This window comes from Setaria italica, chromosome II, assembly GCF_000263155.2.
Source record: "Setaria italica strain Yugu1 chromosome II, Setaria_italica_v2.0, whole genome shotgun sequence".
Taxonomy (NCBI): Eukaryota; Viridiplantae; Streptophyta; class Magnoliopsida; order Poales; family Poaceae; genus Setaria; species Setaria italica.
This window is the reverse complement of record NC_028451.1, coordinates 47,525,059-47,588,711: the sequence shown is the minus strand read 5'-3', so window position 1 is coordinate 47,588,711 and position 63,653 is coordinate 47,525,059. Positions and strand designations below refer to the sequence as shown.

Genomic DNA, 63,653 nt, shown 5'->3' with positions numbered 1-63,653 from the left:
CGGAGGCGGCGACGTCGACGTCCCCAGGCCGCGGGCACAAGAATCAACGGGGCAGCGGCGGAGGCACCGGCAGGCGGCGTCGCTCCCGCTCGACGTCATAGCGGACATCGCGGCGCGCTCCGACCCGGCCACGCTCGTGCGCTGCGCCGCGACGTGCAGCGACCTGCGCGGCCGCGTCGACGACCCGGGCTTCCGCCTCCGCCTCCGGCACGCCGACCGCTTCGTCCCCTCCCTCACATATGCATAAATGTTTTAATTTTGGCATAATCTGTGGTAGTAACTAAACCCACTTAATTTTTCTTTTATCCATAATTCTTGACTTACGTAAAAGGCATTACGTAAAAGAAAATGCATATAGACATACCTGATGAAGTATTTCATTCTTTCATTCTTTAATGGGAAGTTCAACTCTCCCCTCGAAATGTGGACTAAGCGATAGTGTCGTGTTTCGATGAAACTTCATAACTAATATTTCATTATTGGAATGGAGAATGAAACCTTAGAATTTGTACTAATAGGAAAGATTCCAATAGCCTTTAGCATTAACCTCCGATCCACGTTTAACTCTTAGACTTCATCTCAAAACTTTCATATATATCATCATGCTCATAATGCCATATCTTAATTTGCTAATATTTCTTTGTAAACATAAATTTCTTTTACTTAATCATAATTCACATCTCTTTCTTAGACATATATTCTCATGATCTTATGACTTGATAATTTATTCTCCATTATTGCCAGATGAATCTTAACATTATTAAACCAGGGAACTTGCTCCCCCAGAGCCTTAACTGGCACGAACAAAAGAGATATTTCTTTAGGTTGCTCCCATTAGATATTAATAAACAATAAAACCATTAGATTTCTCATCAATTTCATAATTATCAAGACTTCTCTAATAGGAGCTTATTGCGTTTATCCATGCAACAAGTATTTATGACCTCACAAAAGATAATAATATGTTAATAAACTTAGCTAATTTCTTATTGAGGGTACTTAAAAACAACCAAGAAAATTATGGCTAAATTCAAAACATCATCAATAGGGGTGCCCTAATTGATAATATTGACAAGACTTAATTGTTCTACTTTGCATCACCTTTGGGCAGAAACAAAGTAGAACTTAACATGAGAAGATGATCAATAGTACTTCATCTTATTGCCATAGGTATGAATTTCTCATGTAAACATAAGTACTCAACATTTCATACGAATATAAACAACTTTGGTCAGAATATATATGTGTGCCACATCTTATCCCAAAATAACATTAGATTTCACAATAATGATCAAAAAAAAACTTAATGATGACTTTATCTGTCTGGGAATGAATTAGATGACGTACAGCTAAAAACAACTTTTGATTAGTATATAAATCATAAAACTTTATCAAGTCTCTAAATAAATAATATATATAATCAGAGGCACTTGATTGCGGAAGCGTAAATATTATTTGCCAATCTTATGATAACTTAATACTTTAACCTTCATCTTAGGTTATTTCCCTAAAATACACTTAAGTAGTAATTGTGGCCTAAATCAAAATGTGTTCATTCATTTGATGTATCCATCACTGAACCTTGTACGGTTCCATGCAGCTATCTTAGTCATCATGGCTATAAACGAATTCAAGAACAAGCTTTGCCCGCTTGATGCTATCAGGTGACCACATTCTGTAAAAATTTATGATACATGTATAGCCCGTGCATCCTTTTGAAAATTTATAATATGGTGAACCAATGTGGACACTACTGGCATGCATTGATTGGCATGCATTGATTAGCTAACATCATCATTTTGATTTTGTGTGGCAGGGCACCGGTTTATTTCCTTTACCTGTTAACATTCCTTTATGAAGTGAGTGGTCTCAAGAAGTATATCAAGTATGCTATCGGTGGAGTTTACTGCCTGCTACAATGCCATGAAGGACGACAAATGTTAGGAGACGCACTGTCTAAACTTGTTTCCCAGTCTGTTACAAGTCGTGAATGAATTGTGTAAACTTCTCGATCTTGTGACCGTAGCATCGGCATAATATCACTTTCTTTTTCTCTTTTCCTTGTATCTTTACTCTACCTATTATATTGTTATTATCTTATCTATATCTTACCTATATATTATTTTTATTAAAGTAAGCAACGCTGCTTCTGCTTTAAACTTTTGGTTTGGTCCAACTTAACATCATTGCAATTGCAGCTAAACGATTATGTCCACTTCATATCGCACAAGGGAAACTAGAATGATGTTGTTTTGCTGATTCTTATCTCTAAGTTGCAATCAAAGGACAACACACTACTGAAGCGATGGTTTTCAGTCTGCAACAAACTGGAATATCTCATAACAGTACTGTTAACCTGCTATGTAACATGGCAGCATAAATTGTGCAATCTGATTCAAAATTACGCACGTTATAAAAATTCATTCCAAGAGTCAAACCAGAAATGCACGGAACCAATAAAGCAAAGTGTGGTCGCGAAATTAAATGTAGACTTTTTGTAAGACAAAAAAATTCCTTTCAACGATCCCACAATTCAGGATCACTCCAACGATCACACAATTCAGACATCAAGTAATGCAGCAATTTCTTGTAGATAATGCATTCTATGATCTTAAAACTAGAGAACAATATTGTGATGAAAAGTAAAGTTACTTCAGCGACTAAAAGAAAAATTCCAGGCAATTAGCTCATATATACAAGTTCAATATTTCATAAACACGTTTCCACCGTGCGCCTCCAGTAACTATGACTGTTCTCGGTGTTTGCTCCATGGCCAAAGTAGAACCAGTTTCACTTGCATCTAAACCAAAACTTGTACTCTCTGATAGTATGACTTCCATTGGCCTTTTGTGTACTAACACCAATACACCATCAGTTCGAGTTGCAATATTCAAAGCAGAGTTAGAGGAAACTTATAGGGTACAGTTGTGGTGTTAAGCAAACTTAGAGAAAATTTAGAACACTAGGTTTAGCATCACCTTTTCACAAAGGAAGTAAAAAACTTTGCAGCAAGAATAGCAAACTCCAAGGTAGGTTTGTAGGTCTTGTTGCCTTTGTCAAGAACAACAGTAACAAATTTTGCTATTTCATTACCCTTTGCTCCATGGTATCCAAGAACTGTACAGGCCAACAAAAGTAGCAGACCTAAAACAGCTCTCCAAGTCATTGATCATGCTAAGTACTAGACAGCTACATCCTCTCATCACTAACCACAACTGCTTGGAATATTGAAACCTCTAAATATCCTAATATGAGATAATATCAACAACAGCATCAAAATATCCTAAATTGATTGCTAGTATTAAATCCAAGTACTGTCCAGATCACTCTAGATCACTCTTTCTAGAATGCTCCCCTCTGCACTCCAAAATTAATTTTCTGGGCTTCAATTCTCAAGATTCAAACTCATCTCACAAACAATTCAACCTACCAGATCTCCAAAAATAACACTAACACTTTTTTTTAAAAAAAAAAAGGGGGCAAACATCCCCAGCCTTCGTATAGGGTACATAAATTGTGCAATCTAGTTCAAAATTACGCACGCTATAAGAATTCATTCCAAGAGTCAAACCAGAAATGCACGAAACCAATAAAGCAAAGTGTGGTCACGAAATTGATCGTGCTAAGTACTAGACAGCTACATCCTCTCATCACTAACCACAACTGCTTGTTGAAACCTCTAAATATCCTAATATGAGATAATATCAACAACAGCATCGAAATATCCTAAATTGACTGCTAGTATTAAATCCAAGTACTGTCCAGATCACTCTAGATCACTCTTTCTAGAATGCTCCCCTCCACACAATCCAAAATTAATTTTCTGGGCTTCAATTCTCAAGATTAGAACTCATCTCACAAATAATTCAACCTACCAGATCTCCAAAGATAACACTAACACTTTTTTTTTAAAAAAAAGGGGGCAAACATCCCCAGCCTTCTTATAGGGTACATAAATTGTGCCATCTGGTTCAAAATTACGCACGCTATAAGAATTCATTCCAAGAGTCAAACCAGAAATGCACGGAACCAATAAAGCAAAGTGTGGTCATGAAATTAAACGTAGACTTTTTGTAAGACAAAAAAAATTCCTTTCAACGATCCCACAATTCAGGATCACTCCAACGATCACACAATTCAGACATCAAGTACTGCAGCAATTTCTTGTAGATACTGCATTCTATGATCTTGAAACTAGAGAACAATATTGTGATGAAAAGTAAAGTTACTTCAGCGACTAAAAGCAAAATTCCAGGCAATTAGCTCATATATACAAGTTCAATATTTCATAAACACGTTTCCACCGTGCGCCTCCAGTAACTATGACTGTTCTCGGTGTTTGCTCCATGGCCAAAGTAGAACCAGTTTCACTTGCATCTAAACCAAAACTTGTAGTCCATGATAGTATGACTTCCATTGGCCTTTTGTGTACTAACACCAATACACCATCAGTTCGAGTTGCAATATTCAAAGCAGAGTTAGAGGAAACTTATAGGGTACAGCTGTGGTGTTAAGCAAACTTAGAGAAAATTTAGAACACTAGGTTTAGCATCACCTTTTCACAAAGAAAGTAAAAAACTTTGCAGCAAGAATAGCAAACTCCAAAGTAGGTTTGTAGGTCTTGTTGGCTTTGTCAAGAACATCAGTAACAAATTTTGCTCTTCCATTACCCTTTGCTCCATGGTATCCAAGAACTGTACAGGCCGACAAAAGTAGCAGACCTAAAACAGCTCTCCAAATCATTGATCGTGCTAAGTACTAGACAGCTACATCCTCTCGTCACTAACCACAACTGCTTGGAATATTGAAACCTCTAAATATCCTAATATGAGATAATATCAACGACAGCATCAAAATATCCTAAATTGACTGCTAGTATTAAATCCAAGTACTGTCCAGATCACTCTAGATCACTCTTTCTAGAATGCTCCCCTCTACACTCCAAAATTAATTTTCTAGGCTTCAATTCTCAAGATTCGAACTCATCTCACAAACAATTCAAACTACAAGATCTCCAAAGATAACACTAACACTTTTTTTTAAAAAAAAAGGGGGGGCAAACATCCCCAGCCTTCTTATAGGGTACATAAATTGTGCCATCTGGTTCAAAATTACGCACGCTATAAGAATTCATTCCAAGAGTCAAACCAGAAATGCACGGAACCAATAAAGCAAAGTGTGGTCGCGAAATTAAACGTAGACTTTTTGCTAGACAAAAAAAATTCCTTTCAACGATCCCACAATTCAGGATCACTATAACGATCACACAATTCAGGCATTAAGTACTGCAACAATTTCTTGTAGATACTGCATTCTATGATCTTGAAACTAGAGAACAATATTGTGATGAAAAATAAAGTTACTTCAGCGACTAAAAGTAAAATTTCAGTCAATTAGCTCGTATATACAAGTTCAATATAAACACCTTTCCACCGGCAGACCCAACCTTCCGCCTCCGCCTCCGGCACGCCGAGCGCTTCGTCCCCTCTCTCCTTCTCGGCCACCTGATCGGGGACTCGAGCTACGCGGTCAAGAGCGAGGTGGACTGGGACGAGCGCATATACCTGGTGGGCGCCACCGCCGGATTGCTTCCCACCGACGAGAGCTTCCCTCCTAGCCCGGACGGCGAGCCCCTGACGCTGCAGAGATCCGTGTCGGCGCGCGATGGCCTCGTCCTCGTCCACAAGCCTCATGATGAACTACGCGTGTGCAACCTGGCCACCAGCCGCAGCCAGACCGTCCCTCGCGGCCCGAGTTCAGTGGCTACCACGTTCTGCTTGTCGGCGACGGCGAGGGTGGCGGCGCCGTTGACCGGCCTTTCCAAGTGGTCAAGGCGAGCCTGGTGTTCGAACGAAACCGCCGCTGCTACCTGCAGGTCCAAACCTTCTCGTCGGAGCTGGGCACGTGGGGCCCTTGCTTCCAGATCCAGACCCCTCAAATAGATGGGCATGCCTCTCAGGCACTAAAAGGCAGCAGGAATTATGTCGTCGGCAGCGCCGTGCACTGGCTGTGCCTGACGGACACCGCGGGCTACGTCCTCAAGCTCCGCGTCAGGGCGGCGGTGGCGCCACGGCTGACCGTGACGGAGCTCCCAGAGAGCTACCCGTACAACGGCGGGTGGCGGGTGAAGCATCTCTTGGCGACGATGGCCACCGGCGGGAGGCCGGCCGTGCTGGCGGGGGACATGGAGAAGATATCAGCTTGGGCGCAGTCGAAGCACGCGACGAGGTGGGCGTGGGATCAGCAGCCACAGCTGGTGATCGAGTACGAGGCTATCTCGCGGTTCCTGAGCAGTGTGGGCGGGGGGACTCGGCTGCAGGCGGCGTGGCCGACGGAGCAAGTTGAACTTGACTGGTTCGCCGAGAGGAGCGGCATCGTGCTCGTCAGGATGCATGACTGTTACTTCTTGTGGCTGGATCTGCAGTCCAAGGACATCGTGAGGTGCACCTCAGATCCTCGGATCAGGTACAGAACCATGTACTACCCCTGTGAGATGGATTTGTCGACGTGGGTGCCAACATTTAGCAGTAGCATTTAGCGAGCGCGTCCATTGTTTGTGTCCAAGAGACCAAGCTGCATGTAATTTCGCCGTTCCTTGTCACTGAAATGCTCGGGAACATGTTCTCGAGCTTCGCCTACTTGCCATCCACAGGTGCTAGCGGAGGGATCCTCATAGCTTGCAGAAGCCCTGACGTAGTTTGCTCGCCACGGCACGTTGGACAGTACTCTGTCACGGTCACCGTTGCAATGGGCATCGCCGTTGAGCCTTGGTGTCTAACGGTCGTTTACGGTCCGCAGCCTGACGCCGACAAGATCGACTTCCTCGATGAGCTTTGCTCGGTACAGGCATGCGTCATGCCCTCTTGGATGATCGCCGGGGACTTCAACCTCATCCTCGACGCCGTAGACAAGAACAACACTAACATCAATCGCTGGAACATGGGGAGATTCAGAAGATTCGTCGACGAGCTGCACCTGAAAGACGTGTATCTCCATGGGCGACGCTACACATGGAGCAATGAAAGAGCGACGCCAACAATGGAAAAACTAGACAGCATTCTAGTTACCGTCGACTGGGAGGCGAGGTTCCCATACTGCTTCTTACAGGCACTCTCGTCAGGCATCTCCGATCACTGCCCTTTGCACTTAGCTACTAACGCAGCGCTACATGTCAAGCGCCGTTTCCATTTTGAGGCATGGTGGCTGAAACTCCCCGGTTACATCTACGCGGTCACCAAGGGATGGACGTGCCCGCCAACGGTTACTGATCCATCCACCCGACTCCATGTAAAACTAAAGAACACAGCTAAAGAGCTCCAGAGCTGGAGTCAGCGCAACGTCAGGCAGATCAAGACACGACTACTTGTCGCCAAGACCATAATTTTGTGGCTTGACAGAGCTCAAGAGCAACGACAGCTCCTGCAAGACGAAATCCTTGTAAGACGAGACTTAAAGTGCAAAGTTATGGGCGTCCTCCTGGAGCGTACGATGGCACGGCTGCGTTCGCGAATGATCTACTTGAGAGACGGCGACGCCAACACTAGGTTGTTTCACATTCAATCTAGCCACCGTACGAAGAAGAAGTTCATAACAAAGTTGGAACATGAGGGCGGCGTGGCATTTACACAAGAGGATAAGGAAGATGTGCTCTACAACCACTTCAAAGGCATTATGGGCACGGCCGTACATCGGACGGATGCAATTGATCTCACAGCATTGGGCATCCAGCAGACAAACCTTGAGCAGTTGGAGGCGCCTTTCTCGGAAGATGAAATTTGGAACACAATCAAGACACTACCGGGTGAGAAATCACCGGGGCCAGACGGTTTCATCGCCGAGTTCTACAAGTCAGCATGGCCGGTGATCAAAACAGACATCCTGGCAGCTTTCAATGCCTTGTACAGAGGTAGTTGTGGACAGCTGCACCGCCTCAATGGAGCTCTCATCACGCTTCTGCCCAAAGGACCGGAAGCTACGAAGCCAAGCGACTACAGGCCGATCAGTCTTATTCGCAGCTTCGCAAAGCTAGTTGCAAAGCTCCTTGCCAATCGTCTGGCACCTCAGCTCGACCTTCTGATCGATGTCAATCAAAGCGCCTTCATCAAGAAACGCTCTATCCACGACAACTTCAAGTTTGTGGAGCAAGCTGCAAAAACTCTGCACCGCAAGAAGAAAGCTTCACTCCTGCTCAAGCTTGATATATCAAAGGCCTTCGATACTGTGTGCTGGCCTTTCTTGCTTCACGTGCTTCAAGCAATGGGATTTGGAAGCAAATGGCGTGACTGGATTGCAGCCTTGGTCTCCACGGATTCCACAAGAGTGTTGCTGAATGGAACCCCTGGACGACTGATTCACAACGCGAGGGGTTTAAGGCAAGGCGATCCTCTGTCCTCGATGCTTTTCATACTGCTCATGGAAGTCTTGCATCGCTTACTCAGGAAAGCAGTTCAGGAGGGAGTGCTAACTGCGCCTGCTGACCCAATCATCCATCACCAGTGCTCAATTTACGCAGATGATGTCATGCTGTTTGCAGCTCCACAAGTGCAGGACATGATAACAGTCAGAGAGATCTTGCAGTTCTTTGGGAATGCCTCTGGGCTGCACACAAACCTGCAGAAAAGCTTGGTTGCTCCAATAGCATGTTCTGAAGAGCAGATCCACCGAGTCAGGCACATTCTGCCAGCTCGAGTAGCTGAATTTCCAATCCACTATTTGGGCCTGCCTTTAACAGTTGGCCGTCTGAACAAATCTCATCTCCAACTCCTGATGGACAAAGTATCTGCTAGCATCCCAACGTGGAAAGCACCCTTGATGAATAAAGCTGGTAGACTAACCACAGTCAAAGTGGTCATGAGCTCTATCTGCACCCACACTCTGATTTCATTGAAGATTCCTGATTGGGTGTTCAAGGAAATAGATAAACGACGAAGGGGCTTCCTTTGGGCAGGAAAGGAGCAGGCTCAGGGTGGACAGTGCCTAGTAGCTTTTGGACCACAGCATGTAGACCAACTGAATTTGGGGGCCTTGGAATTCCTTACCTTCGTATTGCTTCCTTTGCACTAAGACTGAGATTGTTGTGGCTGCAAAGGACTGACTCCAACAGACCTTGGAAGCATATGCAACTGGACTTTGGACAGGATACAGTCCTTCAACAGATGTTTCACGCATCCATCGATGTTCAGTTGGGGGATGGGAATTTGGCACTATTTTGGACAGACAGATGGTTTGGGGAATCCTCTCCTTGCATTATTGCGCCAGAACTCTGTAAGCTGATCGGGCCAAAGATCAGGAAGGAAAGAACAGTGGCTGAGGCTCTTCGCCATAAACAATGGATTAGAGATATTGTCGGACGGGCTACAGTATCCGCAATATCACAGTACGTTGAGCTGTGGCATGCGGTGGACGGAATCCAGTTAACGACAGGGGTTGAGGACATTGTATCGTGGAGATGGAACCTCTCTGGAATCTACTCCGCGAGATCAGCCTATAGGGCATTTTTCCAAGGAGCAACGAAATTTGCTACAGCCAAGACCATTTGGAGAGCATGGGCACCTCTGAAAATAAAGTTCTTCATGTGGCCCGCGGTAAAGGATCGGTTGTGGACAGCTGACAGGAGGCATCGTCGGGGCCTACAAGATCAACATCTTGCGCATTGTGTGAGCAAGAACGGGAAACAGCTGCTCACATCTTCGCCAGATGTTCCTGTACTCTGCAGGTCTGGGAGGAGATCAGCTCATTTCTAAACATTCAGAATCATGCCCCAACGCAGGAAGTCTGTCTCATCGACTGGTGGCTGCACAAACGGAGCGGTCTGAATACCCTGAACAAGAGAGGATTGGACTCTGCGTTTATGCTAATCTCCTGGAAAATTTGGAAGGAACGTAACGATAGGGTCTTCAACAGATCGCCGGCAAAACAGCATGGACGGTTGGTTCGCGAAATCTCTGAACAAGCTCACCTATGGTGCAGCGCGGGTGCTAAGCACCTGTCCCTAGGTTGGCCGCCGTTAGTAGGAGTGCCGGGACAATAGCATCCCTTCTCTGAATTCGCTATTTGTCGTTTGGTTGTTCATCCCTTTGTATAATTGTTAAATAAGATAACCCGTGTGCGTGCATCCGGTTGGCCCATGTTGTAACTTAACTTTCTACCTCTTCTTAATACAAAGATACGTAGTTCTCCTACGTATTCTTAAAAAAAATTCAGTAGTTTGCTTCAATTCTGAGCCTCGCCTCGCAAGCATATCTTAATTCTTAATGTGTGCATCTTAATATGTTTGAAAACTATCGATCATGTACGACTTTGTTTTGAAAAAAAAAGCACAAATTATCGTTGAGAAAAACAAGATCATGAACGACTTTGTGGAGAGAGAGAATTTATAGCCATGGACCATGGTGGTGTTTACCTGATCTGTAGTATGATCGTAGCAAATTATAGCTGTCAAAAACAAGATAAACATCTTCACGCAAACTCCTTTTCCAACACAGAACTCGAACTCGGCTAGAATCCCTGATGGTCAACCAATGATCCATCACCTCTCTGTTTTCCATTCCACCCAGCCAGCTCACAACTAACATAGCTCATAGCTGAAGCACAGGGCCAGATACAGAGAAAATACCAATGGCGACAATCATGATATATGCTGTTCCAACTAAAGAGGGCACGAGTTTCGGTTTGACAACTGAGATTTCCGGCCAAACAGCGCTGGCAATCAGCAATCCTTCTCATTCATTGCTAGGTCCCAGAAAACCTTCCAGGGCATATTAGCATTACAAGAGGTTCCAGGAAGTTCCTCTACTTACAAAAAATAACACGACTTGCTACAAAAATTGGAAGTAGATTATGATGAAACTCTATGATGCACTTGCGCTGCTCCATTCAGTTCGGCATGCACCAACCCACGCCGAGAGATAGAAAGCAGTCATGAACTCATGATGAGCCACCAAATACCTGCAATAATACCATGAGGTGTGTCAGAACACTGGTGAAGACAAGAAATTTTGAGGTGAATTTCCATGAGGGCTGCAACTTACTCCAGCTAAAATGTCTTTTGAAAGCTTCGATTTAGTTTTGGCGTCCGTCTCCCCAACTGGTTTCTTCTGAGGAATTGGACGAGCGGTTCTTGTTTCAAGGACATTACTGGGTTCTGCTCCTTCTGTCTTCTGCTTCTGTTGAGGATATCAAGTTTATAAGACATGAGGGCGAGTCACAGGAGTTTGTCATTGGCAATTACATTCTCTAGCTTGGGGAAGGCGATTTGATCACAGGTTTTTAAGACTTCATTAAGTAAACTCAGCCATAAAGAGCATAAAACAGGAAAAGAATCCCCATCAATTCGACCACAATCCATACAACAATGAGATCAGATCTTTTAGGTACCATTGGCGATTGTTCCTTTGTTGATTAAATAATACAGAATCAATGAGAAAAATCCTCCAATGGGAGTATGGAGCAAGGACCACCATGAATAATTAGTGCCAACAGATAAACAGCAACACAAGAAATTTTTAATATACTATAAGCATGCCGAGTGACGAACCTTTTTCCTGCGCTCTTGAATATGTTTCAATGCATGAGACTTTTGAACGTTGGACAGGTAGTGATCACGTTGTTTCTTTGCTGCTGCTATCTCCAAGGTTAATTTCTGCTCTCTGATGTGAGTTTTCTCAGCTGCATTATATTCAAAGGATTAGACAACCTAGACTAGATTTTTTTTTGAAATTATTAAGCACTTCAGCATAAGTTTATATAAGTTTTGTAGTTTGCACTTTTCACATACCCGTTTCACCAACCAGATCATCCCATTTGAACTTCCTGAGATACTTAATGTTCCAAATGTCATAATAAAATGAAGACCTCTTCTTCCCACCTAATAAAGTACAACATTAGAAAAGATTATTGTCCAGAATGGTGAACAAAAATAAAATGAGGGGCCACGAAGCTAAGGGATTAAGAGGATAAATAATTTCCCATGGTTCTGCATGGACATCTAACATCTGATAATAGCACAGAAGAATAAAATGGAAATGAGAACACACCTATTTGTTCACCGTTAAGCAGATTAGCCACTCTCTTGGCAACACTTTTCTTTGCAAATTCAATCCACCTAAAAGATTTTGGTAGCAGAATGAGTACATACAAATAATGAACAGAGCAATAGAAAATGCTTGCAGGCTTCAGTAAAACTGTCCACAAATGTAATAAAGCTGGTGCTGATATGAATATGCATATGTTTTGACTTCTAGAGTGACATTTCAGATGAGAACCGCAAAGCTCTCCAAAGCAGTGCAGCTCTCCTTTATTTATCCCCCAAACATACCCTTCGGTGTAAGCCTTTGCTTTAACAATAGCATGCTTGCGATGACCTTGACCTGAGGGATGAACATGACATTATTAGTATATAAGAGAATGTGTTAATCAACAAAAATTGTAAAACTAACATGGTGGTTTTTCAGTTCATAACTCTCCAATATTGAAATACTAATATAATATGTTACATAAATAGCAAAAGAGCAGTAGTGTTTTTTCTTTCTTCAATAGCAACACTCAGATTCTAACACATGACAGAAAGAAAAAATAAATCAGGGTCACCAAGTAATAGCAGAGTATTGTTGTGGCAGCATGCACCTCACTTATGACTGACTAACATCACACAAGGAGATACTGCAATTGACCTTCTCGCTCTCGAGAACTATATTTTCACAAATGCAAGCAGCAGAAGCAAAGCTTAGCACAATGAGCATCCTTCAGTCAAGCAGACACGACTTGCCACAGTGAACTCAAAAAAAAAAGACATGCATAGTGTGAGTATATCTACTAACTGGATCAGTCAATGGAAGCATACTGACTATGAACAGCATTTTTTATCTACTGGGCACATTAAGCTCCTGAAATTGGCACTGCGCTCTGCAGCTATCCCACCAAAATTAGCAGCAATCCCACACGCGAGCGTCGATTCCGCGGATTGATTACCTTCGGGCACGAGGTAAATCCTGAGCACCTCGCCGTACTTGGAGAGCATCTGGCGGATGTGCGACGGGTTCATGTGCGGCGGGACGCGGCTGAGGTAGCACACCCCGCGCTTGCCGAACCCGCCCAGGCTCTTCCCCAGCAGCTTCCTCTTACCCCCTACTCCCACTACTCCTTCCTCGTCTTCGCTTCCAAGGCCTTGCTCGTCCAGCTCCTCATCCAGGAAGTCATCTTCCTCCTCATCCGTGAACTGGTCCCTCTCCGTGGGACCCGCCATGGTAACTGGCTCAGGCGGCAACCGACAGGGTAGAGAAGGCCTGTGGGTGCGCCTGTGGCGGCGGCCGCCCTAAGTGCGGGGGCGATGCGACCTGGACGGCGGGTGGCAGAGGTGCGCGGTGGGAACGGCGGCGTGGGCGTGGGTGTGGAATGGCGGCGATGGGTGGGTTTCGGCTTTCGGGAGGGTTCGGTAGCCAGAGGAGAACGACGGAAACAACTTGTTGGGCCGTGTGGGCTGCAGCATAGGAGGCGTCGGATGATGGATGGAGATAGGCCTGCCACTGCGGAAATCCTATCCATCTTCGTAGGTATTTAAGATTCGAGCAAGGGAATGAGGTCCGTTAGATGTATTAAACCTCCTGCCTGTGCCGCCGCCCCCGCGCGGGGCCCGTGCTGCCACCGCGGTCAGCACCGCAGCCACCCACCGCCGACGTGGCCGCCGCAGCCGCCTCTGTTGGCGTCGTCGCGGCCCGCCGCCCGCGCCGCCTCGACCCACGCACAGGCTCGCCCGGTCGTCGGAGCCGGGGAAGGAGGCGCGACCGACGGCGAAAAAATCAGGAATTTTTTAAAAAAATGTTGAAACAATTAAAAATATTGGATCAACTTTTCTTGAAAAAATGTTGATGCAATTTTTTTCAAAAAATGTTGGATTTAACTTTTTCTAAAGAAATGTTGGCTCAGCTTTTCCGAATAAACTTTGGTTCAACTTTTTTTCAAAGAAATGTTCAAATTTTTGAAAAAATTATTGGTCCAACTTTTTTGAAAAATATTGGATAACATTTTTTATCCAATATTTTTTCAGTGGACCATTATAAAATGGGAGGGTTGGGGAAGAAAGTGAGGAAGAAGAAGATAAGGTTAAGATGGACTTTGGTGGGCTGGAAGTTTCAACTCCTATCTATCTTCAAAATGTTGAGCTAGGTTCTAGGAGATGTTGAAATAATTCTCTCAAAATGTTGAGATAGCTCGTACCAAATGTTGAAGTTAGTATTTTTCAAAATGTTGATGCGAGTTTCTAAAAAATGTTGAATCCACCCCTGTAAATGTTGATCCTGTAGTTTTTAGGAAATGTTGGATCTATATTCTGAAAATGTTGAATTTAAACAACAAATTTTAGGCCTAATGCGCTATATGCATGTATGTTTTGGGCTTCCGCACAACGTTATTAGGCTTCAAAGGCAGATTATATTGCTTATCTGGCTTCCGTTTGCTATACAGGAGCCCCCGCTGTAAGGTGTGTCTTGGCTGGCTGAGCCTACAGGGACAAATAGTCAATAGGAAATCAAATGCTCGGTGATTTGCCTTTTTTTAAAAGAAAAAAGGCATCCAGGACGATTACAATAGGGGACTGCAAACGTTTCCTTAGGATGCAAGTACGAAACTGGATAGTTGGTGATGATCAGGACAGAGCATACTTTAGTCTAGTACGTAATATGCATCAGTGCATGATGCATTTCTAGCAACACTCACCCACCGCATTGCTATCGTCATTTGCAGCAGTGTCCTCACCCTACATTGCAACTCTAAGTTCCTTTCGGCCGTTGCACGTCCATTTCATGTAACCTGTTTGGGTCAGTGAGTTACCCCTAACGTTCCCACATTGTTTGGGGAGGGTATGGATTACCAACCAACCTCCGCTCGCCGTCGTCCACCTTCTCACGTCCTCCCGCGTCTCGCCCTCGATGACCAGCATGCCGTCCTTCCCCAGCCCGGTGCTCGCCTGCTCGGCACCTCGAACAGTCGAACGTCATCCTTGACCGCTCCTCATGCTCGTCCTCGCGCACCTTCCCCTACAGCAGCCGCAACAGCGACGGCGGACGGCGCCAGGCGCTCCAGCGGGCGGTTCAGGGTCTTCGCAACCTGCGACCGCGCGCTCCTGAGGCCTGCATGCTCGTTGGCATCACTCGCCGTCGCCGGCGTCCATGACGGCAAGGAACACGCAGCAATGTTAATGGCAGCTTGGGCTTAAGCAAGTGCGGTTCGTTGCGTCCTCGTCGAAGCTTTGGCAGAGCATGACGGCTGCTTCTTCGCGCGCAGTGATGAGCCGCTGCCGCTCTCGAAGCCTAGCAACAGCAACCTCCCCGGCCGCTGCAACGATGTCGTTGCATCGTTGGCGAGGTTCCCCGTTGGGTTATCCACACCCGTTGGACATTACCCTTTTGATTTGGGGATGGTTGATTAGCGGGCATAGGTATGGGTAACCCATGGGAACTGTTCCCCAACGGCATCGCTAGTTACCCCCGGCAAGCAAGAGCTTTTGATGCCCACCACGGCCGGACTGATCAGTTGAGAACGATGTGGCGCGCCTGCTAGATTCCTGCTGTTTCGTCGATACAGCACCCTGACGTGTGAGCGATCAGATTAGATGCATACTCCATGCATGTTAGGTTCAGTTCGATTATTACTCTCGGACGGGCACTAGGTTCGATCCGGGTGCAAGCAAGAACTGATCATCGAAAACACGTCGACATGCCTGTCAACTGTTGCTCAGGCTGGACGCCCAGCTTAATCCCAACAATAATCAACAATGCATTCTTCTGATTTACTACTCGATAAAAGCACTGATGTAACAGCAGGTGAATCATTACCAGTACACGATCAGCTGCAGATGCATAACAGCACAACGCTCGCACCACTGCGACATCGTACTCATCATCAGCATGCTGCTAGTTCATCGATTACTGAAGTGCATGCCGGCACGCGCTAATTTCAGAAAGACTGAGCTCCCAGATCGAGCAACTGATGATATCGACCACCACAGACTCATATAGCTCACGCACGTTGAGCAACAACCGATCAGATTACCAGAGCAAGGCGAGAGCGATCAGCTGCAGGACGAGGCCAGCGAGCTGCCAGGCCACGGAGCTAGCTCTCCTGATCATGTCGTAGCAGCTCCAGGTGTCCAGCACGTAGTTGATGTGGATGAGGAGGAGGGCGAAGATCACCAGGTGCGAGGCGAAGCCCGCCAGGACCGCGAGGACGGAGACCGCCCGCCGCGCTTCCCCCCAGCTCCCGAGCGGCGGCGCCAGCGCCAGCGCCAGCGCCGCCGCGGCCACCTGCACCGCGCTGCTCCACAGCAACCAGAGCGGGAGCGCGGCGGCCAGCGCCGGCGCGGTCGGCACCTGGAAGTGCACGTGCATCCAGGATCGTGTGCGTTAAATTGCTCAGTTTATCGTCCAACAAAACATGATGCACGGATTTGTTCTCGCAAAAGTAAGAGAGACGATTCGTGGAATTGACGACGAACGAACCTGGATGTAGCTGGGGGTGCTGCTGATGGCGCGGCGGGCGTACGCGGCGAAGACGCAGCCGCTGATGAGCGTCGTCCAGAGCACCGTCCGGCGAGACAAGGTCGCGAAAGGGCGCATGGCCGCTGCCAACCCGATCGCTCCAAAAGAGCTGTGCGCGGCTTCCTCTGAGGGAGTGGCGAGTGTCAACAGCTGAAGCAGAGGCAGGTTCAGTTCAGGAAGAGCCACCTGTGCGGAACTATGGATCCCAAGTGAAATGAGATGACTCGACCACTGATGTGCTTGCTGCTGCTATATATAGAGAGAGAGAAAGAGGGAGCTGGTAAACTGAAGATCATTTTGATGGTGCTCTAAGCTCTTTTTCTGAATATTGAGGATACTCGTCGCGTCCACTGGCTGGGGAAAATCACGGATTTACCTCAAACAGATTCAGTAACTTGCGTCGGTAATTCGTTTTCTTTTTCAGGGTCAGTAATTAAGTTCTTATTTCTACGTACATGTGTACTTGGTAGTTATTAGATCCCAGAGAACACATGAGGTTACTGTGACTCTGAGAATGGATGGGAACATGTACTGTTTGGTGATCACACAGTACAAGGTGAAGCACGCTGTTCGAATGCTGCGTACATTCAGATCTTGGCACCTTCGAAAAGTACATATCGTTTGTTGATCATCATGGTCGCCATCATCTACTTTGATCTTGCACCTTTGGCCTTTGGGTCAGCGAACACTATTTGGAGCGATTTGTCTGTCGACACGGCGCTTCAGGTTGAGGACGATCAATAATACAGCATCAGGTCCAGCCATAGCCCAGCTATGTATCTGTTATTAGGTCCAAGAAATGCAAAACGTCATTAAGGCATGCATGCATTTCTAGCAACACTCACCTACTGCATTCCTATTAACAGTTACTGTCCCTGTCTACACATTTCAAACCATTTGCAGTAGGTGATTTCTATATCAGTTCCACCACGCAATTTCAGTTTCTTCAGCCGTTGCATGTCCATTTCATGCGGTGACTTCAGGTCCCTGACGGCCTGCAGCAGGGGTTTGGTTCAGTGATCAAGTTGGGAAATGGGATCAATCATCGATGGCGCACAAGGCCACAACCGCTACTTGAGGCAATAGGTCGATGGAGCAGTTGGAAATCGAGAAGCATCGCAGTTCAGTGGTAGATGTATGCACCGCAACATGGTAGATCTATCTATCAGCATTGTGTGCTTGTTTGACAGATCGGTGAGCTGCAGTTTTTTCAGAGTGGCAGTATTGTGTGCCTGTTTGACCGATTGGTTAGCTCCAGTTTTTTTTTCAAGGTGTATTCTGCTGGTACAGCGTGACCACAATAAGCAGATCCTCGTCCACATGATCACATACAGTCATAGAATAAACATATGTTGCCTGTAAATGTATAACTCAAATCCCAACTTGGTGGGCATCAGAGAGTTGGAATAAATGAACACAATCACACGGGCATATTGAGGAAAATATCAGCCTGATCAGCATCAGTTGGCACCGAATACCACATCATCATTCCCACAACTATGATATTGTAGACAGAAAGCAGTAACCGTAAGCACGTTTCTCATCCTCATTCAAAACTAGCATTGCAAAGAAAACTGTTGTACTTTAGACACAGCAGATGTTTCACCGCCCAGCAGTTCGACTATTCTTAAGACAAACGGATATTCAAAAACCTGGCAGCACTCAACAATAGACTCAAGACTGACATTTCTATAGCAGAGTAACTAAAAGGGATAAGAGCTCGCATCCCACGAGAAACTTGAGCGCTTGTCGTCGCAACCAATCCCAGGTCCAAGACCCCAGCAGCAAATTTGGTGCACAGTAACTGGGATTCTAGATCTTGTTGAAGGCAACAATGTCGCAACTCTGGACATACTCGTTGATGGGCTCCACCGTAAGATGGTCCTCAATAAGACTGTCAACAGACACGAGATCGTCCACGATGGTCAACATGACGGTCATCTTCTTGATGCCATAACCAACGGGCACAAGCTTGGCTGCAATATACAAGTGTGTTAATCTTATGTCACAGACAAATCAATTAGCTAAGATATGGTGGCAGAAAGATAGGAGACACAAGTTCCTTACATGCTCCCCAGGTGAGACCCTCCATCTGGACACTGCGAACAGCCTCCTCAAGCTTCTTCATGTCAGTTTCATCATCCCACGGCTTCACGTCCATAAGGACAGAGGACTTGCCACCTGCATAGATATGTATAAGCACATGTGCAAGCAATGCATAGCAGAACTGAAAAGACCTGAATGCAAAACTAAACTAAGCAGTGGCAGGATTGCCCAGTAATTTTAGTAAACAATGTAGGCTAACACTCCAGACGAAAATTATGCATACTTTCTTTCTTCTTGGTGGAGGCCTTGGCAGCCGCACGCTCATCTGCAGCCTTCTTGTCCTCCTCGGTTTCATCACCGAAAAGATCCAAGTCATCATCATCCTCCTCCTGCAGAGAATAAAAAGAATATAATTTAACACAAATCAACTCAGCAGCATCATATAAGGTAACATGAGGAGATTCGTTCCTATGATAGATTCTACTACAGTACTACTGTTTTCAGTTAGTTAGCAGGTTTGCAGACGGATATAGTGACATGACAAATGAACATGGACATGGCGTGTACACAACTATGTAACTGATGAAGAGATATAACCAATACAATTTACAGAAACCATGTTGGTATAGCACCAGATATAAAAGCACAATGAATTATAAAGCGTACAGTTCTAAATCAAATAGAGCAGAGATGTTCAATTGCTCAACCAGCATAAGTAAAAGATGACAGAAACAAAAGAAGGGGCCGTATGGAGGAGGATGGGAAGAACAAACCTTGGCAGCCTCAGCCGCAGGAGCAGCTGCTGCAGAAGCCAATCCCGCTCCAGGCAGATTCACACCAACAGCCTTGCCAGGGAATCTACAACCAGTGAAACACATCAACAACTATCCAAGCAAATCCAGGGCCACTTACAGCATCTACCCAGCTACAGCAGACAGCACAAACATAGAGGACAAGTAGCAACATCACTAAAAATCGCACCTTGAGGCGAGTGCCGTGGAAACGGTCTCGTACCAGCGCGCAGCATTGGGGAACTCAGCACCAGGCTTCGACGGCACCGCCGCGAACACCTTAACGTCGTCCTTGCTGATCGCATCTCTGCGGAAGTAGCACAAACAACATAAGCAACACACAGCGCGGTCGAAATCACCTGAGATTTGCTAAATATGAAGCGAAAACAACAAGAACTCTTATCACAGACATCATCCGTGCATCGCAACCCAGCTAGAATCCAGGCAATTAAGCGCAAATCACTACCAATCGACAGATCTAATCAGCTAGAACAAGTGTAACAGCGCGGAATCGGGCTCACCCGGAGACGTATGCCTTGCCGGCGAGGTGCGCCTCGAGGGCCTTGAGGCCGTCGGCGGTGTGAAGGTCGGAGAAAGTCGCGGCCATCGGATCCGGCGAGGACTACGTCGGCTGCGACTTCTCGAGGGGGGGTGAGGACCGGCGGCGGCGGCTAAAATCCCAAACCCTAGAGATGGAGGAGAGGAGGCCGAGTTGCGAGCCCCGCTTATTTATATCTGGCGGCGCGGGTGCGGGTGGGGCCCGCGTGACAGTCTCCCCAACGAGCCGGACACCCGTGTGATCAGGCATCTATGGCGAGGATATTCCGGGGCGGAATGGAGACCGTACGGGCCGTCGGATCGGATCTTCGATCTACGGACGGCTCAGATCCTCCCCTCCCTTTGGATAGCGCCTTCGTCTTCTCCAGCTGCAACAACAGCAAGGCCCATCTCATCTTCTCCGGCGCCGTCCCGTCTTGCTTCACAGTCCACACCCATGACGTCGCTCGCCATCCCGGCCTTGCACTCGGTAGGCACCAAGATCACCAGCACCACGATCACGAAGCCCTGGCAGCGCGCTTGCCAATGCGCTTGCGTGTCCGGTAGCCATGGAGCGGAGCTGCAGGTTCTGGCCGCGGAGGCTGAGCAGGCGGCGGTCAGCGAGGCGCCAAGGTTCAGGTGGGACGCGTTTGGGTCCGAGCTGTCGGAGTCACAGGAGCGGGCGGTTCGAGGTCTGTCTCCGAAGCTGTCCAACCGCTGCAAGGCCCTGATGACGCGGGTGGTGTGCCTGTCCCCCGGGGATCAGAACCTTGGTCCGTTGCTCGCGTACTGGGTGAAGGCCATGAAGCCCAAGAGGGCGGATTGGTTGCTGGTTCTCAAGGAGCTGAAGGAAACGGAGAGCCCCTTGCTTACTGAGGTCAGTAACAATGAGCATATCTCATTCTGACTGTTAAATGTCTGAACTTCTGAAACTCGTCTGCTGTTCTATGCTTCATGTTGTTAGGGGGTGCTTGTTGAAGTTCTGATACAACTATGAAATAATCATTTTCCATGTTTTCAAATAGTTGATTTGAACAGTTGGTTGTACATCGCTCGTAGTCATAGATAATGAATGTAGATGTTTGGTGTTGCGTTTGGATCAAATGTTCTCAACTTGCTGCTGTTCTTGGTAGAAGACTTGAAACGGTCACTATTGCCACAATTATTGCCCTCAAACCTCTTGACTGATCATTATTTTCTGACTTCTCCTTTCTAACGTGTTAACAGTTTACTCTGTTAGCATCACGCTTATGATCCATGTAAATTTATGTTCGTTAGGTATTGGAGTATGCATTGCTGGAAAATTCATTTGAAGCAAATGTTCGCGACTACACCAAGTTGATCCACATTTATGGCAAGCAGAAGCTACTGCAGAAAGCTGAGGATACATTTCATGCCATGAAAGGCAGAGGTTTCGCTTGCGATCAGGTCATGCTGACTGCAATGATGGACATGTACTCCAAGGCTGGAGATCTCACCCGTGCAAAGGAAATATTTGGAGAAATTATCTTGCTTGGCCTCCCGCTGGATAAGCGTGCATATGGTTCAATGATCATGGCATATATCAGGGCTGACATGCTGGACAAAGCAGAAGAGTTAATCAAAGAAATGGAGGATCAGCAGATCTTCGCAGGAAAGGAGGTCTACAAGGCGCTGCTGAGAGCCTTTTCATACAAAGGCGATTCAGATGGGGCACAGCGGATTTTCGATGCCATACAGTTTGCAGGGATAGTGCCTGACACGAAACTGTGTGCTCTCCTGGTGAATGCTTACTGTCTGTCCAATAGAATGGCAGAAGCTGTTTGTGTGATTCGAAATATGAGAAGTGCAGGAGTGACACCTTGCGACAAATGCATTGCCTTGGTACTGGGTGCTTATGAGAAGGTGGACATGCTAGAAACAGCACTTGGATTTTTGACCGAGCTTGAAGAAAACGGGATTGCAATTGGCCAAGAGCCCTCTCAGTTGCTTGCTGTGTGGTTCAGAAGGCTTGGGGTAGTTCATGAAGTCGAACAGGTTCTGAAGGAGAGCTCTCAGAAGACATGACGACCAAGCAAACAGTTGCAGTATCGGTGGAACAGAGGTGATCTGCTAGTAGAATTCTCTGGAGACGGAGGCGTGTGACAACTGACAACTGATGTTCTCCTTTTATTTTGAACCGCTGACAATGTATTGCCAAGGAAACACTAGTCAGTATGTAAAGAAAATTCAGCTATGCAATTAATAAATTTAATTTTATTGCCAACACCACTGCACCAACAAAATAAGAGAATACATCTATATATATTCAGGTATTTCCATCATATCTGGCAATGCTACCTTCAAGCAAGCACAAGAAACCCCAGTAGATTAAACGAAATTACGAGAAACTATACAGCATGTCCGCAATAGGGCTACTCAGCAGTCAGCACTGAGTAGCCCTGTGAATCATCAACAGCATTATAGAAATTCATGCTGATAGGTACAATAGTTCTACCATTTCAATCCATGCATCATGTGTCACTGCACTATAAACCTCAACAGGGCTACAATATGTGATAGTGCCACCTCAAGTGAAGCATAAATAGTTAAGGCTCAATTAGGATCACTGTCTTACAGTAACAAACTATATCCTAGACAATTAAATCCATGAGCAATCAACTTAGTGAACGTTGAAAAGCCATAGAGCAACTATAGCCTATACATCATCATCATCCGTTTTGGATTTCTTCTTCTTCTTCTTCTTTTTCCCTTCTGTGGTTGTCTTAGGCCCAATGTCCTCTGAAGCCTCACGGTTCTTCTTTTTCTTCTTCTTCGGGGTCTCATCTTGTTTGACATCATCAGTGGCCATTCCTTCATCCTCTGGCTCCTCAAGCTTGTGCTTCTTCTTCTTTTTCTTCTCAGTTTGAGGTTCATCTTCTCCAGCTACAGGTTTATCAACGTCCATTGCTTCACTGCCAGCTGAATCAGCTTTAGACTTCTTTTTCTTGCTTTTCTTAGCAGACACATCACTCTTCTCATTGCCTGTAAAAGAAATTTTGCAATAAGTTTAAATTACATTTTTTTAGATGAATGCAAGCGTTTCAGGGATCAAGAAGGAAGTGTGTATATCCTTACAATCACCATCCTCCGAAGCGGCATTTGTAATACCCTCGATGGCAGCTTTCATCACATCAAGGTTCTTACGAGGTGCAACACCATTGTCATAGAAGTCTAGTCTCTCCTCAACTTGTTCACGCAGCTTCTGTCCGAAAATGGATGTATTCAACTCTGGAATCCAAAGCGAAATAACAGTCAGGAGTCTCAGAGCAGGGTGTCAACATATGTAAAGTGTGCAAACAAATTTTGCAACTGACCTGAATAACAATCAATACGTGAAGCAATGGAACACTTGTTGGCCAGGTATCGAGCCATTCGGCCCTTGTTCCTAGCTGATGCACGGCCAATGAATGACGAGTGGAATATAAGGCCATACTTTGGTGTATTTCCACGAGTTTTCAGAGCTCTGCATTGAATAAAGAACAGCAAACAAAAAGAGTTCAGAGGCATAAAGGGAAAAGTTTGAATATTTGCAACAATAATCAGTGGTCAGGATCCAAGTATCTTGAAATCAATAAGAGGCTAAAAAATACACAAACAGCTCCTGAAGTACCTGAAAAGTGCCTTTTCAGCACCAAGTATCTGAAGAGTTGAGGCAGGGCACTTTGCAAGATTGGACAGGCTGCCAGCATGAGATATTAGTCGAGCTCCAACAACTTCACCAATCAAAGAAGTCAGGTTGGGTGCAATATCATTCATCTTTGTTACCAAATACTCATAGAGCTTTTTACGGTATTCGGATAGATTCATGACCTTTTGGGCAAACTGTTGGACATTGATCAAATCAACTGGTGAAATATCCTGGCCTGAAAACACAACAGTGAGAAAAGTTAACACAAAGGTATCACTACTGCGAATATAGCAAAATCAATTGTAGATGTATTCTTACCCATAGATGCCTTTGCTGCTTCAACAATTTCTTTCGCCTTGTCCTCATCTCCAGTTAAATCTGCTAAAGCTGGAATGTCTTTTTCTGCTAAATCAGATTTGTTCACCAGAAACTTGGCAATCTTAGCATAAAGGTAGTTGTCATTCACAATTTTTACTAGCTCTGGAAAATGCCATGAATACCACTCCCTGCATTGTAGTGAAGCAATAAGTTAATACATACATACCCACATGACATTATACATAATATTAAAAAGACTGTTGCATCATCAATAACGTTGAATAAAATAAAATATGTGGTAATGTCAATTACAATTACAAACATAACATATATGCAAACATGATGAGTTACATGATCTTTCACACTAGCGTTAACATTTTATCATATACCTCTAAAGTGTACTCAGGGTTACCAGAGTTGAGAATTTAACACCAAGTTGTGGCAGGTATAACATTACAAAAAACTTAAGTTTGCTTTCTCTAAAGCACAGTAGATATTAGAGATGATTTAATGCTGACATTTCTATTAGACTAAAATGAAGAAAAATAACAGTACAGATCAGAATGACATGATTCGTAATGTCAAGCCAGCATAAGCAAACAATATTCACAGAACTAAGGGCATTCAAGTATAACTTATTTAGGATTGTCAAGGATCACACATCAGTATCAAAATGAAGTAAAGCTTTTAAGGTGAGCAAATTGTCAAAGCATCTAAGAAGAACGAAGAAATGCCCGACACTAACTAGATTAAATGAAAAATGACAGACAAACCTCACTCTCATGGAGAAGGTATTGATATCCTTATCAAGTGTGTCCAACAGAAAGATTGCTTGAATCACCATATTATCCACACGGTTTACATTGAACTTGACCTTAGCCCTGCTATAACTATGTCCCAGACCTAGCTGAGCCTTCTCCAAGTCAGATTTCTGCAACCACACAACAAGAAAACCAGTAAACAAACAGGAACAAAAACGATATCATTTGTTGTGTCAAGCAATTCGCTTTGCAGAACAGTTCGAACTTACACCAAGAAGGAAAAAATCGTTGCACTAGAAACAAGTAGGTACGATTGAAGAGATGCTCATGAGCTCTACAGTATGTAACTCTCAGGGCCAAAACCATACAAAATCATAGTTCTCAGCTACGCAGGTGAAACTAACAAGAAAAAAAAAATGTCCAGTAACCAGCTAATCTGCAACAAGTCACTCTAGGATGCAGCATTTGATTTATCCATTTATGACACTCTCGAGCCCAAATTTGGACCAGCTACAAAAGTGATGTCAAATATAGAGTAGATGATAAGCTTAAAAGTAAAATTCATCACCTTGAGTTGGTCAATAAACTGATCGAAGTGCAGCCGCACTCCTCGGAGGAGTTCCTGGACGAACTCATTGCTCTGGCAGGGGATCCCCGTGGCCTCAGAGATGTGGGACCCTACCTTGGGCTCCATGACACCTAGACTGTACTTCGCCTTCTTTCCCACCTTCACCTTGGGCAGGTTGAGCTCCAGGAAGTTCCTCAGCTCATCGGTCATGATCCCTGCACAGACCACACACCGCTCACAATTCAGTCGGGTTGGGGCCTTGGGGATCATCAGTAATGGGATCGGAAACTAGTTACAGGCAGAGGTTTCGAGTGGGCGGAGGCGAGAGAGCATGATACCTTCGGAGATGGCGTTGCACTGGTTGAGCGCGTCGACGGCAGAGGAGAAGGGGGAGAAGCCGGCGAGCTTGACAGTCTTGCCGAAGCGCTGGAGGTCCAGGACGGAAGCGCGGACCGCGTCCACGCTCTGCCCAATCTCATCGATGCCGTACGCGTGGAAGAGAGCGTACGCCGACGCCGACTCGAAGAGCAGGTACAACGCCATCTCCTCGCGCCGCGCTTCGCCGGCGGCGGCGGAGGAGATGCTAATGCTAGGGTTTAGGAGAGGAAGGCCGAAGGGGGAGAAAGGGGAAAGGGTTGGCCGCGCTCTGCTATTTACGGTTGGGTTTCTCGTTCGCGCGTGTCCGGGTTTCCCGTCACCTCTAACCATTGGATGTTTTTCATCTAAAATGAATCTTCACAACAAAAATAATTCATCTGAAAACAAAAAATCAATATATTTTGTACAAGCGTCTTTCAAAATAAAACGTTAGATCCTATGAATTGATCCAATCATATATAGTTGTTAAAACTACAATCCACCCACCCTTTCCTGATGTATGTGTAGTGTAAGCAAAATGAAAAATCGTCTATAAGTACGTGAAACTACTCTTATAGATTAGTGGACCTTTCCTTAAGCCACTTTATGTTATGAATTGCACTTTGACCCCGTTTGGTAGGGCTTCTCAAAGTGCTTCTCCACCGGCTTTTGATGAAGCCCTACCAAAGGGTCAATTTCAAAACGGCTTCACCATCAAAGCCGAGGAGAAGCCGCAAAACGGCTTACACTAGAGAGGAGAAGCCGAAAAAAGTGGCTTCACCGGCTTCTCCTCTCTCTCCAAGCATTAAGTGATCATAAAATTACATATATTGCCATTGAGAAGCCGTTTTACCAAACGTTTTGCAAAACGGCTTCAGCTTCACTAAAAAAGCCACTCCACCGAAGAAGCCGAAGCCGAAGCCGTTTTATGAGAAGCCGAAGCTCTACCAAACGGGGCCTTTCTCTTCTATTGTCTCTCGCACTAAACTATAATGTTTGAGGGAACTATCCAATAATTATTATGAAAAGAAGTTAGCAAAGAATATCTTATGGCACAACTACTATAACTAACCAAACCGATAAATGGGATGAATTAATCTAGGGCATGCACTAATAATAGAACCTTTTTCAAAGAAGGTACAACATTGTCCAACCTTTTTAAGTTAAAATCTCATAAGTACCAAACCACACAACACCTATTCTCTTGGTTCAGCAAGGCAAAAAGTTAAGCTCCCCTTGCTACTTCACATTCATTTTCTGTCATGAACTCTTCCCTTCCATCTCTCAGCTTATTTCTTGTCTAAAGATCATGGACATCGGTAGGTGCTCTATACGTACTTTGTCCCAAGAAAAAAATAAGATATTTAGGATTCAAAATTTATTCAGAAAATAAGACATTTTATCCTATTTAGTATGCAATATGTATCTGTCAGTCAATTGCTTTGTTGTTGATTTGTTCTAATTTTTTAAATGATTTATTTATTTATTTTGATAGGACCTGTTTGATAGAGCTCCATCTAATTCTGATTCTATATGGGAGCTGATTCTCTGGCTAAAAGTAAATTTCTCTGATTCTTTAGCATGAACTTTTAAAATTAGGATGGAAAATCATTTCACGGCATCAGAAGAAGCTATTTTTTTTAAGTTCCCCACCTCTTAGTTCATTCTCACTTCACAGAATTAATAGAGAATCACTTCTCTCTCTGTGGTAGATCTCCTGCTGGATTTAGCGTAGAATCGGCTTAGGAGCTGTGCCAAACGCAACCTTACAGCGGCTCCTATCTGCTGTCGTCGCATTTGATTGGCCCACCCCACAATCACCTAGGCCTGCGGGCCTTGATGGGCTTGTAGGAGCAGCAGCAGAAACAGGCCTGCCCCATCTACGCTCTGAAAAAAAAGGAATCCCTCGAAGACCTCCTCCTCCGACCGAATCCGAGGGCACGCGAGGGGTTCAGGCGACCGACGGCGAGCATGGCGGCGGACGACGGCCGGGCGACGGCGGCGCTGGACGAGACCCTCAAGCCCTTCCAGGAAAGAGCTTCCGAGGCTGAGGTTCGCTCGCTTGTCTCCTAGCTCCTGACAACCTCTGGTTCCCGGTGGTTTCTGTTAGGCAATCTTTAATCGATAGCAATCTGGTAGTTCCTCTGATGTCCCTATGCGGTTGCGGGTTAGGTTTCGGAACAACTGCTCACTGGTGTTGCGGGATGCCACCTTTTATTCATGAATTACGGAGTAAGGAAGTTGTGAAAGGGTTTATCTGCTAGGACCTGGGAGTACTTTGGAGCAAATAAAACAAATTGGTGTGGAATTGTGAGCAAAATACCTATGCAGCTTTTTAGATGTATTTTTAGATTCTAATCCATCAGACCGTAGATGGAGTTTTTAGATACGTGAACCCAAATAGGTGCTTAAGAAGTCCCAGATTCCATTCTGATGTCATTGCATAGATTTGTAGTGCCTACTGCCTAGTAGCTGATTATCGTTGATAATGCCATGAATTATGGCTATCTGGGCAAACAGAGAACAATATTCCGAGGCATAGCGTTAGCTCTTAATCTGCTTCAACGTACAAGAGAGAGAATGTGACTTGTGACCACAGGCTTCTAGTTGTGGACTGTGGAGAAGTCAGATGGTCTAGAAACTTAATAATATTGGTCACTTCCTTGCTATCTGCCTGATTTAGAATGCTTGGAAAGAGAAAAATCGCTTGATTTTCCAGCACAAATCTATGACCGTGTTAGGTGTGGCCTCAGGAGCGGGAGAAGATGTAATGCCGTCATGTAACATGGATTTGAACTTTTTTGGACTGGCTGTAGACCTCTGCGTTCTTGTTTGCTTGTTTTTGCCCTAAAAAAAATCTTTGGTCCCTTATAATGTACTACTGCTTTGAATATCTTCCACCCGTACTGCCAACACAAGCGCCTAACTTAGTAACTAGCAAAGCATGCTCGTATACTGCAGTATTACCTACCAGGCTAGGGGCTACCATACCATGGACCATTTGTTCTTCAATTGCAATATCACCTACCCGGCTACCTGGCTGGCTATGGTCTGTGGATAACTGCTGGTCTAAGATGTACTTCTTGGGTTGCTGTCTCTTATGTTTCTTTATCAAAAGTCGTCGTGATGTGATGCATTGACCAGCCACGTGGAAGCCTGTGGCAATCTTATCATGCTCGGTCAGAGTGGTTACACGAATGCTTAATTTCTACTGGTGGTTGTCTCATTGTTATCTTCCCTAATTTTATGGTTATTATTTCCTTTACTGTCACAGTTACGCATAGCAAAGCTGGAAGCCTTGCTGTACAACCAAGGTAATTTGATATGGTTTTGCTGTTCAGGCGTGTTCTTGTTGATGATCGATAAGAGTAGGTGCCTAATTCCATCTTTACATGATTTACTAGCTGGTCCGAACAGTGGATCTGAGGCAAGTTCTTCTGCAATGAAACATCTTCAGTCAAAACTAGACGCGGTTAGTGCAGAGTGCCTGACTGAAAAAGAGAAGGTAATCAATCACTTTGCTCGAACCTGTCGCCGTCATACAACTGTTGACATTTAACTATATATCCACACCTTGTCTCATGAACTTTGTAGAACAAGAAGCTAATCATTGAGAACGAGAAGCTCCAGTACCGCATCACCCATCTTATCCGTGCAATAAAAGAGGCAGAATCTAGATAGAAGAAGCCCGAAGGCTGATTTAAAAGCCTGATATTGAACTATTGAAATATCCTATCTTGTTGAGCTCAAAATATTGTTGTGATCTTGATATAGATCTTGGTGAAAACCGTATGGAACTATTGATCAGAACGCTATGTACACGATAGTCTGTTTTCACCTGACCCCATTTTGGAAGACAGGCGTTGAACAGTGGAATACATTTTGTTATCTGAATTGACGGTTCATATGTTATCATGTAGTATTGTTTGGTAATCTGTTCAGCTGACAATTGAGCCGGGTGGTTGAAAGACAAATGGAGGGTTTTGAGTTTCACTGATAGAAGCAGACAGCTCTCGTGATTGCATCATGCTTCGTGCTGAGAAGGCAGGGGGCCAAAGCATGCCACTTTACTTGTATTTCACATTATCTCCTTTTACACGCACTCAGGCAACTCCACTGGAAAATAATCATCCGATCATGTTCGTCATGCATTCAGTAATCAACAGATATGTTGCGTACGAATCATCTAGCGGTGGTTATCTGAATCACAATTTTTGAACTAACCATCTCGAGATGGAGGATAACGCTGCAACCATTACGTTTTATCATCCCAGAAAATACCAAAACATGCAAGAGGAAAGCAGACATCCTATCAGCTACAGTAGCTGGCCTAGTCATTTGTGCAGTAACACCACCTGATTATCTTACAAATTGTCCCGTACAGCGTGATTACGTGTACCTGGCTCGTATAAAGACTCCTAGCCGGGTGGGGACGAAACCAAAACGGATATGGCTAGCGACCACACCGCACCTTCCAGAAACGTACGTGGCAACCTTCCGTGACCCCGCTCCGCTTTACTGAATCCCACCGACAGGTGGGTCCGCGTAACCCGTCGCCACGCCGTCACTGTTCAGCTCCCCCGCGCTCCCTCCCGTGCACGCAAGGCACCCCGGGGGGGATGAAAGCGAGAGGGCGTGAGCTTTTAAATGGCCTCGCCGCTAACCACCGCCACTTCAGCCGTGCCGTTTATCGAAGCGCGAGCCCGCGGAGCGAGCGATTGGGGTTTTTTTTGGGGGGCGCTCCGCCGCGCGGATCGGGAGGAGCGGAGGCGGCTAGGGTTTGGGTGAGGTTTTGGGCGGCGACAGCAGGGGGAGGAGGTCGGGATTTGGATGGTCGCGGCGGCGCGGTGGTGGAGTTGGTGTGCTTCCCGGAGGCTGCTGTGTCCATGGGCAGGTCGTTCAGGGACTCGCTCAAGGTGCTCGAGGCCGACATCCAGCACGCCAACTCGCTGTGAGTAGTCAGCTCACCTCATGCCTCGCCTTTTTTGAATTTTGACCTTGGTCTCCACGGTTCAGCTCCAGCTGAGAGATCATCAATTAATATCGTTTGGCCTGTTCCTGTTCTCAAGTGTGTTGAGCTGGGATACTGGGCGTGTTGGTACTAGTATCTTACCAAAAATTGTTGTGCTATTTTTTTGGGGGGGAACAGAATTGCTGTGTTACCTTTTTAGAACAAAATTACTGTGTTAATTGAGGTCTTGAGTGGAATGGGTTAGAAATTACACCATGAGATGCAGCTAGACACTTTGGTTCATTGGTCCCAGTCATAATAGGTAGATTAGATATGATTTGTTGTTGATTGTGACACTTGGAACGAGATCCCCTTTGGTGAATGTTTCGACTTTGATGCTAGGTACGTGTACCACTTTAGTTATGGTTGGGGTATAATTAGTAATGCGTGGACAACTTGAGTTTTCTGTCGGTAGCTCCTCACGCTGACACCAGTCAGAAAATCTTGCTACGTTTTGGCCTGATCTCCTTTATCAGTGATGCACGGCTGTAGCATTTTTGAGTTGCCATCATGGAATTTCTCTTGCTGGTGTGTGATGCGGTTCTGGCAGTTGGCCAGTTTATCTTTAGGCCTTCGAAAATTAACCTGTACCATTGGGAATTGCCATAATGAAATTACTTGTTGATGTGCCATGCACTTCCGCTTGAGTGGAAATGTGGTGGCTCTTCACTATCGCCATCATTATTTTCTGAAGCACTTTGGGATTTTGGATGGAATTTCTTGTCCACCAGGGCATAAGTATGCAAGATACCATTAGGGCAAACATTCAATCGTGAATTGAACTTTGGTCATGATTTATTTCCCACCCTATTTGTGCGAGCACATTAGTTGGTCGGGCAAGTCATGATTTAGGTTTACCCATGACTTTAGTACCTTTCAGAGGATTCATTGCTAATTATTTTGTTTGTAAAAATGCAGTGCTTCTGAATTTCGGAGGGAATATGATGGCGCCTGCCTTCAGATGAGGATGGCATATTGCCCTGCTGCCCACTTTTTCCTTTTTCTTGTGCAGTGGACAGATTGCAGCCTTGCTGGTGCACTTGGGCTGTTGAGGATTCTAATTTATAAGGTTGGCCAACACTTCTGTCTTAGAATCAAGTTTCTGCCCATTTTTTATGGCAAGTTAGTACTTAGGTTCAAATTAAAAAAAAAATTAAATATTCAGGTTTATGCTGATGGGACAACCACCATGTCTACTCATGAAAGAAAAGCAAGCATCAGGGAATTTTATGGTATAGTGCATGTCTTTCAGAATCTTTTGAACAACATTTGCTTTGCACCATTATTATCTTTAATTGCTTGTTCATTAGGTCTCGTTGGTTTTGGCAGCTGTCATATTTCCTTCTTTGATGCAACTACATGAAGGAATCAATGAAGTGGAGGATAAGAAACAGAAAGCAATATGTATAGAGAGGTATAGAAAACGAGATGAGGATCCGAAAATGGTGATATCAGAGATTGACGATAATATAGAGGAGGAATGTGGCATATGTATGGAGACAAACACCAAAGTTGTTCTTCCAACTTGTAGCCATGCTATGTGCATTAAATGCTATCGTGACTGGTACAAATTTTCACTCCCATTTCTAAAGTCTTTTTGGAATACTTTTAGTTATTCTGTTCTTGTGATGATTAAGTGCTTTTGCCTGCTTATGAAATGCCATGCCTTCTTTATGTGGGAAAAAATTACTATTGTAATGCAATAATGCTTGGATACATGTATATAAGCTGGATGTGTCATCAACATATGAATTTGTTGGTATCAAACAGAAAAGAAGTACCATTTTGTTTATCTGGCTACTTTTGGTAGATAGCTACAGGGTCTGCTCTACTGTGACTTTGCTTTGCTAGCTGCCGAGACCTTCCTTATGCTGCTGTGTTCGATAAGCTGTTTATTTGTCTTCACATGAGATTAGCTGGGCAACAAACTGTACTGGAAAAAAACCTGCTGCAGATCTCTTTTACAGCCACTTAATATCAGCTGCCATTCTTGCTCTTTGATGTTTAGTAGCGCTGCATGTAATGATTATGATCCTATGGTTTACGAAGCAGAGGTAGAGTTTTGACTTTTGAGGAAGAACTAGAAACCTTACTGTTCACTTCATCCCCTACTTTTTTGTAAATTCTTTTTCATTGCCGCAAGACCAGAAATCAGGAATGAGTGCTGTAGACTTGAATTATAATCCGCTGATGTAGCTTACAAGAAATAAAATGACAATACTGGTATTAATAAAGCTCAAGGCAACCAAGAGGTAGATAGCGAGCAATTTATTTTTAACTAGATAGGGAGCAAGTTTGGAACAACATCGTGTGGTGACGTTCTACAGGAGGCCACGACCCATGTGTGTTGGACTTCTCTTGGTTAGTCCTGAATTTAAGGACACAAAAGACTTAAGTGACGCTAAATTTCTTTCCACTACTCTATATTTGTCCGATTGTGTTCTTATGTTTTGGTGATTCTGGAGTGTTTTCCATGAGATATCCGTTCAGCTTGTTTGCTTGCAAGTTAGAACATGTCATGTCATCTCCTGCTTTTGTTTGGATGTAGGATTTTCATTATTCAGAAACAAGACAAAACCTAAATAAATTTATGTGAAGGGCAAAAGGCCTTCTGGCTATGAACTTGGCTATCAGCTTATAGCATTAGCAATTGGATAGGAAAGATAATTTTTGTTCCCTGATCAGCATTCATCTGTATGCCTGCTGAAAGTGCCCTTTTGTTGGAAATGTTCCATGAAGCCAAATACGGGCAATGGTCATTCTTTGTGTGTGCTATTAACATTTCAGTGAAGAATTAGCATGTGGTTTGTTAGAGTCAATCTGACCATCACTATCTAGCCTACAAAGTTCGATATCTTTCTGATTCTCCCATTGATTTTTTTGGACTAAATTTAGGTGTGGCAAATATAGTACTAACCAAATAGGCCCGTGATGTTGCATCAAGCCAAATAAGGACTATTGCCATTCTTTGTGTGTTATTAACGTGTCAATGCAGAAGTAGTATGTGGTTTTGTTAGTGTCAATCTGACCATCACTATCTAGCCTACAAATATATCTTTCAGATTCTTCCAGTGAACTTCTTCTTCGACTATATATATAAGCTCTATTGTTCTAAGCATGTTATGATATTGCTACAGGAGGTCAAGGTCTCAGTCCTGTCCATTCTGCCGTGACAGCCTCAAGAGGGTAAACTCTGCTGACCTGTGGATATACACGGATGACAGGGACATCGTCGACATGGCGACGGTCCGAAGAGAGAACCTGAGGCGACTCTTCATGTACATAGACAAGTTGCCCACCGTCATCCCAGAATCGGTCCTTGACATCTACGACTCCCATGTGAAGTGACGCTGGGCTCATCAGCCAATTGTTTATGGGTGCGCTACGTCTTGTGCTGAGCCCTGGGCGTCTGGTGCTGTGTGCTTTTTTAAGAGGCTCGAAGCAGCTCGCCGGATGCCGAGGAGGCTAATTTATATAGGTACATATGTAAGTAGAACCTGGTCTATCATCCCGTTTCTTGTGCGAGTTATAGGGCTTTAGGACAATCTGACCCTATATCAGTGGGATATCGTGGTAACGGCAAGCAAATATTGATGTTCATATGGGCGTTCACCTGATGGATGTTCTTGTACATGTTTCTTTGTTCATGATTGGATAGATGGATGCTGTTGTTAATTGTGGAAAAATGGTGATTATTATCCTGCGATTGCATCCTGTTGTTTCAGTTGTCGGTCCAGGGCAGGGCCACCTTTCAGAGTAGTTTCTGTCAGATTCATGGGTTATTATTGAGAAATGTCACCGATTGGCTCATGGGATCAGGACCTGTTATGTTCAGGTCGAACGCAGCTCGTGGTACTCGAACTCTGAACTGTTAGGAAACCAGGTGTTATACCAGTCAGATCAACCAAAGGTGCGAACTCCGAAGCTTTGATGGCCGGATGTTTAGACAAGGTAAATCCTACTGTACAATCCTTCGTGTTCGACTCTATTGATATGAATTGTTGAATCGTGACCTTATCTCCAAACAAGGTGGTATGTCTTTTTAATTCTCCACAGGAGCTTCCAAGATGAGAGCATATCGGCACGGCGCCGCAACTTTGAGCACAGCTCGCCCTTGGCGGGGAAACTAGAGAGGTGGCGGGAGTGAACAGAGCGCCATCGTCCGTGTGACCTGGCCTACTGCTTTCGAATTTGCAACGGCTACTGAACTTACTACACGAACCAATACCTAAGAAACATCTACCTAATGGACCGTGTTTAGTACTGTGGTAAACTCGAATCTTGACACATAAGTTGGTCCTATTCGCCTACCAGGCACCGAACAGCTCGGTCTAACGCAACATAATTTCAAGAAATTCAAAATGCGTAAATTCGGCAATGTTGCCGCCCATATGTTTCTTAACCTTTCCTGGGTTTTTGTAAGACCAATAGCTACGTGCCTCAAACGATAACTTGGATTTAAACCCTAGGTATTCGGTCTAGCTAACAAATTCCATGGAGTTCGCGTGAGTTCATCGAAGATGGACATAAGTAGACGCATAACAAAATTGACTAGGATGTGCTTCTCTCTCGTATACTGTATACACATCAAAAATCCAACAGTCGGTGAGCAACTCCAGCAATAACCCCTACTTCAAATCCCTACTTTATTGAGTGGGGCTACCCAACTTTTTGGGACTTTAATACACAACCCCAACAACAGTCCTTACTTCACGGCCCCTACTTTCATGACATATGGGCCCCTCCTGTAAGTGAGCCAACTCTTTTATCCCCTCCCATCTTCTTCTCTCTACTCTCTCTTCACCGCACTATTCTCTCCCTGCCTTCCCAGCCATCTTCCTCTCGCCCCCAACCACCACTTGAGCCCGTCGGCTCTCGCCATCCCCGTCCACTTTCTCGTGCTCCAAGTCTAGGCCACGGTCATGGCAGCGCTGCAGCTCCCACATGATAGCCCGCGCGGCGGCGCAAGGAGCAGGCCCTAGCACGCGTGGTGGTGCGGAGCAGGAGCACGGCGGCCGGTGCGGCGGAGTCGGGGTGCCGTGGTCGGTCCCGACGAAGGCCTGTGGCGCTCGAGCTCACGACGCCACCGCTCCTTGTCCCTCACCCAGGCCCGGTCCTGAGACTTTTGTGACCTGGTGCGAAAGTAAAAGAGGGACCTATACTAATAAAAGTAGTAAAGGCAGTAATAATTATAATAAAACATTTAAATCATGTGTCCAAAACTAATATTCATATCAAGCAATTTATATTACATCAAAAATTTCTTCTAACATTTGTAAATGCGAAGTCATTGATGATGGCATCAATATCGATCTGATCCAACAATTTCTATAAGGGGGCAAGTTATTAGATGGGATCGACTTAATCAAATTATTAGTAAATTATATAAGTTACAATGAGTTTTGAACTTCGAATATCGGCAAGTTTGTGTTACCTATTTTACTTCTGGCCGTGGCTCGGTGGCTGCCTATGGTGTTTCTGTGTTTGTCGGCGTCGGACGGTCGGAGGCGAGTTCCTGGAGATCAGATCACGGGATCAGGCAGAGGGAGCGGACAAGGATACAAGCATACAATGATACATGCATACAGGCACCGCACAGCCAGGCCGTCGCCCGTCAGCGTCACCGGCGGCAGCACTCACCGCGTCAGGGACTCAGGGTTTCGGCGGAGGCACGCGCGGAGCTGCAGAGGAGATGAGGAGTCGCCACTCGCTAGTCTGTCGTCAGGCGTCGCGTCAAGACTCAGGCGTTAGGGTTTCGGCAGCATGCGAACAGTCATCGATGATTCATGATCGATCCGTTCGTCAGTTCGTGCCTTCATGAATTTAGCTGCTGGCCTGCTGTTTGTGCTCATCAGCCTATGGGCCTAGCCCAACTGATTAACTGAACGTCTGAAGTCTGAACCACGCAGGTAAGAAAGCAGGAGCTCAATACCCTATACGTATGTATACATGGGGATGGGCCCTCCGTTTTTTGGGCCCAGGGCGGCCGCACTGCTCGAACCCCCCCCCCCCCCCCAGGGCCGGGCCTGCCCTCACCCCGGCTCTGCATCCGTTGAGCCAGCGCCGCTACAAGCTCAGGCCCGCCCTTGCTCAAGGTACCGTCGGTGCCCTTGCTCGATTTGTGCCAGTGCCCTTGCTTGAGGTGGTAGCTGGCGGAAGAGGAGCAGTCCATGCAAGTGCGCTAGGAGAAACGAACGAAATAGAAAAGTAGAGGGTTCTCCCTCCACCCGTAGGAGAAGGGGCTGAAGGGGGAAGCAGGGTCCTCCCTATAATAGAGATCCGAGTAGGGGCTCTGCTGGAGTGCGTTTTTTTTCTCTCGGTCCCTACTTTTTGAGTAAGGGTTCAAGTAAGGACTTTGCTGGAGTTGCTCTAAGGGGCTTAAGGCGCCCATCTCCTCCCCCCTATCGAAAATATATAACTACTGGAGATGGAGCAGAAGGTGTTCATCACGAATGTTGCCATGGATCGAAAGGTTAGAGATTTGAATCCATGTATTATTTGGCATAAAAGATTCTAGCAATCCTCAAAATATAATCATAATAGATGAATTTTGGACCCCATTTTTTTAAAACTTGTGTAAGCATCGCTCCCGAGTTGCCTTATGCATATCTATCTTCCTTACTATTGCATCCCATATTGATACCCATAGGCGCATCCCATGAACACAATCATATTGCCATCGTCACTTCTGCTAACCATCCTACCCATCATCATTCGACGGTAATCTCCATCATCATTTGCCATCGATTTGGTATCCACGTATGAGCTCACACCCTACTCTAATGTACATGTTTATATGATGTCTTCTTTATTGCACATTAAATTTGTTCTGAATCTAGCTATGTTGTAACTAAAGTTATGCATAAATTTTTTTGACTCGAATTCTTTTTAGTTTAGAGTGTATTTGGATCTAATTTTTAACTCTAAACCCCTATCTATCTCACGACTAGGTTCATCTTACTACCTCCTCACATGCACTCATGTGTTCTTTCTCTTTGTGCTCCCAATTGCCGCCATCATCGCCTCAAAAATTCTCTTCTCCAATGAGGCTCTCTAGAAGTCCTCTACTCTAAATCGACTCCTCTCTCTGCCTCCTCTATACCAGCCTTGTTCCTCGTCTTTGGTGACCCATCATGTCTATAATAATTCATCCTGATGAGTCTGATCTAGTCACCAAACGATTAATCTTGCACACTGATGATCGACCACCATCATGGTAAGCAATATTTTAGCCATCACACTAAAGCCATATAACCTTCGTGATCATATTTGTAAAAGACCTTCCAACAAAATTTAAAACCTAACACTCTAACCATAAAAGTCCTAAATTCATCGGAGAAAGACAAATGTTGTACTGAAAAAGTCGTTCGCCATAGAAAATGACGGCGCCATGAAGAAGTTGACAAGCATGGTAACCACGAACTTCCTCCGTGTAACGACCGTGCTTACAATTTCTACATATTTTTCTTTAAAAAAGATAATAAGAAAAATACTTAGCATTTCTCTATGTTAAATTTGCACGAGAGGAGAAGTTTGTTAGCAACGCTATTGGCCCAGGGCAAAGTGTTTAGCAACACCACCGTTCTAGGCAACAAAGCGAGTGTACTGAAGTAGTACACCTTTACCCACAGTACGAGAATAGCAAAATTCTGTCTGACTACCCCCCGGTGGACTCGAGCTCCATCCAGATTTTCCATTTCAAATCAAACGAAGGCACTTCCCATGTCACGGTGGAGCCAAACATTTTCCCTCCCAAAACCCTCTCTACTCGACGCACACGCACATCTCGTCTCGTCCCATTCCATTCTCTCCTCCGCAGTACTAACCGAAAGGAGTCGCAGCCCGAGCCAGATATAACACGCCTCTCGTCTCCTTCCTCTTCCTCTCCCCCCACCTTCTCCTTCCCCTTCCCCCTCTACGGACGCCAGCGAACCCGAAATTCCCAGCCCCCGCAAGCCCTAATCGCCCGCCGATCCCGCCCGTACCCCGGCTGCCGCGCCCGATCCGCCGCCGCGCTGGCCTCCCCGCGCCCCAAACCCTAGGAATTCCGCTCGGGGCGGGGCGGGGCGGGATGGAGGCGCTGGTGGGGAGGGCGGTCAGGAAGGCGTTCCCGGGGTTCGGGACCTACGCCGGCGTCGTCGAGTCCTACGACGCCGACGCGGGCTACTTCCGCGTGCTCTACGAGGACGGGGACTCGGAGGAGGTCGACGCCGACGAGATGGCCGAGATACTCGTCGGCCCCGCGATGCCGGAGGCGCTGCAGCGGACACCGCAGCGGGACGCCGCGGGGAGGCGCCCGAAGAAGCGCCGGCGCGGGGATGATGAGTCCCCGTCCCCGGCCAAGGCCGCGCCGCCGGGGGACGGCGTCGTGCTGGCGGTCCCCGCGGGCGGCGGGTCGTCGGATGGGGAAACCGAGCCCGCGACGCCGGCCGAGGCGAGCGGGGAGGCGGCGGCGGCGGAGAAGAAGCGGAGGATCAGCCCCGGGCCCGTGTCGTCGTCCAGGCCGCTGCGGCGGAGCGCGCGGCAGGCGAAGGCGGCCGAGCGGGCGGCTGAGATGGAGGCCGCGGCGGCTGTGGCGGCTGCTGCGGAGGCCGCTGAGGCTGAGGCGGCGGCTGCTTCCACGCCGCAGCAGTCTGGGAGGAAGCGTCCCCGTGCAAATGGAAGTGGGCGTTATCGCTCTGTCTCCAGGGATTTGGAGGAAGCTGTGGTGAAGAAACCGTCGCCGAAGCTGAAGCCGGCACTGCCACCTAAACCTGAGCTGCCACCGTCATCGCAGGGTTTAGATTTGGGTGGCCTCCCTGTCCTCGACGTCTTTCAAGTCTACTCCTGCTTAAGGTCATTTAGCAGGCAGCTATTCCTGAGCCCATTTCCACTGGACACATTTGTGGCTGCGCTGCATTGCACGCATGCGAATCCTTTGATTGACTGGGTGCATTTCGCTCTGCTGAGAGCTCTCAAGAGCCACCTGGAAGATTTCGCCAATGAAGGAGACCCGTCGGCAGTGCACTGCATTAGGTAAAATGCCCTTCTCTGTATCCTAAGCTTAGAGAGCTCTACGTGATGAAAAATATGTTTCTCAAGTTACCCACTATATTGTCTTTGTAGGAATCTTAACTGGGAGCTGTTAGACCTAGCAACTTGGCCAATCTATCTTGCTGAATACTTGCTAACCAGGGGCACGGAATTGAGGTATGGTATGAAGCTTACAGATTTAAAGCTGTTGAGTACAGAGTACTACAGGCAGCCTGCAGTGGTAAAACTCGAGCTGCTGCATTCACTCTCTGATGATGTTCTGGCGATTGGGGCTATACGGTCAAGGATGTCAGAGTTGGATGGAAATGATGAGGGCTTCAGAAGCACTGGTTTAAGAAGAAAAAAGAGGGCCTCTTCTGCCAAGGGTGCAGCGGATTCTTCTCAGCCTCCAGAAGGCTCTGATGAAATGGATGATGGTAATAGTGATGAATGTTATCTTTGTGGCATGGATGGTAATTTGTTATGCTGTGATGGCTGTCCAGCTGCCTTTCATTCAAAATGTGTGGGGGTGGTGGAGGATCTATTGCCTGAAGGTGATTGGTATTGTCCTGAATGTTTAATACAGAAGAATGATGGATCTAGAAATATGGCAAGTCCTATGAGAGGAGCAGAGGTTCTGGGAATTGATCCACATGGCCGACTATACTTCGGCACTTGCGGCTATCTTTTGGTGTAAGTCACCATCTATCCCTTCCATGTTTTTTTTGGGGCTCTGTGTGAATTTGAGTATTCCTCTGCTACATTGCCATCCTGTACCGTACAAAATCTAAGTGTGAAGATTGCATCGCTCTAGTACTCTACCATTCAGATAATAAAGTCACCTTAGGATTGAGGAACAATAATGTAAGCTTTAACATTTTTCTCTTGTCTATGAGCTTCACCTAGGATGCTCTATTTCTCTTGTTTCTTCTGGGTGGCACCTGTCCATAGAACATGTAAGCTGCAACAATCATATGATTATTTCTATAAAAGCTGCTAGGGACATGTGGGCCTAGGAATACATTGTGGGATTAGCAATGGTTTGACTTTCGACATGCTAGGCAGAACATACATATTTCTTGTTTTTCTTGCTTAGAGGTGCGAAAAAAGTTGAACTTACTGAATAACCCAGGGTATGGTCATACTCATACCTTGATGTTGTACGAGACCACAAGAAAATACAATTTCTGTGCTATGTACTAGCACTTTTTCCTAAAAGATGGAAGACTATGCTGTATTAAGATTCTCTGGAATAAAACAAGGAAATTTGTGATACCCTGATTTAGTAAGATCCAGTTGTTATGATACTGTAGGCTCATTGATTAAGGGTTTGCCGAAAAGTGAGCAATTCATATTGCAGAAGTGAGACATGATGTGTTTACTCTCTGATCGATCCTGTATGTATCAGATAGTTACTTCTTGCTACATTAATAAACAAAGACCCTCTGAACTTGCAGGATTGACTCATATGAGGGGAGCCCTCCATGTCATTACTATGGCCAGGTCGATCTTCATTCCCTTGTTACAGTGTTGAACACATGTCATCCGTCGTACGGATCAATTGTTAATACAATATCTTCGTTTTACGGTACTGCAATCGAGTCACCCAATCTTAACGGTCGGTATCAGAGTAGCAGGGAATGTAGTACATCTGATGCTGAGACAAACTGCAGACTTTCATCACGACTGAAGCAACGTAGTGAACATGACCAGTTTAAGGTAGAACAGGACAACTCCTTTGAACAATTGGATTCTGGGAAAGCTTGCACCTCAAATTCTGATCAATTGGATCAAGATTTGTCACTCCGGAGCATCACATTTAGATCTGCACTTATGTCTCGAAGTGAAAATGCTGCTGAAGGTGATTCAAATCAAATACCTCAAAATGGATCCTCTAGTGCTAAGAATGATCACTGCAATTCCCAGGAAGACGTTCATTCACATGGTAATGGTTTATCTGCAGAGAATCAGAAAGATTCACCACCTAAGAAAAAGCAAAGTTATTGGCATCTCCATTCAGATCTTGCTAGGTACATAAACTATTACAGCTTTGGTCAAATAGCAGCTTCAGCTGCTGAAGAGCTAAAACACAAGCTGTCTGAAAACAAGGAAGGGAAGAAACCTGTTCAGGATGCACTCTCTTTCCATCTGAGAACAATATGTAAAAAATATGCTAACATTTTTGCACTAACTGATCAAAAGCTTTCTGTCGAGCTGCTTAAAGAAAAGTGTGGATGGTGCAACTCCTGTCAAATCAGTGGCGGCGTTGACTGCATTTTCAGAGTAACTGATGTTAAATGCATGGAAGGCACCAAGCCACATGCTTTGGGTGTCGAAGCAGAAAAAAATATGGAAAGTCATATCATCCTTGCTATGCATAACATTTTGTCAATTGAAGAAAGGTTGAATGGTCTGCTGACTGGTCCTTGGCAAAATCCACAATATCGCATATATTGGCGTAAGGAGGTTCTCAAGGCTGCAGATGTATCATCACTTAAGCAGCCTCTTCTAATGGTATAACTTGTCATATGCTTCTGTCTTATGTTTTTTTTTTCCTAATTCTGTATACCCTACAATGATACATACTTTTCTGCCATACTCTGCAGTTAGAGTCCAGTCTGCGACGTGTTGCCATTTCTATGGAATGGCAGAAACCGGCAGACTCTGTTGAAGTGGTTGGTTCTGCAGCTCACATATTGGTCCGTTCATCTAATAAATCTCTAAGTCATGGAACTGCTAGAAAGCCAGGGAGGAAACCATCTTCTAATGGTGAACTTAAAGTTGACTCTCGTAATGTTGGTGTTTATTGGTGGAGGGGCGGAAAATTATCTCGTCAAGTGTTTCATTGGAAGAGGTTGCCTCAGTCACTGGTCTACAAAGCTGCTCGGCAAGGTTTATGACCAAACCAACCTTCTGTCAATTTTTAGATTTTTGCTACTATTGTATTTGTGCTAAACCTTTTTGACCTGGTATACTTCAGCGGGACGTAGGAAAATTCCAACGATTTTGTACACCGATGGTTCACAATTTGCTCGGAGGTTCAAATACATTGCTTGGCGAGCTGCTGTGGAAATGGCAGAAAATGTGGCCCAGCTCATTTTGCAGGTAATAGCTTGTTTTGAAAAACAATCAGTAAAATTTGGTCATTAAATTGTTCTCCTCGTGTACCTGCAGATTAAAGAGCTTGAATGGAATATCAAGTGGACTGAGATACTGAGCACTCTCCCTTCTAGCCTCATGACCAAGGAAATGCAGAAAATAGCAAGGCTTTTTAAGAAAGTTATAATTCGAAGAAAACGCATAGAAGGAACAAATGTTGAATATCTACTTGATTTTGGAAAGAGAGAGAACATTCCTCCTGTTATTTCTAAACACGGAACAAAATTTGAGGATCCCTCTAGCGAGAGGAACAGGTACTGGTTAAGTGAAGGCCATGTCCCTCTGAATCTATTGAAGGCATATGAAGCCAAAGCGTTTGCTCGCCTGCTGAAAAAGAAGGAAACTGATGAACTTCCTAAGAAGACTAAGAAGGTGCGTGACTCCAAACCCAAAATGCCAAAAAAGACCGGGTTTGCTTACCTCTTTGAAAGAGCAGAAAAGCAATCCACCAGGCTTTGTGGTCATTGTAACAAGGAAGTGGTTGCAAGGTATGACACTTACCTTTTTCCTCTCCCTTCTAATAGTTTCTTTTATTTATTTTTTCTCAACCACAGCATACTCACCCTAACCCTATCAATTATTAGCAGCAATTGCTTAAGGTTTAGCTCAGTTCAAACAAACTAGTTAAACTTATAAATTTTGTCCAAGTTGTGAACGTTATAGATATAAGATTTTTTTTCACGATTTTGGATTATTTTGTTATGCCAATATCTGTTGCTACTCAGTACAATGCATGAGTGATGTGCTGTTGTAATGTTTCGTATCCGCTGTTAGGATGCAGTATGTGTTAGATAGCTGCGATACGCAGATTAGGGCCTCGGTACAGTGGCATTTTTAACTCTTTTATACTTATATATGCCTTGCAAAAACTGATCTGCTATAAACCTTCAACACCCCCCCCCCCCCCCCCCCACACACACACACCACCACCACCACACACTTACACACACATTCAGATACAATCATTATACTTTTCTAGGAGTGTTTACCAGCCAGTGTGTTAATAGGTTTCTTACCTTATTAAATTGTGCTGTGTTAGAATTTAGTGTTGTTTTCTAAACCGTCTAGGTGCATGATTACCAATCTAACTTGTGGTGCTATTTCTGAACAAGTTATTCAAGTGAGCTAATTACTCTGGAAAGCTTGTTATGGTATATATTTTTCTAGAGTTCTAGGGGTGACCCCCGGCCCATTTACATTGCAATAGGACCAAAATGGTCAGAGTTTAGAGTTCAAAGTAACTCAGCGACATACACATGAGTAAGACAACAGCAGAGTAACAACTAGAAAGGAAAAACTAACACACCCTTTGCCTCCAAACGGGACCAGAGCACATATGGATTTCAGGGGCACATCAGATCAGTTATGCTATATATAGGAACTGTGTATGGTAGTTTTTGATTCTTGCAGCTATTTGTTTGGCCAGTAAACTCTTGCATCGTGTTCTAAATGTGGCAATATATTTGTTATTTGCTTCTTTTGTATCATAGTAAATTCTTTTGACTAGTTAATCTGACTCTTTCAATCTCTTTTTCAACAGGGAAGCTGTGAACTGCCAGTATTGCGCAGGTATGCCCTGTTGCACGTGCACATCTTTGTCGTTTTGCATATGCATAACTATAACCCTCAAGTTCTTATTTTTACATGCATTTTCTGTGGTCTCCTATGTTGCCATTGGATAAAAGAAATTTCCATCGACTGTTAATATTGCACTAGCTAATCAATCATCAACTGTTAAGTTTTTTCCTTTTACTTGGGTTGTTGATGCGTGGAGTTTTATTTGCAGTTATTCCTAAGTTTGTCACTTATGTACTTTATCTTATCCGATGCAGCTCTTTTCCATAGAAAACATTTCAAGGTTCCTAGAGGTGCTGCAGATACTGTTTATGTTTGCAACAAGTGCTTAGCTGAAAAGGTCTTAAAGGTGAAGTCTCCTCAGAAAAAGGCTGCACCAAAGAAGTCATCTCCCAAAAAGAAGCAAAAGAAACAAAAGAAGCGATCACACAAGATTGTGACTAGGAGAAATCAGATTGTTCTCAAATACAAGAAGAAAATTGGCAAAAAGGGTAAGCGTGGTCGGCCTAGGAAGTACCCACTGGATCCATCAAAGAGTGAATTACCCAAGATGCGTGAGAGTGAATCTTCCAATGTGCCCAAAAATGAACCAGTGAAACGTATATCAAAACGATTGTATGATAAGTACATGAAAGGCAGCTCAAACGTATCCGAGCATGCAGCTAGCTGTCGCAAGAGGAAGCGGACTGCTTTGCAGTATTCATACTGGTTAAATGGCCTTCGATGGACACAAAATCCACATGATGAACGGGCAATAAGTTTCAGGAAAGAAAGAGTAGTTTTTCCATCCGAAGATGCTGAAATGTCTGAAGTCAGCCCAGTATGCTGTTTGTGTGACAAATGCTACAGTGAAGAGGATATTTATATTGCTTGTGAAAAATGTGAAGGTAAGCAGAGCTTTGCTTGCATGACATCTCTTTGTGATCTTAGAACAACTTCATGGTCAGTTAGCTATTATGTGAGAAAAAACAATCTTCTTTATTATGTGTTTTTATTACATAGTGTGTACAGTAGGCACCTACCTATTTAGGCGATCATCCTCTTTGAAACTATTTGACTATTACCCCTTCTGTTTGTTTTTTTGTCGTTTTAGCCTTGGGCACGGTTATTATGGAAAGTTCTACATGTCCCTCTCCCTACTAAAGCTGTGTTGCGTACTACACCCTCTGCTTCATAATACTTGGCACATGTGACCGAGTTTTCCTTCCCCAAATTTTTGGCGCACCACGTATTTGCCAATGCGTCATTTTCCAGTTTTGTCATTGTGATCAATCAAGAGGTGTAGCCGTGCCACTGCGCTAGTCAGCGATATTCCAAAGCTCGAAAAGGAAAGCATTGCAGCCTTTTTTTTATAGGAAAAAACAAAAGCTGCGGTAACATTGGCACCAATGAGATGGCACATGTGCTTGCGCATATCCAGAGAACGGAAGAGAACATTTTTCAGCTGGCACCAGCAGCTCGTTTAGGCAGCTTTTACAAATTATCCAGTTCCAATGCTGTGTTGAATGTTTCTTCGTAGCATTGCAAAGCTTGAAAGAAAATAATTGCAGACTTTTTAGAGGGAAAACAAAATTGCGGCTAACACTGGGACCAATGAGATGACTCGTGTTCTTGCACTTATGCTGAGAGTGGAGGAAAACATTTTTCAGCTGGCACCAGTAGTTAGGTTGGGCAGCTGTTACAAGGGTAATTGTCCAACCCAATTCAAAATATGATTGCCTAAATATGCATGCAGTTGGTCAAAAGTGCCAAGTAGAAACGGAAGGAGTGCTTCATTGAGTTTGTTTCCGCAACCACCTGTGGCAACCAACGAGGAATTAAATGGAAAAACATATCAATCTTTAAATGGAGTAGATGCAAGTACTCGAAATCCTATAACTACACACTTTTGAATAGCTAAACAACAAAAAAGAATGAAAGAACCGAGGTATTATTTTTCTTTTGTTCTAAGCTACTTTTAAGTATTTCTGTCTGGTTGTGTTGTCTGTGCAAAGGAGCATCCTTCCTCACGACTCAGCAAGGAAGCAGTAGTGCTCTTATGTCCTACAAATTAATTTAAACAAATTGCAAAGTGTATTGTTTGTAGAGTAGTAGAAATCTGTGATTTTCACTTGGAAGAACATAGGAGCACTAGTCACAAGTAATTGTTGTTGCAGTTTTATATGTTGGATGTGTATGATTTTTCTTTGTTGCTCTTCATGTGTTGGGAAGTTTTCATATTTTGCATCCCATAATCCTTATTACATTTGCTTTTGCTTTCAGATTGGTTTCATGGGGATATATACTCTGTTACCGTTGAGAATGTGAACAATCTCATTGGTTTCAAGTGCCATAGATGCCGTCTGAGAAGTTTACCTGTCTGTCCATATGCACAGACTGAATCAGATAAGGATCACGGCATCAAGTTTGTAGAGGATGAGGAGCACAGCATCGACAAGTTTGTAGAGGACGAGGACCCCAGTTGTTCAAAAGATCTTGATGCTCATGGTAGTCAGAAAGATCATGATCATAGTAATCTGAAGGAGGTTGACATTGAGAGACGGCTCAATGGTCATATTGCTGAGAAAGTGCTCAGTGATAATAGTTCTCTAGAGGAGCTGAATGATCATAGCAATCTGAAAGAGGTTGATACTCATAGCATCGAGAAAGAACTGGATGCTAATAAAAGTTTGAAAGAGCTAGATGCCCATAATGAAGTGAAAGAGCTTGACAGTCCTGGCTCTGAGAAAGAGCCTGGTGACGATAATTGTCTGAAAGAGCTCAACAATCACATCAATCTGAACGATCTTGACAGCTGTAGAACTGACAAAGAGCTTAAGAATCATAGTTATCTGAACGAACTAGATGGACAGTACAATTGGAAAGGGCTCAATGACCATAACAGTCAAGGGGAGCTTGATGGTATTGCAAGTAGCAAGTTTGCTGCTGAAGAAACACGATGTCATATGGAACTCGATGGTTTTAATAGCCTGAAGCTTGATAATCATAACAACTTGGAAGAGCTGGAGAATAATAGAATCCCAAAAGATTCAGGTGATTTTCTAGCTGAACACTTCAACAACATTAGAATATCTGGCAAAGAGGCGTTGGTCGTTACACCTGAAACTGGTCCGGTCAAGGAATCTCTTGTTTTGCCATCCAAGGATGATTCTGAGAAGGCTGTTCCTGCTGAGCATGACATTGACTTTCAGGTGGTAGTGACTTTATAGTGTACTCAGTCAAAGGACTTCAAACCCTCAGCATGAGTGCCCTTAGCTCCCCCGTTTGTTGCTTGCTGCTGCTCTGGTTGAAAATTCTGCTGACTGTCAACTCAAATTGCCTCATAGCAGTAATCTATAATAAGGAAAAGGCTATTTTTGGATTTCCTTAGGGAAATATTCTGATCGGACTAGCTAAGCAGAAGAATAATTGACTCGAGGTTAAGCTATAACATTCTCAATAGGGCTGACCTAGGGATTAGTTAGGTACCATTTCCTTCCCATGCTTCACATTACCGCTCAGAATGTTGGAGTAATGTTGCTTAAGATTGTGCAATGATTTGGATATCTCCAAGTGGCTGGTATATATATGACATTCAAGGTGAGTCTCAATTTTGCTTTACACACATCTTTTCCTTGGAATATTTAACATGTTCTTTTTCCTTGTTCTGTCCAAAGTTCAATAATCACTGTGTAGTGATGGTTTGTGGCAGATATTTGAAATGGACAATGCTTAATTGCTATGTCTGAATTTGAAGTTGCAAAGTTTTCTATGCGTTGTATTTAAGCAGCACATGTTGATGGTGGATGTCATAGCCACCCCATTCAAAGAAACAACATGTGTTAATCTTGTCCCACAGTTTTTCGAACAGAATTAATCACCTAATGATGATTAGCACTGCACATTGCAAACATGTTATGCTGATTTTCTTTCCATTTCTGTCAACCTATCTGTTGGTCTATAGTAATTCCATACAATATCAAGTTGCCAAATTCACAAAAAGCAGAGTTTATTCCCCCAGTATACTCCACATGCGAGCAATCATATTCTTTTCAGTTGGTACTCATCTTGTTTATTCTCCATCTGAGCAGGAAGGAGATAGCAGTCACTGCCACCGGCAAGCATGAGGAGGCATTCCCTTTCCCCATGATTTCTTTTGTGGAGCCTTAGATATTGCACCAGATCAAACAAGACAACCTGATGATTCATTCTTTCAAATTGCTTCTAACAGTCGGTTGCAATCCTTATTTTGTATATGCTGCAAGGGGATTCATCTTGACAGGGTTGATTAGATTTTGTATAGGTTTGCATTAGCCTTTTAAGTTACAGGGTTAACTCTAGCATGACATGGGTTTGTACAATGCTGTTTTGCTCGTCTGGTTACATTCCGCTTCAGTAACGTTATAGAAGCTAACAATACTGGTAGATGTACATCCAACTGTTAGCTTATGATCGATTCTTTTGGATATTGCGTGTTGGGTTGTTCAGGTTCAAGTGCGGCTCTGGTTTTCGATCCCTGCCTAGCTAACTAGGGCTTGTTGCCTTGTGCTGTGTCCAAATTATGTGAAAATCATCCAGATAACGTGCAGTCAGGCATCTCATGATACTGAGGTGGTTTTGTACTGCAGTATGTTGGAATGTTGAATTATCTGTGTCATTCATAGTCGCAGGCTCGCAGCAGCCCTAAATCTGTCCAGATTTCATACAGGCTGTAATCTCACGGCTTTCTTCGGAAGTGCTCGGCAGGCCCATCATGCGGGCCGCGCTACTGCGTTTTGTGCGCGCGACTGGGCCGGGCGAGCTGAGGAAACTTCTTTTCTTGTTTTTCTTTACTCTTGGATAATTGAAAGCATCATTGGACGACAAATGTTTCTTGAAAAAAGAAAATGGTCACTCGGCAGGGGAGGGAGGAAACTAATTCTTTTCCTGTTTTTCTTTACTCTTGGGTAGTTGAGATCATCATTGGACGACAATTGTTTCTCTTTTTTTTGAAAGGAAGACAAATGTTTCTTGAAAACAAAAAAAAAGATCAGAAACAAAAAGGCTAAGCACATCATTTAGTGTGCTTCATGAATTTTATCCCAATAATTCATATGAGAGTTTGCTAACCACGCCTTCCACGCGGTCTGGTGGCAATGGTTGCATGTTCACATATGAACGATGCTAGACCCATTTTACCTGCCCATGTGGTACAAAAGTAGAGAGGGGGAAAAAAGGTCACGCCTGTTTATTTGTCGGGTGCGTTACTACAATTCTAGGCTGCGTTGTTGGAGCCCAACAGGAACACAGCCCACGTAGCCATGCATTAGCCCAACAACACGAAGCAGGCGCCGCCTTTGTCCGGTCGGTCTGAAGTCAGTCGCTCTGCATCCTACCTTATAAATAGGTACTAGCTTCTCACTGCGCCGTCACCAACAATTGAAGCTGCAAATGTGGTTCGTCATACCACTCGGCTTCCAAGAAGAGTGGGAGAAGCAGACACGGAAATGTAGAGCGCCGTCGGTGTGTGTCATGGGAGTGAGATGCAATAGGAATTCGGAGAGGAGGACGCAATGGTGGCTCCATCTTTTGTAGACGAACATGCAGGGCAGCAACAATGGTTGGGTACAGTGGCGGAGCCACGACAGAGCTGTCCCCTGAAGCGGCGGAGCCAGGTTAGGGCCCTCACCTGAGGAACTCTTCAATGCCCAGCGCATGGCTGCGTCTGCTTGCATCCATACATGTATGCGCCTGTTGATCCTGGTCGCTTGAGCCTCATGCGCGGACCTCAGATGCTGCCTGCTGTAGGTGCTAGGCTGCTGCCGGAGGATGGTGTCCAACTTGCATTGCAAATTTGTAAATCGTAATGCTAGTTGATAATAATTCTCCAGATTTCATACAGGCAGCCATATCATGCATGATAGACTGATAGTGAATCGGTTTCGTGATCCCAGTTGTGGCCGCCCGGAATAGTAATGTGGGTAGAAGATCTGTTGAATGTTCGTCTTGTTTTCGTTACTACTACTCCTGAATGATTGCCAATATTGCCTTGAAGAATGTACTACATGCTGAGCATAGCAAGATCAAATTATATACGGTTGTGGGCTCGTGGCCCGGCTGGTGGGTGAGGAACACTCAAGTCACTCACTCCGTGTACAAAAGATGTGTTGAATGTTCGTCAAGCAACCGTCCTCGCCTTGTTTTTTTTTGCCAATATTGTCTTGGAGCATGTACATGCTGGGCATGACAAGATCAAATTGTGGCCGTGGCCCGGCTGGTGGGTGAGGAACTCAAGTCGCTCACTCCCCGCCGGCCCTACAAATACTTCACCTCTCCGGCTCCTCTCGAGGTGCCTGAAAATGGAGACTTTGTCCACATATACCTGCTAATAAGACGAGAATGAGAGAGAGGAGGAGAGGGGGCAACTAGAATGAGAGAAGAGGAGAGCGGCAAGGAAGACATGGACGGGGGTGTGTTCTTGCTGGGGATCGGATCGGATCGGAGTGGGATGCATTGTGAATTCGGGGCCAAGTGGAAGAGTGAAAAACCGAACGCGGAGAACTGGCAGTCGCACCGGTTCCTCTTGTAAAACTTGAAAGAGAAGAAGTTGAAGCCAGGGTTTCATGGAATTGGCTTGTGGATTGTTTTTTTTATTTATCAGGATTAGATTCGTGGTGTTGTGATCGTCATATCATCGTTAAACGGCTGAGATTGCATGGGATATACAGCGTTATTGTTTAGAATCGTAAAAGCAATCGATAATGTATACACATACACTTTGCCCGTAGTAACGCACGTGTCAATATGTGGATCCATTCCTTCCGTGACCCATTGATCCATTCGTTGGTCCTGCAGTAGCCACTCAAAAAAAAAATGGAGGTGACTAGAGAGAGGGTACTCTCTGCTTATCTCTAACGCGAGAGCCCCTGGACGTGGGTCCCACAGGTCAAAGCGCGTGAACCGCAGCTCCGCAATCTTATCCTCTCGTCTCGTCCGTATCGCTTCGTCTTCCTCCTCCGCTTCGACTTCCTCGGTCCGTCCAGCTTCATCTTCTTCCATCTGTCCTTGGGAGTGGTGGTGTTCCTTGGGAGCGGTATGCACCGTGAATTCAGGGCGATCTGGTTTCTTTCGATCTAGCTCTACGCCAGAGAACTAAGCATGCTTGTGAGGCCACCAAACCTACTGAGTGGTTCTGTTTGGTAGCTGCAGAGAGCCGTGAAGAACCAGTGTGGTGAACTTAGCTTCTTAGAGGGGTCGATTATGTGAAAGTATGAAAGCGACGCCACCGTAATCTGGCTACAAACCGGACTCCGTTATCGGTGACAGGGACCGATCACTAACGTAGTACTCTACAAAAGAACCTCTTTCGCAAAGCTGCTGGTGGCAAAGAACAAGAGCCAAGTGCATGCCCACTCGTCAGTTTAGCATGCAGCTTTCTGTCAAACCTAATCTTTGTGAGGAAACAAACTAAACTATTTGGATTTTGCTAAATCGCTGGTCACAATTCGGTAATACCTATCAGAATCGAGTCAGGCCACGAATCAGTTTACATGATCGTGTACAATAAGCATTTTAGACTCCAATCGAACAGCTGGAGCTTGACTTCTCTGAAAAGGACTCGGAGAATTGAAAGATGATGGGTTGAGCTTTCCAATGCATGCTGCTGCACCGTGAGCCCATCTGTTTCAATGATGATCTTGCCCATGCCAGAACCAGATGCAATGCATAGCAAATGGTTTTGTAGATCGACATGCTTCCCGTTCGGCCTGAAGAGCACTTCGCATGTTCTGAAGATTGCCTGCTCCTGCACTAACACCCTGGCCAGAGGCACCATATATGAGCCGGCCGTCACGATGAATCTTAACAAGGACGTACTAATTGTTTTTCTTTACTCCATGGATGTACTAATTGAGGACGTGAGATCAATTATATCACTGGTGGCCGGGCTGTAACAACGGTGGGTGAAGAAATCAAGCCGGTCGCTGCGGTCATTCCATGCGGCTGCTGCTCCATCTTTACCCATAAGTAGCTACAGCTTCTCACGCTGCAGTGTGTACGATCATTCATTCGAGGAGCTATCATGGGAGAAGAGGAAGAGGGCGGCAGGGGCAAGAAGGTAGCGACTGCCATCGGTGGGTCGTAGGGACTGGACTGGGATGCAGTGGGAACTCCTGTGCTTGTACCCCTGACGATGGCACGGGCGCTTATCCCAGCAGGGCAGCAGCATCGTCCTCACATGCCGCGTGAGGCGCAAGCACAGGAGATGAGAGCTGTGCAGAGCAGTAGAGCACAAGCAAGGAAAGACCCATGTAGCCTTTTCCAGCTACGTCGGAAACGACATGTGCGTACAGTATGACCACCAAACGGAGGGAGTGTGGATGATGCAGTAGAAGCCGGAAGAATCGAACACTGTAAAGACCAAGCGCGTGTACCGTGCCCGAAGGCTTCATTTACCGTTGGCCGTCGCGTTGGTTCGCTGGTCCTGCACCTAGGCGCAGCACTACCCCCTGGACAGCAAAGCTAATGCCGTTCTGTGGGGCACCACCTTAGACCATCGCCATGGATGCTAGTTTGTGAGGATTGAGATACATGCTCCATTGCTCCATGCCTCCATCGTACGACAGATGATTCCTCGTCTATCATCAGCTTGCTTTGGTATGAGCAAAAGACATGATCCGATACTGAGGGTTGAGCGATCGAAAACCGCCGTCCCGTGCCGTGTGTTTGCCTCATCCGCGCTCACCGCCCCCCGGTTGTTGCACCTGCACCTCTGAAAGACTGAAACACCGCACTCAATGGCGCTTGCACAGGAAAAGCGTAGCATCAATCGCAGACAGGACTGTGCCGTTGGGACCGGCCGGCAGTTATCCACGGCACGGCACGCAGCAGGGAACCTGGACAGGATCGACCGATGACGGATCATTGCGCTCGACGGGACCATGATTTCGCAGCGCGGCGCGGTCACGCGTTCACAGCGCGCGTGTACCAGGTGAGGTGGCCCGCGCGGAGACGCCGGAGTGGCACCCACGCGATCGAAAGGGATTTCTCGAGCCGGGCGCCGCGCCCTCTCGCTCGCAGCGGCTTCGTACGGGGGGCCGGCACGGACTCGCTCCGGCATCGGCAGCGGCGACGGCGACCCAGCCGGCCGGCAAGCGAGGAACTGGAACCCACCCATCGTCCTCTCTCCTGCCATCGTCCCATCATCCCGTGCCATGTCCCATGTGTCACACCCCAAAATTTCTATTTTGGGATGTGAACAATTAACACTAATAAAACAATAGATTTTTCTCGTATTTCTAAAATTTTCCAACAATTAGTTCGTTGCAAAACATTTGATTATAGAAAAATATGTATTTTTCTAAATAAATAATCAATATAGGTTATATAATTTTGTTTTGTGCATTCATGCCGTATAGTTTGCACTAGGTTTTTATTGGATGAAAATTATATTTCAAAATTCATTTGAATTCGATTTCGTTTGAATTAGAAACCGAGCTAGTTTAATTGGGCCAAAATCCTTCCTATCCAATTCCCGGCCCAGCCTACCTCCTCTTTATCTCAATGACCAGTGGGACCTGCTCGTAAGAGGCAAAAATTAAATGAACTAGAAACTCATCACTGAGCCCCATGTCCATAGGCTTGAGCTTGGATGCCATGTTACTCATCCTCAATATATGCTCTCTTACCCCTCCACCAGTATATTTCTCAATGACAAGAATCTTAGGGCCAGTTTGGCAGGGCTCCCGCTCCGGCTCCGTGCGCTTACCGAAGCACGGAGGAGCCGGAGCCGCACCAAACGGCATTGACCGCGGAGCCATTTTTTGGCACATTTGGGAGGAGCCGGAGCCGTTTTAGACCTGCATGGAGGAGCCCAAAAAAGTAGCTCCGCGGCTCCGGCTCCGGCTCCGCACGAGGAGCCCCTCGCGAGGAGCCCTGCCAAAGGAGCCCTTAATAAGAGTGCTTGCATAAGCTTTTGAAGAGCCAGTAAACTAACTCTCCACCTTCCTTAGGGAGTAGCGGTGGTACATTCTGGGATTGCTTCCCTTATTGCCCCCTCAATGGAGCTCTTAATCACCATCAAGCACTTGCGGTTCGATTGATCCCATTGCACACGATCAAGATCATACTTCGCTCTAACAGGTGGTGCATGCTCACGTACTCGGGTGGTGAAATCCTCATCGCTCATTTTCACCCCTCACGGGGTCCTCAGGAGCAACGGAGCAATCAGTTGTCAGTGTGAGATCAATGTCTGACAGCGCAAGCGCTATCTCAATCTTCTTTCACCATGAGTCGTAAATCCCTCCATTGTGAGGCTCTATGGACGAAATATAACTTAATGGATTGCATGAAAAATAAAATTCAGAAACAAAACAACACATGAATTAATTCCACGTAGGTCGAATTAAAACATGAAATATCAATATTAATTCTACATCACCGTTGGGAAGAAATAGAATCAATAATGACAAAATAAAACTTGCTACTGTAATAATCTTATCAACAACGTTGGTAAGTAGATAAAATTATTATACTCAGAAAAATTACTTATTTTCTAATTAAAGTTTCCCGTTGGTTCCAATTTAACTAGAAAGATAAATAAAAAATCTTGACTTAATGCTTAAATTGGCAAAATAATGCCAAAAATTCAACTTAACTTAAACTTAACACAGCGGAAGCTTACTGAGCCTCAAACTTAATTCATGAATTTTACCCACAGGAAAAAAATTCCTTAAAAACTAATTTTACTTTAGCCATTAATCAATTTCTAGGAAAAATACGTAAATTCGCTGAAAAAAGAAAAAGGAAAAAAAGGGCTCAAAGTTTACGGTTCTGCCGGCCCACGCGACAATATGACCCGCCCTGCTTAACGTGTTTGCCCGTGTGGCTTTCCTAGGCTAGCCTAGGCCTGAGCCGCCAATTCCACCTTCCGTCTTGGCCGAAAGCCGGCCCGACGTATCTCGGCTGTCCATTCGTAATCAACGGCTGAGCATCGTTTTCGGGGAAACAAAACCCCCTTCCGCGTCGCGCCCAGTCAACCCTAGGTCATTTCCTTCCTTCTCCGCCGTAAGCGCGAGTGAGTGGTGGCACCAAGCGGAGCGGGCAAAGCCGTCAGCGGAGCGGATCGAAGCTCGACGACGCGCGCGGCTCCCCCTTCCACCCTTCGCTAGCGGCCTTGGTGGCCCCTCCACAGCCCCCTTTGTCGGCGCATGCGTTCACCCAAGGGTGAGTGCATTGCCGTCGAGCGGCGCTGCGAGGAGGCCCTTAGCGGCGCAAGCGTCGACGGCGGAGCCTGGCTTCTTCCCGGAGCGGATCCGGTGACATTTGGAATAAAGATAAGCTCCCCAACCCCGTTTCCCTTTCTTTGGATCTTCTCGTAGGGTTAGGGTTTGACTACCGGCGGCCGTCGGTTGAAGTCCGACGGTCGTCGTCTTTATGGTTAGGTTCTCTCTTTGATTCGATTCCCCTCCTTCTTAATCGCGAGAGTAACTTCCCCAAACTAGATTTTTGTCAAAACACGGCTCTGATACCATTGAAGGATCTCAACTAGCTTAGCACTTAACTTAGTTACTCAAATAAGTGATCAACGACAGCACATCTAGTGGGTCTTGATCAAGAGAAATCGAGAGGCAGAGAGAGATAGTACAGAGATTAGAGAAAACAACCATCGGTCTTAGAAGAAGAGCTGGCCATGGGCGGTGACGGTGGCGTCGATGGCTAGTGTGGGCGGTGGCAGCGCGACGCGAGTGGCGGTGGAACTTCCCACTGCTTACAGCGCTAGTAGATCGGGTTCTCAATTCTGTTAGGTGGGCAAGTGGGCGCGGCGAACTTCGGCATGCGTACCCCCAGCCCACCTCACCTCACTCTTTATAGCACTGCTTGATGGAAAACCGCAACCATGAGTTGATTGTGCATCCCCAATCAGGACGTGAGATAGGGTCCGACTCGATCGGTGGAGATCAAACTCTAACAAACACCAGTACACCCACCCACCGACTTCATTTTCAATTGCATGCAGTGATGTCGGCTGGCCTGTGGCTTTACGAAAAAGCTAGCTAGCGGAGGGCGCATGGATTGATCTCTCCTTTTCTCCTCATCTCCTGCTGCTGCTTCTGCCCGACAGACCTCGCGCGATCACCCGGCGCATCTAAATCCCATCATCATCGCTCCGCCGACGACGAGGCCAATCAGTGGAATAATCACTTCGCCTCCTGATTGATTATTCCTCCTCCATCCGTACGTGTCATTGGCTTAGCGCGAAAGGAGTGGATGCAGTGCGAATGCAGAGTGCAGTTCCATCTGTCCGATTATTCAACGAAACGATCAGGCTGCACCCGTCCAGGTGCAGGAAGCTGCCGGCTAGCGACAGTAACGTTGTCACTGTCGACCAAGTGCAGGAAGCGTCGTCAAAACAGCAGCAGCTTTATCACGATCATCAAGAACAAGGCAGCCGTGCCTCCTAGCGGGACCAGGTCCGTTCATCCCAACTCCTAACTTTGACACTATGAAAAAAAAAAGATTCCTCATCACATCAAACTTGTGATACATGCATGGAGTACTAAATGTAGACGAAATTAAAAACTAATTGCACAGTTTTGTTGTACTTTACGAGACGAATCTTTTGAGCCTAATTAGTCAATATTTGGACAATAATTCACAAATACAAACGAAACGCTACAGTGTGCTACAGTGCTGTAACAGTAATTTGACACCTCCAAACTTTGCCAACTAAACAATACCCAGAATCACTTTTATCTTACTATTGGCCGTCTACCGCGTGCACATCACCGGTTACAACGACGACTCGATCAAAAAGAGAGAAAAGGAAACAAAGACAGCGACGACTCCTGGTGTGGTGTGACCGTACATAGAGGCGGTGGTCCAGTGATCCGGTCACTGTCAGTGAGACGATCGAGCTGAAGGGGTGTTCGGATCCTTTTATTCCTATCGTATCTAAGTTAGATATTAAATATAGATTAATTATAAAATTAATTGAATAAATAAAGATTAATTCACGAGACGAATCTATTAAATCTAATTAGTCCATGATTTGATCACGCTAGGTAAATATATGCTAATTATGAATTAATCAAGTTTAATAGATTCATCTCCCGAATTAATCCAATTTACGCAATTAATTTTATAATTAGTTTATGTTTAGACCTCCAGGTAGGAGGTATTAAACATGCGATGTGATCCTAACTTACAAAATTAATCAACGGATCCGGTTTGCATGCCCAACTGCATGCTGCAAGCGCGAATCGAGCCAAAGCGCCCGTGCTTATCCGGTTGTTTAGTGCTAGCTAGCGAGCGATGCTCGCGCTCTGACGTGGACGGCCCGTCCAATGATTGCTCAGCGGTTGGCACATGCAGAGCCCCGGGTAACATGGGATCATGGTCATGGGTGGGACCGTGGGACGGACGACGCAGAAATATCGCTGCTGCCTCGTCGATAATCAATCCTTCTTCTTTCTTTGTTTCTATTTTTTTTTTCCCATAATCAGTTCGATCAGACGAGATCGCAGGAAGTATCATCTTGGAGGATAATAGACCAATCGTACGAGCGTTACGTGGCGGGCAGCGCATCCGACGGGACGGGATCGTGGGCGCTCTCCGGCTCCCAGGCTCCCAGCCCACCGCGCCCGCTCGAGGTCGGCGTCGGCGTCGCACAACCTCGCCGGGCACCGGCGGGGACGGGGGAATTTGGCGTGAGAACGCATGCGACCGGCGGGTCAGTCGTGTCATCTGCGGCGCTTCCACGTTCCGCCTGTTGACCCTGCTCGAGTCGTCTTCCAGTCGCTGTGGTGTGACTTTTGATTCAAAGAAGCCGTCAACATGCGCATACCAGTTGCGTTTTTTCCGAGAGAGGATAAGTTCGGGGTGTTTGGGAGATATGGGCTAAACTTTAGCCCTGTCACATCGGATATTCGGATGCTAATTAGGATGATTAAATGTGAGCTAATTACAAAACTAATAGCAGAATTCCGAGGCTAAATCGCGAGACGAATCTATTAAGTCTAATTAATCCATCGTTAAAGAATGGTTACTGTAGCACCACATTGTCAAATCATGGACTAATTAGGCTTAATAGATTCGTCTCGCAATTTAGCCTAGGGGTTGTGCAGTTAGTTTTATAATTAACCAATGTTTAATACTCTTAATTAGTATCAAACGTCCGATGTGACAGGTGCTAAATTTTAGCCCCTATGTGCCAAACACCCCCGAAGAATGCACGCCTTCCACGCACACAACACGACTTGTGTTACACACTTACACGTAGGGTGTTTCGGTTGCTTCAATCATTTGATTCGGTTGCTTCAATCATTTGATTCATGTATGGAATGGTTCAAAATAATAATGAGCACAGGCAGATTTAGCAGTTCCCTTTTCCCAATGGTTCAAATTAAATAAATATAAACAAATACAGCTCCACTGTTTAATGCTTAGCAACCTGTTGAAGCTAACAGCTAGGCAGGCGGACCATCCAGGTCAAAAGAACTACTAGGCAGGCCATCCAGGTAGGCGGGTAATTCTCTCCGTATGGCTGGAAATGCATGCTCTCACTTCGAGTTTCAATTCAATCTTATCGCAAACGCACTACTATGCTATATCTAGGAAAAGCGGCAATACAAAGCCAAGATCTTACTTACTAATAAGTTAATTAAGGCTAATCCGTCCGCACAACTGGTAAAGCTTTCCCTCCTTTTATTTGGTTGGTGAATTGTACCAATTATCCATGATGAAACCATCTCACTTAATACATTATTCTACTAATAGGAGTGAACCATATGGTACAAGAAAATTGGTTGAACCCCACCATCCAGAATTATTCATGCATACATCACACCTATATTAAACATGCGTGAATGAAGTTTGGATCGTAAAATATGTCGAGTCTCGGCACGGTTATTCAAAAATCTGACTCTTGAATTGAGGGTCGCATGTATCTTCTAGCCTCTTTTAATTTTGACTCTTGAACGACGAAAGCTCAAAAGGTTGCGAGATCAGACGCCAATGGCTATCGCAAAACCACTCCACTGTACTGTACTACGAGCGATCAAAATCGCTGAACGCTCGATGCCTCTACACGTACTCCCAAAAGCCATTGAAAATCAGTGATGACGAATTTTGCGTGGAAATCAAAGTGGCAACTGCCCCCCAACTTTGTCTTGATGCCATCACCCCAATGGCTAAAAAAAAAGAACGTTTCACCGAATCAATTTGCAATTAAGTATTAAATATCTCGCTTATTAAGACGTGCCGATTTCGGATCGCGACGTCTTTGTCTGTAGCGTGCTTGGGTCCATTCCTAATCCTGGTGGTTTAGTTCCTGATGCCGTATGCTACATCCTTGAATATTAATTAATTAATTAATTCGATGGACTAAGTTATTTCGGATCTTATTTATTTGGTCAGATTCATGCATAACAATGAGCAGATTCATGCAGGCCACTATTCGACAAATTAATATCGTTTTTGAAACAAAGGCACGCGAGCCTTTTTTTTCCTCCTACGAATGGTGTCGGTGTCGGTGTCTAAGCTCAGTCGGTCAGTCTAGACAAGCACACGTCTTATAACAATTAAAAACATAGAGATGGTATTTTTTAATATAGAAAAACATAGAGGTGAGATATTTTAGTATATGAAAGTATGAAAATATCAGTTTGTTAAGTTGGGAAAAACAAGATTATGTTTGCTGTGGAATCTTGGGCGAACTATTCACCTGGATTTGAGTTTGAGACCGGGTCAGGTGGTCAGATTTTTTTATAATAGTAGTGGTACCATAACTTGTCTTAATATCAAGATACGCATGCTCAGCGTCAGAATTTGTTTTAAAAGAAAAGATCGGCTAAAGTTGATGCTAGCTCATAACTCGGAATTATGTAACCACACAACCAGCGGCCACGGTTGACTGCTGCCACGGTTTACACGTTGTACGTACGTCCGCCTCCCAGCTCGTTTCGTCCTCATCAGCCACGAACCTTCGTGCCCAATAAACTACTCCCCGTCTTCTCCCCCACCACCACACCAGCACAGACCAACCAGAGCGCCGCGAACCACAGGGCGCCCATAGAAAATCCGGTCGAGACGCGCCAGCCGTTTACCCCACTGGCCACACCGCGTCCCCGAGGAGAAAGCAAGCCGAAGCCGACCACTCCCCATCCGGCCCTCCGCCACCACCCACCACCACCACCACCCGAAGCCACCCCACGCGGCCTGGCTCGGCTCGTCGTCGTCGTCGCACCGCGCCTGGGTGCCTGGCTATAAACACCCGCCCCCTCCCCACCGCGGCACGGCACGGCACGGCACCCCAGAACTGCACGGGATATTCCCCCTGTTCGCTCGCTCGCTCGGCACGTCCAAAGCGAAGCGGAGCCAAGCGAGGAAAAGGTGAGCACGAACACCACCAGAAAAGCTTTCTCAGATCTGTGACGTTAACGATTTCCCCTTCCGGATCTGAGCTCGGACGATCGGATCGGGGATGCTGCTGTAGCTCGAGCACGAGCACGAGCTCTGCGCTGAAGCTGAGGCTAAAGCTGACTGCTTTTCTTGCCGTGCTTGTTCCAGGTAGTAGAAAGGAGAACCGAGGATGAGCACCATGGCCATGGCGTCGTCGTCGCTGAACCCGAACGCGCCGCTCTTCATCCCGGCGGCGTACCGCCAGGTGGAGGACTTCTCGCCCGAGTGGTGGGAGCTCGTCAAGACCACCGCCTGGTTCCGGGACCACTGGTTCCGACAGCACCAGCTCCACGAGGCAGCCTACGACGCCGCCCTCCTCTCGCTCCCCGACGACGCCGACGTCGACGTCGCCGCGCTCCTCCCCGACGACTCCGTCGACCTGCTCGACATGGTCGGCACCGACGACCTCTTCTACGCCCCCGACCACCACCACCAGGCAGCCAAGCCCGCCGCGTACGACCTCGACGTGCTCAGAGCGGTCAGCCTCGGATCCCCGAGGGCCGTCGTCGGTGCGCCCTCGCCGCGCGCCCAGCAGCAGAGGCACGCGGACAAGCCCGCGCAGCACGTCGGCGTCAGGGGCGCCGCGCGCCGCGTCATCCACCAGCCTCGCTAGAGACCTTTCTTCGTCTCATGGCGACGACCGACGATGGCTGCTGCCGCTGCTGTCCAGTGTAACTTCAAGCTTAGTAGTCTGTTTCTGTGTATACAACTAAAAAGAGAGAGGAGAGAATCAACCAAGGCGTCTGCTGGTGATCTCCTCTCCTTGTAGTTTCTCGTGTTCAGTTCAGGTCAGGTCGATCGAGCTGTCTTAGAAAAGAGAAAAAAACAACCAAAAAAAAGGAGTGATGTAGAATCATACTCCTCCTCCTCCTCCTTGTTCATGTTGTTGGATATAAGATGGCAAGCAGTCTAATGTTAGAACTCTTCACCAGGCGCCTCTCCCTTCATCTTTGCTCTTTGTTTGGAAATGTGTCCTCTGAATTCTAGTCTGAAAATGCGTTTCTCTGATTGCGATGATGGTGATTCTGCTTGAATCGCTCCTCCCTTCGACGATGCCAATGCCATCGTGAGGTTTACAGGCGATTGATGATCAAGTAAGACTTGATCTAGTTCTTAGGAAAAGCTGATGGGGATGGTGATGAGTGTTGAGCGATGGTACACGGTGGTACAAGCATCAGGTAGTGTCGAAAGGTAGCACTGTGTCGCTGCACAAAAGGGACTGAGAGCTCCTTTGGATCTCTCAAATTGGTGCAGCACTCAAGCAAATGATAGATGCTAGATGGAAACGAGCAAACGGCTTCAAATTGATGTCTGCAGGATGGGAGTATTGATCAGCGGATTTGGCCCTGCTTTAGGTTGCCTGGTCTATTTCAGGACGCTTCACTCTGCCTCGCTCTGTTTTTCTATCGTTTCACTCTGTTTCAGATAGCTTTGCTTTATTTCAACTTTTATCGAGTGCAGATGGCACTGAGTTGTTAAGGCTTCAAAATCCTACATGAAGCCAAGCAGCAACATGAGCAACTGTCGAGATGGCCTTTTGGATGCCTAGCGGTCTCTGCCGTCAGCATCTACTGTCTACTTTGTCTAGTAGTGACTACAGTGAAGAAAAAATGAACTTTGTACTTTGATCGTTGAAACTTCTGTCGCAAAAAACACTGATGAACAACTGAATTTGCTTGCTCGATAATGCCACAAAGTTCTGAGAATCAAGAAACCTACGACTGCCACAGCCGCACTGACTGCCATCAGGCCTTATCGATTGCAGTTAAAATAAGAGACTACAAAAGTGCAGCTTGCTTCCCTAACCTTCTGCGAAATCTGCTTGCCTGGTGTCAAAACCAGTTCAGTCCATTCGTCGCTATCTTTTCACAATTCCTCTCATGGCTTTGTGGAACATTGGTTTCAACTTTCAACAGAACTCCTTGTCCCAAAGAAAGAAAGAAAAGAAAAACAACTAAGCCAAAATTCTGTGGGCAGAAGCTTGGCAAAACAAAACATAAGTTCATGTCGGATGACATCGTACTAACTTCACACCTTCCTTTGGTATGTTGCAGTCAAGGGCAAGGGCTCCATGACAGGGCTATGCCACCATGAAAACGAAATGATTTGAAGCTTTCCAAACAGGCTAATCATGCTTGCAAGGCACATGCACCAGATAATCATGCCCTGCAGCTCTTGACATTCTCTCAAAGGAAGACAGGCACATGGCCACGCCAGTGCTCCAGTATTCTCTTCCAACCAATCCAGAACTACTCTATGCACAACCTTTTCCAGCAGTTTGCCAGCGGCAGTGGTGACCATGATTAACATCCCATGATTACTTGCTGATCATTACAACGATGCTCAGTTAAATTTTACTGGACCTCAAAATGGGCTGAACAGAAATCCCCCTCTCGCTATGCAACCGAGCATATATAAATAATAAACACAGGCAACCAGGGTGCTCAACACGATACTCTGCGGTCGCTCGGCAGCTACATTAACAGTACCATAGTTAGACGGTATATCTGGCTGTTTAAGCAGCAGCAATAAGGGCTACTAATCAACTGCGTAGTACTTTCAGACTTGCTTGTAGAACAGGATATATGCTTGGTCATGCAAGACCTCGTTCTGGCCCACAGGTGTGACGGCATCATCGTCAAACCGAAGCCACTGACCGTTGGCATTCTTTGAATGAGCAGTGTAGTGCCCCCTGTATGGGTCCTTCCCATGATGAGTGATGGTCGCAACAAGCTCATATTTTCTTCCCTGCATATGACGAAGATAAACAGCATGTCATCTCAATGTGTTATGACCATGTACATTTGCCTCAAGTGGATTTGCATGCAGTGATTGTACAAACTTAATTCATGCTTAAATATACTGATCCTAAATGTCCAACAAATATGACAATAGAGGCAACTGGTGACATAAAAGCATGC

At 45.6% G+C, this 63,653-nt stretch overlaps 9 protein-coding genes across 9 annotated transcripts in view; 5 read left to right on the top strand and 4 right to left on the bottom strand.

Annotated features, from left to right (window-relative positions):
- Window positions 1-10,608: 10,608 nt before the first annotated feature.
- Window positions 10,609-13,495, bottom strand: LOC101780073 (pre-rRNA-processing protein ESF2). Its single transcript, XM_004958543.4, has 7 exons — window positions 12,970-13,495; window positions 12,317-12,368; window positions 12,036-12,103; window positions 11,777-11,866; window positions 11,537-11,667; window positions 11,031-11,165; window positions 10,609-10,947 (listed from the first exon to the last, which is right to left on the bottom strand). The coding sequence occupies exons 1-7, from the start codon at window positions 13,241-13,243 to the stop codon at window positions 10,927-10,929; spliced, it is 771 nt and encodes a 256-aa protein (XP_004958600.1). The 5' UTR covers window positions 13,244-13,495; the 3' UTR covers window positions 10,609-10,926.
- A 4,519-nt stretch (window positions 13,496-18,014) lies between these two features.
- Window positions 18,015-20,068, bottom strand: LOC101779419 (elongation factor 1-beta). Its single transcript, XM_004958541.3, has 6 exons — window positions 19,891-20,068; window positions 19,560-19,676; window positions 19,352-19,436; window positions 18,862-18,967; window positions 18,600-18,713; window positions 18,015-18,508 (listed from the first exon to the last, which is right to left on the bottom strand). Exons 1-6 carry the CDS (start codon window positions 19,974-19,976, stop codon window positions 18,345-18,347), a joined length of 672 nt encoding a protein of 223 aa, XP_004958598.1. The 5' UTR covers window positions 19,977-20,068; the 3' UTR covers window positions 18,015-18,344.
- A 243-nt stretch (window positions 20,069-20,311) lies between these two features.
- LOC101779010 (pentatricopeptide repeat-containing protein At1g01970) lies at window positions 20,312-22,151 on the top strand. Its single transcript, XM_012844110.3, is given in 3 exon segments — window positions 20,312-20,783; window positions 21,185-21,932; window positions 21,935-22,151. Coding segments are annotated over 3 exon segments (1,227 nt in total). The 5' UTR covers window positions 20,312-20,363; the 3' UTR covers window positions 21,994-22,151.
- Window positions 22,152-22,287: 136 nt separating this feature from the next.
- LOC101778598 (nucleolar protein 56) lies at window positions 22,288-25,841 on the bottom strand. Its single transcript, XM_004958540.3, has 8 exons — window positions 25,541-25,841; window positions 25,203-25,417; window positions 24,647-24,804; window positions 23,874-24,061; window positions 23,538-23,790; window positions 23,242-23,390; window positions 23,003-23,155; window positions 22,288-22,909 (listed from the first exon to the last, which is right to left on the bottom strand). Exons 1-8 carry the CDS (start codon window positions 25,743-25,745, stop codon window positions 22,584-22,586), a joined length of 1,647 nt encoding a protein of 548 aa, XP_004958597.1. The 5' UTR covers window positions 25,746-25,841; the 3' UTR covers window positions 22,288-22,583.
- A 1,593-nt stretch (window positions 25,842-27,434) lies between these two features.
- LOC101778198 lies at window positions 27,435-29,471 on the top strand. The gene is made up of 4 exons (XM_004958539.3): window positions 27,435-27,611; window positions 28,834-28,873; window positions 28,964-29,064; window positions 29,154-29,471. The coding sequence occupies exons 1-4, from the start codon at window positions 27,531-27,533 to the stop codon at window positions 29,238-29,240; spliced, it is 309 nt and encodes a 102-aa protein (XP_004958596.1). The 5' UTR covers window positions 27,435-27,530; the 3' UTR covers window positions 29,241-29,471.
- A 681-nt stretch (window positions 29,472-30,152) lies between these two features.
- LOC101777524 lies at window positions 30,153-34,281 on the top strand. The gene is made up of 5 exons (XM_004958538.3): window positions 30,153-30,510; window positions 31,489-31,639; window positions 31,736-31,802; window positions 31,900-32,134; window positions 33,708-34,281. The coding sequence occupies exons 1-5, from the start codon at window positions 30,179-30,181 to the stop codon at window positions 33,916-33,918; spliced, it is 996 nt and encodes a 331-aa protein (XP_004958595.3). The 5' UTR covers window positions 30,153-30,178; the 3' UTR covers window positions 33,919-34,281.
- A 4,096-nt stretch (window positions 34,282-38,377) lies between these two features.
- LOC101777112 (DDT domain-containing protein PTM) lies at window positions 38,378-48,789 on the top strand. Its single transcript, XM_004958536.4, has 10 exons — window positions 38,378-39,585; window positions 39,676-40,275; window positions 41,040-42,096; window positions 42,189-42,474; window positions 42,563-42,687; window positions 42,757-43,229; window positions 44,282-44,310; window positions 44,574-45,203; window positions 46,579-47,895; window positions 48,387-48,789. The coding sequence occupies exons 1-9, from the start codon at window positions 38,642-38,644 to the stop codon at window positions 47,523-47,525; spliced, it is 5,091 nt and encodes a 1,696-aa protein (XP_004958593.1). The 5' UTR covers window positions 38,378-38,641; the 3' UTR covers window positions 47,526-47,895; window positions 48,387-48,789.
- An 11,522-nt stretch (window positions 48,790-60,311) lies between these two features.
- On the top strand, window positions 60,312-61,679 carry LOC101776697 (protein EARLY RESPONSIVE TO DEHYDRATION 15). Its single transcript, XM_004958535.3, has 2 exons — window positions 60,312-60,663; window positions 60,841-61,679. Exon 2 carries the CDS (start codon window positions 60,863-60,865, stop codon window positions 61,343-61,345), a length of 483 nt encoding a protein of 160 aa, XP_004958592.1. The 5' UTR covers window positions 60,312-60,663; window positions 60,841-60,862; the 3' UTR covers window positions 61,346-61,679.
- Window positions 61,680-62,664: 985 nt separating this feature from the next.
- LOC101776300 (ubiquitin carboxyl-terminal hydrolase 24) overlaps window positions 62,665-63,653 on the bottom strand; it is a 5,133-nt gene continuing 4,144 nt past the window's right edge. Inside the window, exon 7 of the mRNA XM_004958534.2 lies at window positions 62,665-63,480. Within this exon, the coding sequence (XP_004958591.1) occupies window positions 63,292-63,480 (189 nt within the window). The 3' untranslated portion in view covers window positions 62,665-63,291. The remainder of the gene's footprint in view (window positions 63,481-63,653) is intronic.

Coding starts and splice junctions, on each gene's coding strand:
- LOC101780073 (XM_004958543.4), bottom strand. CDS start 13,243: ATGGCGGGTCCCACGGAGAGGGACCAGTTCACGGATGAGGAGGAAGAT. Junction 12,104..12,316: donor GCAAAGGCTTACACCGAAGG/GTATGTTTGGGG, acceptor AAAATCTTTTAG/GTGGATTGAATTTGCAAAGA. Junction 11,166..11,536: donor TTCAAGAGCGCAGGAAAAAG/GTTCGTCACTCG, acceptor TATCCTCAACAG/AAGCAGAAGACAGAAGGAGC.
- LOC101779419 (XM_004958541.3), bottom strand. CDS start 19,976: ATGGCCGCGACTTTCTCCGACCTTCACACCGCCGACGGCCTCAAGGCC. Junction 19,437..19,559: donor TCCACGGCACTCGCCTCAAG/GTGCGATTTTTA, acceptor CACTGGTTGTAG/ATTCCCTGGCAAGGCTGTTG. Junction 18,714..18,861: donor CTCCACCAAGAAGAAAGAAA/GTATGCATAATT, acceptor ATATCTATGCAG/GTGGCAAGTCCTCTGTCCTT.
- LOC101778598 (XM_004958540.3), bottom strand. CDS start 25,745: ATGGCGTTGTACCTGCTCTTCGAGTCGGCGTCGGCGTACGCTCTCTTC. Junction 23,391..23,537: donor GCTGAAAAGGCACTTTTCAG/GTACTTCAGGAG, acceptor TATTCAATGCAG/AGCTCTGAAAACTCGTGGAA. Junction 23,156..23,241: donor ACGTATTGATTGTTATTCAG/GTCAGTTGCAAA, acceptor TTTGGATTCCAG/AGTTGAATACATCCATTTTC.
- LOC101778198 (XM_004958539.3), top strand. CDS start 27,531: ATGGCGGCGGACGACGGCCGGGCGACGGCGGCGCTGGACGAGACCCTC. Junction 27,612..28,833: donor AAAGAGCTTCCGAGGCTGAG/GTTCGCTCGCTT, acceptor TTACTGTCACAG/TTACGCATAGCAAAGCTGGA. Junction 29,065..29,153: donor GCCTGACTGAAAAAGAGAAG/GTAATCAATCAC, acceptor TGAACTTTGTAG/AACAAGAAGCTAATCATTGA.
- LOC101777524 (XM_004958538.3), top strand. CDS start 30,179: ATGAAAGCGAGAGGGCGTGAGCTTTTAAATGGCCTCGCCGCTAACCAC. Junction 31,640..31,735: donor TGAGGATTCTAATTTATAAG/GTTGGCCAACAC, acceptor TTAAATATTCAG/GTTTATGCTGATGGGACAAC. Junction 31,803..31,899: donor AAGCATCAGGGAATTTTATG/GTATAGTGCATG, acceptor TGGTTTTGGCAG/CTGTCATATTTCCTTCTTTG.
- LOC101777112 (XM_004958536.4), top strand. CDS start 38,642: ATGGAGGCGCTGGTGGGGAGGGCGGTCAGGAAGGCGTTCCCGGGGTTC. Junction 42,097..42,188: donor TTAAGCAGCCTCTTCTAATG/GTATAACTTGTC, acceptor CATACTCTGCAG/TTAGAGTCCAGTCTGCGACG. Junction 44,311..44,573: donor GAACTGCCAGTATTGCGCAG/GTATGCCCTGTT, acceptor TATCCGATGCAG/CTCTTTTCCATAGAAAACAT.
- LOC101776697 (XM_004958535.3), top strand. CDS start 60,863: ATGAGCACCATGGCCATGGCGTCGTCGTCGCTGAACCCGAACGCGCCG.